Here is a 72,089-nt window from a genome sequence, read left to right as displayed (position 1 = left end):
CTTTTCAAACCTACATCATAGGCTTGGTAACTAGTTTTCGACGAACGTCAAGGTTGAAAAAGAAGCCATCTGCTATTGATCATGTGTGCTATTACAAATCAACATTAACAATTTTTTTTTGAGCCATCAATTTGGTAGCAGGGAAAACCCATTTATACCTTTAGGTATATATTCTGATTGTCAGTACAATTATTCTTTTCACATCTATATAATGGGCTTAGTAGCTAACTCCCCAGAAAAGAAGACACAAAGAAGACAGATTATTTCAGTTGACAAACCAAGCTAAAGCAGATAATTCTTTCCCTTTGTCACCTTGCTTTGACACAAAATAGCAACAACAGCAACAACAACAACAAAAAGGAGAAGAATGGTCACTCTCTGCCTCCCCCCTCACCTACCAAATACCAAGGAGAACTATCTTAGAGTTTTTTAATGGAAAGATCAAATAATCAATTTCTATGTCAGGGAATGTTTTTATGAATACTGCCCATTTGTTGAAAAAAATTCCTTATATCAGACTCATTATCTATGTTTGTGTCTTTTTGTTCTAATACACATTGTTTTTTCAAATAATTCCTGATTTCAGAGATAGTTGGCAGTGATCACATTTTCCATTTCTTGCAGATCAGGTATCTGGTAGCTAAGATGGACAAAATTACTAGTTTTTCATTATCCTGGGGGTCACCTTCCGCCTTTAAGCCCAGTATAATTTGAAACAATGATAGAGCCAATGGTACAATTTTCAGTGTATTTTTAAGCCAAAATTCTAGCTTATTCCAAAAATGTCTTATTTTTGGACATTGCCAAAACATGTGGATCAGATCCGCCGCAGGATAAGAGCACTTAGGACATTTGTTAAATCCCTGGTTGGAGACTCTAAGACCTCTTTCCGGGGTGAAATATGCCCTATGTAGAAGTTTAAGATGTGCCTCTCGCCAGGTAGCTGAGAGTGTAGCCATTGCTACCCTGTTTACTGATGACTGAAGAGTTTTTGGTTGTATGTAGTTCTGAGGAATTAAAAGATTCCAGATCGAAGCCATCTGTTCCAAGATAGCAACACCTTTACTGGTACCAAGTGTATGATAGCACGGGGCAATAGACATAGAGCCATTTTTAGTTAAAGTTAACCAATTTTCCAACTTTCCTAGCGTCCAACACCAGCCTGCTTCTTTGATTAATTCAAGAGCAAAGTGCCTTATTTGCAAATACGAGAAAAAATCTTTATTAAAGAGGTTAAATTCAGTTTTAAGTTCCTCAAAAGTTTTAACACATTTTCTGTCTTTATCTATTAAGTATATTATCCTATTTAAGACGCTATTGTGCCATCTACTAAAGACCGCCGAGTTTAAGCCTGCTTGAAATTTCGGGTTTCCTATCAAATGAAGATATTTTGAGGCTATGCTATTTATTGAGAGGGACTTAGTTAGTTTCCACCACGCCATAAGTGGGTTAAATATAGTTTCAAGTTCTTTATTATCTGCTGGAAGCTCTTTTGGTGAGGAATGAATCAGAGCTATTGGAAGATATGGTTCACATATATTTGATTCAAGCTCATTATTTAATACATAATTCTTAGAGAAAATCCAATCCATTACTATGCGAGCTAAGAAACTGAAGTTATAAAATCTCACATTTGGTAATGCTAAACCTCCGAATTCCCTAGGCACAGCAAGTTTGGTAAGAGAGATCTTAGATCTTTTCCCTTGCCAGATAAATTGTCTGGGAGAAGTATTAATAGAGCAAACATCTTTTTCTAGTAAAATTACTGGAATGTTCTGGAGGACATAAAGCAGCTTTGGAAGGAGAACCATTTTAAATAATGCTGACCGACCAGAAATAGATAGCGGTAAATTATGCCAACTTTTGAGTTTTTCTTTATTGTAGGATAGCATAGGAGATATATTTATTTTATATAAATCTCCCAAGTTAGGCCTCGCTTCCATTGAGTCGTTAAAAATGGAGCCGTAAGCTACCGAAGCGGCCGACAGCTAAAAGTAATTTACGGCTGCATTTTAGTACCAGGTTTCCATTGAAAAGATTAGCGTGTTGCGCGCAGTCGCTCTTTTCGTGTAGCTGTAAGTTAACGTTGTGTTAACGCTTCCATCTGACGTCGGATTTCTTGAAAATCAATTAGTTGCTAAGGTAACCCGACCTTACGCTATAGAATTTACGTTTAACGTCCGTGCTTATTACCTGTGATCGCCTCTCAAGAAAAATAAAAAAACACTTATCCATATTTTTAATATTCAAATACTATTTTTCTAATATAATTATATTTAACACTTCATAAATATAAGTAATATTTATTGCTGCCCTAGGCATAGGTCTAGTTTGCATTCTGTAGATATGTTCTATATTATTATATTTAAATATATACTGATATTTCTATTAGAATATAAGTTCAACTATTTCTATACATGAGACAACAATAAATATTACTTATAACAATTTATTTCTACATTAAAACACTTGCATTATTTGCAAGTTTTATAATTTCAATAGAAAATAGGTCTCAAAAAGCACAATTTTCCTCTTTTACACCTAGTTGAGCTGGGGGTAATATATCTCAATGTATCGACAGCCTCCGACAATGTATTAACGGTTAGCGCTTTCAATGGAAACCTGGTATAATTTATCGATTAACGGCTTCTATTACTTTCTATGGGACGCGAAAATCTTTTCGGCAGCCGAAGTCCGGCAGCCGATATTGAGGTATAACGCGCCATTGGAAACAGTCGTTAAACGCTATTGCTTTCGACAGCATATTTAACGGTTTGCGAGTGCACGCAAACTGAATTACGACTCAATGGAAGCGAGGCCTTAGTCGGAATATAGATCCCTAGATATTTAAAAGATTCTGTGACCACTCTGAAAGGGATATTTAAGGTAAGGCTGGTGTTCTTCCTGAGCCAAAGTATTTCAGATTTCATTGCATTCACCTTATAGCCTGAAAAGGAGCCAAAATTATCAGTTATTTGAATGAGTTTTGGTATGTTTAACTCAGTATTAGACAAATATATAAGTAAATCATCTGCATATAATCTGTTTTTTTTTTTTTTTTTATATTCATATTTATTGAGTTTTTACAAAAAGAATAACAACAATTAACAAAACGAACAAAAAAGAAAGAAAAATTATACAATAAGACAGGTAGAGCTCACAGGCGCTGCTATGAGCAACAGTTTTTTCTATGTGCAAATTGTTTCTTCGAACTGTCCATGACAAACTTGCAATGAGACTCAACTTGGCAGGGGGGATTCCAGAAAGGGGCTTACATAGAATGTCTTTTGTTGTCAACGTATTATTTCTACCATAAACAGACCTTTAATGAAAATATATACACAAATGCGGGAAAGGTGCAACAGAATAAACACCCACAAGAAAAGATATAATTCTTAACCTATGCATATAGTTACCTATATCATTTTTATTGTTATTAAATCAATTGGCATTTAGATACTGCTCCCAAAGAAAGATCATATCATGATAGAGGTGTATGTTCCCTATCCTAAAGTAGTGTAGCTTTTCTAGAGTAAGTGTGTTCTTTACCATTGCTTTCCACTCTGCTAAAGATGGGATGTGAGGGGTTTTCCAATTTTTGGGGATGAGTTTTTTCGCTGCATTGATCATGATTTGATATAAGTGTCTTCTAATTTTACATGGGATATCCAAGTTTGCATTAAACAAAATCCTTTCTGGGGTGAGACATAATTGTGTGCCAATTGCCAAACATGCTTGTATATGAACTTCTACCCAGAATGGGCTCAGGCTTTCACAACTCCACCAGACATGGATCATAGTGCCTTCCAGACCACAACCCCTCCAGAATCTACCATTTGCATTCTGGAACATGTGTTTTAGTTTAACAGGGGTTAAATACCACCTAGTGAGCAACTTAGTGTTAGTTTCTAGAACTGCTGCTGAATGACCCGATTTGGCTGTAGTCCGAAACCAGGACATCTAAGTCTTGTTGGAGAAGGCAGCATTCAGCTCCCTCTCCCATTTTTGAACATAGGTGGGCCTGGGTGGAAGGGTAGACCTAAGAACAAGCCCATACATCAGTGAGATCACTTTTTTTGGGTGATGTTGTGAAGTGCAAATGTTTTCAAATGGAGTCAACTGCCTCAACATGTCTGCTTTTCTTCTGTGTGAGAGAATATAGTGCCTGGCTTGGTGGTAAAGCAACCATGGTTTAAATTTGTTAAAGCCTTTCTCCACTAATGTCTGCCTAGGTGTTATTTTCCCTCCCTCCACCAACGCACAAACTGGTGGAAAGTCTGACATGCCTAGGGTGTGTGTAGCCTGCTTTGTTATCCCTTTTTGTTCAATGGGGAGTTCTTTATTGAATAAGAGAGTGGTCAAAGGTGAATATGTCGTGGAGATAATGTTCAGCTTGTCGCGCATTGTGATCCAACACAGCCATGTCTCCCTTATATTCGGATAAAGTTCTAGCAATGGCAAAGACAGATTCTGAGGGGCCCAACACATTCTACCTATTTGTGTGACATTTAACAGTTGCGATTCTAGTTGGATATTTATCTTATAAGAGCCTGGACCCTGCCTACACCACTCCGCCACTTTGTTTAAGGATATTGCCTGCTTATATGCCTGAAGGCAAGGTACCCCCAGGCCTCCTTCTTCTCTACGTGAGTATAAGGTATTTTTTGCTAATCTGGGTGGTTTTCTGTGCCATATATATGCATTCATGATATTTTGCAATTTACGGATATCTGTATCTACGCCTGGGATTTGGAGGGCTTGCATCACATATAAGGCTTTTGGTAGCAACATCATTTTAGCTGCCGCTATTCTTCCCAACCATGATATATGTTTTGGGAGCCATGCAGAGACTAAAACTTGAAACTCCTCCTGGAGTCGACCGTAATTCAATTTGCATAGGTTTTCTAAATTTGAGGTGATGTGTATACCTAAATAGCGCAAGGCCTTTACCTGAATTTTAAATGGGAAATTCTGTTTAATGGTGGTGAGGTCTTTTTCGTTTAAATTAATGGGATAAATCTCGGACTTCAAGTTATTAACTAAAAAATTCGAAACTGCCCCATATTTCTCCAGTTCAGTCTGTACTGCCCGAAGGGATATGAGCGGTGACGACAGGGTCATTAGGACGTCGTCCGCGAACATGGCCAGCTTGTACTCGTGGTCTAAGATATTGATACCCTTGATTTGCAAGTTGTTTCTTATTTTAACAGCCAATGGTTCTAGAGATAGTACAAACAGGAGGGGAGATAGGGGGCAACCCTGCCTCGTGCCATTACGAATTTCAAAGGGATCTGAAAGGGTGCCATTGACTAACACCTGAGCCGAAGGATTGAGGTACAGGGCCTGAATTTGCTGTATTAATTTCATGGGGAATCCAAATTTGTGAAGTGTGGCCAGGAGAAAGGTCCAATCTAAGTGATCAAACGCTTTCTCCGTGTCAGTTGAGAGGTATATTGAGGGTGTATTGGAGTGTTTAAGGAAGTCTAGAAGGTTAAGAGTCTTGTTAATATTATCTTTAGCTTCCCTCCCTGGAACAAAACTGACCTGGTCACCATGTACCAGGTCAGGCAGAAATTTATTTATTCTGTTAGCCAAAATCTTGGCAAACAACTTCATATCTACATTGAGCAATGAAATGGGCCTGAAATTGGCAGGTCTATCTGGAGGTTTACCGGGCTTTGGGAGTACTGAGATATGGGCTTGTAGCATTGTGTCTAGAAATTGGCTTGAAACTGTGATGTCATTAAATAGATTTAACAAGTGAGGAATAAGTTGTTTTGCAAATGTTTTGTAGTAGCGGTTAGATAGACCGTCAGGTCCAGGGGCTTTATCAGGTTTCATTTCCCGGATGACTTCAATTATTTCTGTGTCTGTGATATGAGCTTCTAGTATCTCAATGTCTGCTTGTTTCAGTTTGGGCAGAGGGATGTCTTCTAGGTATTCTTCACATTTTAGATTATGTATAAGCTGTGATCTTTTAGGGAAGAGATTGTATAATTTGTGGTAAAAAGAGTGGAATGCCTTACCTATCGATTTTGTATCTTCTAAGTTGTTTCCTTTCTCAGAGACAAGGGAATGTATAAAAGTTTTTGTTTTTTGCTTTTTAAGGGCTCTGGCTAGCATTTTGCCCGCTTTGTTACCTTCGGTATAGTATTATTGTTTTAGAAATAGCTGGAGTCTTTGGGATTCAATCTGGAGAAGATCATTTAGTTTGTTGCGCTTATCATGCAGATTGGCTAATAAGGATGCGTCTGAAGGATTAAGTTTCAATTGAAAATCTGCCTCTGAGACCTCTTGTGCTAACTTTTTATATATAGTAGACTGCTTCTTCAGTTTCTGGGCTTTCATTTTAATAAATTCCCCCCTAATATAAGCCTTATGTGTTTCCCAGACTATAGCCTTACTAGTTTCGGGGATGCTATTTATTGTAAAGTAGGAGTCTAATTGGTTTGTGCACTTTTCCACTAGAATTGGATCCAGTAACAAAGAGTCGTCCAATCTCCAGTGAAATGGCTTTAGGGGAATCGACGGCCAGTGTAATAGACAGTTCACCATAGAGTGATCTGACCAAGAGGTATGGCTGATGCTAGCATGTTTAACTAATGATAGAGCTAGATGATCCACCAGGATATAGTCTATTCTAGAATGACTTTTTTGTGGGTTGGAGAAAAATGTATAGTCTCTAGTATTAGGGTGTGAATACCTCCATACATCATGAAGGGTGAGTGTTTTAAGGCTATTCCAGATAGATCGGAGGTCTTTTGAATTTCTACGCAGTGAGGGGTTGGAGCAATCTATATCTGGATTTAGGGTTGCGTTCAGGTCTCCTGCCATTATAAGTGGCCCTTTAGTTAGGTCTATAATTTTGTTTGTTAGTGATAGTTGATATGTCTTTGATTGGGGGCATATACATTAACCAGGGTGATCGGCCTCCCAAATAGCAAGCCCGATATTCCTAGATATCTGCCCTCCCTATCTTTGTCCAGTTTGATAAGTTGAAAGGGTAAAGATCTGTGCAACAGAATACTAACTCCATTTATTTATTTTTTGTTTCATTAGTGCTGTGGAAGTGTTGCGTGTAGTGACTAGAGAAGTACTTTGGTATTTTGTGTGCTTTGAAATGCGTCTCTTGTAGCATTAAAATCTTCCCCCCTCTCTTTCTAAGGTCCTGAATACCCATAGCTCTTTTGTTGGGACAATTGAAACCCTTCACATTCTGAGTAATTACTTGTACATTCTGTGAGGTGTGTGTTGTCATCTTATTGCGGTGAATGTGAACCAGAGATATGTTACATGTTGCAAAGTATACACTAAAACAATCGAAGAAACATTCAGCATTACCCGATTCTTTACTTGGGGAGCCTGTAGAGCTAAAATAACATAAATAAAACTCATAAAATAACAGAACATGTGTAGTACACAACTGGTGCACATAGGAAAACCTAATAAGGTAATTCTGAGGGTAGGGGAAAAGGATCCCCTTCGGGCAACAATCACAACTTGGCAAACAATGTTATCTTTATGTTAACTAAAGCAGACATTAGTATTCTAAACAGTTTAAACATTAACAGAATGAGTTATCTTAACTTTAAAGTTAGTTATGCTGGTATACGGTCAGGACCGAATCAAACTTGAACTGCAAGAAAGAAAGAAAGAAAGGGCAAGGCATATCACCAAGAAAAGTTACATAACATATATACTTAGACCTCTGTTAGAGGGTCATCGTCCGTCAATCAAATGCTTGTGCATTTTAGGATCTCTTGTAGCTGAATTCTTCGCTTGGTGTTTCTGCCATTCCAGCCTCTGTGGGAGAGGCGGCGGAGCCGGACCAGCTTTAGTAGAAGAGGCTGGGGTGAGGTCTTGCAAGGAAGGGGGTGTTATTTCCAGGTCTGTGCATATTCTTCCAAAATCTTCTGGATTATTACAGACCCACCTTCTTCCTTTCCACATGATCTGCAGGTTAAAGGGATGGCCCCACCTGTAAGGAATATTGTGCTGTCTTAATTTACTAGTAAGAGGGCGAAAATCCCTTCTTTTTTGGACAGTTAGTGGTGTCAAGTCTTCAAAAATTTGCAGTTTATCCGATTTGTATGTTATAGGATGCTTCTCTCTAGCCTTTTATATTATATTTTCTTTTATCGGGTAGCTTGTCACTCTGACTATGATGTCCCTTGGTGGCTGGTCTCCCAGAGGTTTGGCACGCAAAGCTCTGTGGAATCTGTCTAAGGCAACAGTTACCTCAGCATCTTCATCTGTTAAATATGAGAACAAGCCTTGTATGTATTGCTCTAATGCAGAGGGGGCAACAGACTCAGGGATTCCCCTGATCCTGACATTGTTGCGGCGACTTCTATTTTCCAAGTCATCGACTTTGTTTTCTAACTGCGCAATGACCTCTGCCTGATGCGAAATCTGAGATTGAAAGGTAGTCACATTCGCAGTAAGTGAGTCTGTGTCACCCTCTAACTTTTCCACTCTTTGGCCTACATCTGAGAGTTCTTTTTTTATTTCTGAGATTTCCTCCCTGATGCACTGCTTGACTTGACTCACTAGATTAGAAAAGTCCTTTTTAGAAGGCAGTGATTTGAGGAGAGCTCTAGGGATGGATATTGCAGTGTCCAGGGCCTCATCCTCTGAATCTGAAGAGAGCGATGAATCTCTTGACTGCACCTCTGGAGGTTTTTTTTGTGTTCCTGATACATTATCAACATTTTTTAAAAAATTGTTAACAGAGGGTGTAGAGGGTGTTTGCTTTTTCGCTGCTTTATCAGACTTGTTCCCTTTTTTAGGAGACATGGTGCTGGGCCTGGTCCAGGGATAGCGTTTTTATATAAAGGGACAGGAGCTGCTGTTAGCAAACCGTGTATATCTGAACTATAGTACTGTCTTCACTGTACAGTTCGACATTAATAACTCTTTCTTGCTCCTTATCATAATGGTGAAAATGCCCTGCCAGCAAAGGGATTACAGTACCGCATCATAAGGCCTCAGTTGCAGCTGTGTACATTCAAGCTTGCTCTTTCCAGTTTACAAAAAGACCCTGATGCCCATAAATAACCCGGAGTAGGGTTCTTTATAGAGTTGCATTCCTAAATGTTGTTCCCCAATGCGTGAGCCGAGTTGGTCCTGTACCTTGTTTTTTCCCGCTGTGTTAACTCATCAGTATTAATAAAATGGCGTATTGCCTAACAGCATACTCCTTGCTGCTTTCCGCTATGTTAATGTCACTCTTTGTGTTATGTCCCCAGTCTGCATAAGTAAAGTAGCTGTGGCCCCATTACCTGAAGCCTCCGTGGAGCTGTGGTACTCGTACGTGTCAGCTATTCATGACCGTTAGCAACGGCCCTGAGGTCTCCTATCCACATGGCCTAGTCCGTGCTCGGTGTGTCCAACGGAAGCTTTATTTCTTGCCACGGATATACCGTAAAGTCCCTGCGAGGGTCAGTGGCTGTTGGCACCTAGAAATCCATGGGTTCGTTGCGGTTAGGGCACTAAATTGTATAGTTTGCCCTTCGGGGATCCGGGAGCTCACTCGCATGCAGCCGACTCCATTGAGCGCTGGCTCCGCCCTCATATAATCTGATTTTTATCTCATAATTTCAAATTTTTATGCCATCCAGACTCTTCCTTATCATAATTGCCAAGGGTTCAATAGCTACATCAAAGAGAAGCGGGGAGAGAGGACAACCCTGATGTGTGCCCCTATGCATTGCAATCAGGGAGGAAACAATATAATTTATTATCAATCTTGTGTAAGATTGGTTATGTAAATTTTCTATGAATTTAGAGAAGTTGCCTCTGATCCCAAATTTTGTTAAAGATGTTATTATGTGTTTAAAAGTTACCAAATCAAATGCATTTCTGCATCAATTGACAGGATAGCCAGGTCTGGGAGGCCCTCTCTTCCCGTCACAGGTGCAGGCGATCTCTGAATATATTCCATTGTAACAAGAAGTTCCCTAATTTTTGCCGCAGAATTACATTTTTGTTCAAGAATCCAAGTTTAATAAGGCAATTGGTCTATATGACTCTTTTTGTGTAGGATCTTTCCCTCCTTTTAAGATCAAAGTCGTAAAAGAGGAGGAGAAAGAAGATGAAACCGGTTTACCATTGATAAAGATATCGTTATAGAGGTTGCCCAGGTAGGGTGTGATGTCTGCTGATAAAATCCTATAAAACTCGTTCGGTAGCCCATCTGGGCCTGCTGCTTTATTGAGAGAGAGTTAAAGAATTGTTTTCTCTATCTCTTCCCTTGTGATAGGGGAGTTGAGGCTGACAATTGCTTCAGGTGTTACTATTGGGTATGTAATTTTACTCCAAAATTCAAGAGCTTTCTCTGTGTCATACCCTTTACATGTGTATAGTTCTTGAAAATATTTTGAAAGTAAGTCCAAGATTTCCTCGGGCTTCAATAGCTGCTTCCCATTATGGTGGAGTTTTTCTATAGTAGGTTTTCTACCCTCATTTTTAACCAGTTTGGCTAGCATTTTTCCTGATTTATTAACAAATCTATATATTTTGGCTTGAAATCTGAGCTCTTTGTGCGTTTCTTGAGTCATTATAAAAGTATCTCTAGCACTCTTGGCACAAACATATTTTGCCCAGTTAAGGGGAGTTTTTTCAAGTAAGAAATGATTGTAAGAATTAATCAGTGAGTTACGAATTTCCCTTTCTCTTGTCTTCATCTTTTTATTTAGGATAGCAGTATATGCAGTAATTTCCCCTCTGAGCATTGCTTTTGTGGTCAGCCAGAATATGTCAGGCGCTCTATATAGTCTCTGTTAAAATGAACAAAATCATTGAACTTATTCCTAAACCATTCTTTGAATTTTACATCAGAGGTTAAGTAGTAAGGAAAGAAGAATCGCAGTAATTTAAGTTTTGATTGACCAAAATAGATCTCAAGAAAGATAGGCCCGTGATCAGATAAAATAATTGGCATTATTCCTGCTTTTACCCTTGTTATGCATAGATGTTCGTCATTCAAGAATAAATCAATCCTAGAGAGTGTTTTAAGGGCTTTTGAGAAACAGGTGTAATCCTGAGTATCAGGATTCTGAATCCTCCATTTATCACATACTGCAAGATTTTGCTTAATTGTATTAAGCATTTTAGTATCAAGATTATCTTTTTTCTGTTTTTACTGTTTAATATTTCTCCTAAGTCTGTCTAGGGGACATTGCGGCACCATGTTGAAATCTCCTCCTAGGATCAGATAACCTTCACTAGCTAGTAAAAGTTTGCTTTGAATAAAGTTACAGAACTCCGGATCAGAAATATTCGGACCTTATATATTATATAATGTATAAGTCCCTTGGGCAACCCTTACCTTTACCAAGACATATCTCCTCCCGAGTCAGCCTCAGAGTGCAGAATCTCCATTTGGGTTCTTTTCCCTATCAATATAGCCACTCCTCTTTTTTTTACCAACACATGGCGCTGCGAAGACTTCCTTAACCCATGATGTTTTTAGTTTTAGGGATTCCTCTAAATTTAAAAGGGTTTCCTGTATGAAACCAATATCTACTTGGGTTTTCCTTAAATGGGCGAGAATTGCCTTCCGTTTAATGTGGGTTGAGATGCCCCCTACATTCCATGTTACTATCTTGAGTTTATCTACCTTTTGTGCCATTTATGTAAGGAGGGAGGAGGGAGGGAGGGAAAAAAGAAAGAAGGGGGGAAAAAAAGAGAAAAGAAAAAAGGAACACCCAGACCCCGTCCTCCCCAATCCAGGGGACTTCCCCTGTCGTAAGACCCATCTTCTGTCTGAAAAAATAATCTATTCCTGTGGTTGTGAGTCCAGGGACATAAAGAAATGTTCAGCCAATTGACCTTCCTCAAATAAATGTGTTGTCTCCTTCACTATCACTCTGAGTTTGGAAGGGTAAATTATAGTAGCTCTATATCCATGTTGTATAAACTTGGTACAGATCGGGGCCAGCTCTCTTCTTTTAGCGGCTGTTTCAGCAGAGAAGTCTTGAAATAGTAAAACCCTGACATTATCTATGAGAATTGGCTGGTTTTTACGGATATGTTGCAATAACATATTCTTATCCTGATAGTTAAGCAATCTTGCAATAACAGGTCTGGGCCTGCTGCTATTTTTATTGTCTAAGTGGGGGGCACCTATTCTGTGGACTCTTTCCACTAAAATCGGATGGTAGGTAGGTGGGATTTTTAGGGCTTTAGGAAGTATATCTAATATGAAAAAAGACACTTTTTCATATTGCTTGTCCTCTGGAAGGCCTATTATTCGAATATTATTTCTTCTAGAGCGATTTTCCAAATCCTCTAACCTTTCATAGATTTTTTGTATATTATTAGTTAAAGTCTCAAGTTTAGAGCTATATGATATTGTTAGGTCTTCCAGATCTGACACTTTTTGTTCTACTTCCTGCAGTCTATTAGAGAATTGTCTAATCTCCTGGGTTAGTGAGGTAATATCTTGCTGAATTTCTGTCTTAAGAGCATCAAATTTAGGTGCGAGAGCATCTGAAATACTAGTAACCAAGGTCTGTATGTTAATATTTTTGGGATTTGCTGATGTGTTAGATAGGGCTGGTTGGGTCTCAGTGACAGAATCATGCGTGTTCTTGAGTTTCGTATCCCTGTGCCTGGCTGCCATATTAGGGAAGGTGTCTTGATGGAGTTAGAAAGAAATTTGTCCATGTGCCACGTGATTAGTTGTGATAGTGGAAAGGGAAGCGTTTAATGAAACGATTCCAGATAATTATAGGGGGAGTGTAGTGAAGAGTGGGGAAAAAATATAGAGGGTCAAATATTTAAAGTGAGGGTGTGATAGTGTGAGGGAAGTGAACAAAATATATAGTGAGACACACACAGAAAGAAGAGACAGACACTATAATGGAGCAAAATGCTGTTTTGCAACCAGGGGGTATGAGATGCTAGTGTCTAGGTTATCCTAATATTTCCCTACCCTTCTCCTTTTGAGGAGTGCTATGAAGTGGTTATTTACATGTGTTCTATTTTCAGTAAGAGTGTTAGAGTGCTAATGTCTAGATAAATGGGCAAAAAAAAGAAACCTTTGCAAATCCAGCAGGGATTCAGCTATATGCAATGTACAATGATTCAAATACAAAGATTCTAGGAAATACCCAATCCTCAAAGATAAAATTGCGATATGAGTTAACCACTCTTAGTGGGTTGCCAATGTTATCAGTTGGATATCTTAACTAGTGAGATCCTTGTCTCAACATACAGACAAAAAAACAAAAACGTACAGTTTGGTTAAACAAATATTTCTCTGCAGCAAGAAACAAAAAAGATATTGCCACTAATAACAAACGCCTAGATTTAGAGTTTTGCAGCCAAAGGGATGCGTTAGCTATGCATGTTTTTTTCCCCCCGCACCTTTTAAATAACGCTGGTATTGAGAGTTCTCTGAAGGGCTGCGTTAGGCTCCAAAAAGGGACCGTACAGGCATATTTACCGCCACTTCAACTCTCAATACCAGCGTTGCTTATGGTAGCGGCTAGCTGGAAAAACGTGCTCGTGCTCGATTCCCCCATAGGAAACAATGGGGCAGTTTGGGCTGAAAGAAAACCTAACACCTGCAAAAAAGCAGCGTTCAGCTCCTAACGCAGCCCCATTGTTTCCTATGGTTAAATAAAAGTTATGTCTGCACCTAACACCCTAACATCGCTGACCCCTGCATTTTATTATTAACCCCTAATCTGCCGCTCCGGACACCACCGCAACCTACATTACACCTGTGTACCCCTAATCTGCTGCCCACAACATCGCCGACCCCTATATTATATTTATTAACCCCTAATCTGCCGCCCCAACGTCGCCGCTACCTTACCTATACTTATTAACCCCTAATCTGCCGACCGGACCTCGCTGCTACTCTAATAAATGTATTAACCCCTAAAGCTAAGTCTAACCCTAACACCCCCCTAAGTTAAATATAATTTTATTCTAACTAAATAAATTATTTCTTATTAAAAAAAATAATCCTATTTAAAGCTAAATACTTACCTATAAAATAAACCCTAATATAGCTACAATATAAATAATAATTACATTGTAGCTATTTTAGGATTTATATTTATTTTACAGGCAACTTTGTATTTATTTTAACTAGGTACAATAGCTATAAAATAGTTATTAACTATTTAATAGCTACCTAGTTAAAATAATTACAAAATTACCTGTAAAATAAATCCTAACCTAAGTTACAATTAAACCTAACACTACACTATCAATAAATTAATTAACTAAACTAACTACAATTACCTACAATTACCTGTAGTGTTAGGTTTAATTGTAATTTAGGTTAGGATTTATTTTACAGGTAATTTTGTAATTATTTTAACTAGGTAGCTATTAAATAGTAAATAACTATTTAATAGCTTTTGTACCTAGTTAAAATAAATACAAAGTTGCCAGTAAAATAAATATAAATCCTAAAATAGCTACAATGTAATTATTATTTATATTGTAGCTATATTAGGGTTTATTTTACAGGTAAGTATTTAGCTTTAAATAGGATTAATTGTTTTAATAAGAAATAATTTATTTTGTTAGAATAAAATTATATTTAATTTAGGGAGGTGTTAGGGTTAGGGTTAGACTTAGCTTTAGGGGTTAATACATTTGTTAGAGTAGCAGCAAGGTCTGGACGGCAGATTAGGGGTTAATACTTGAAGTTAGGTGTCGACAATGTTTGGGAGGGCAGATTAGGGGTTAATACTATTTATTATAGGGTTTTTGAGGCGGGAGTGAGGCGGTTTAGTTAATACATTTATTATAGTGGTGGCGAGGTCCGGTCGGCAGAATAGGGGTTAATAAGTGTAGGTAAGGTAGTGGCAACATTTGGGGGGAGATTAGGGGTTAATAAATATTATGTAGGTGTCGGCGATGTTAAGGGCAGCAGATTAGGGGCACATAGGGATAATGTAGGTGGCGGCGGTGTGCGGTCGGCAGATTAAGGGTTAAAAAAAATTATTAGAGTGGCGGTGGGGGGGGGCCTCGGTTTAAGGGTACATAGGTAGTTTATGGGTGTTAGTGTACTTTAGAGCACAGTAGTTAAGAGCTTTATAAACCGGCGTTAGCCCATAAAGCTCTTAACAACTGACTTTTTCTGAGGCTGGAGTCTTGTCGGTAGAGGGTGTACCGCTCACTTCAGCCAAGACTCTAAATACCGGCGTTAGGAAGATCCCATTGAAAAGATAGGATATGCAATTGGCGTATGGGGATCTGCGGTATGGAAAAGTCGCGGCTAGAAAGTGAGTGTTAGACCCTTTCCTGACTGACTCTAAATACCAGCGGGCGGTAAAAAGCAGTGTTAGGACCCCTTAACGCTGCTTTTGATCGCTAACGCAGAACTCTAAATCTAGGCGTAAGAGAGAAGAAAGTGTAAAAAAAGAAAAAGAGAAGAATATAATTTACTAAGTATGTTAGTTGCCCTAGCATGTACTTTTAAGGGGTGATATAAGGTAGTTATTTGCGTGGATTCTATTTTTGGATATAAAAAAGGAAACCAAAACAGAAACAAGACAAAAGTAAAGGGTAACATTTTTGCAGTTATGTCAAGGAGCCCAACTATATGCAATATGCAATATTTCTAGTAACAGTATTCTGAAAAGTATTCAATCCTCAACTATAAAAACAAGTGAAACAGTTATTTTTTTGCTACAAAAAAGGAGAAGAATCTATGACAACTTCTTTTCTCCCTAATTTTTTCTCATTTTCTTTTTTATGCAGTTACAGTGTAGGTTGCCAAGCCTTACTAAGTTGCCAATATTAACAATTGGTTATTTTAACTACCAAGATAGCTGTATCAATTTACATTTGTGGCTAGATAAGATCTGGTAAATTTATAGATTTTTCCCTTTTCAAGCCAGTATGAGTCAAACAAAAGAAAGCCCTATACTACTACTCCCAAGTAGGTTATTATTCACAATTTAACAAAAGCCAAGAGTATCACTTTGCTACCGTTTTTTCCCACTCTGTTTGGTGCTGCTGTTAGTAAAAAGGGAAGTTATGATAAGCGATCCCCGTAAGCTTAAGTTATTAAGCCAAGCTAGGCTATATATTTATTTATTTTTTCAATTAAGTTGCTTGCTGCCAATCACCAGTCAGAGTGAGAAAAAAAATATATTATAATATCTTATAAATAGATTGGCTTTTATAATAAAGGGAGAAGGATTTTTAAAGGCATGAAAATTGGTGCGTAACTGTTATGTTTGTGGGGGTCAATCCCCATTCATCCACAAGTGAATATTTTAAGCAATAATTTGGGACAAGTCCAAGTAGCAGTATTGGAGAAGTCCAGTATTTTAGGACTTTGCAGGAAAAAGTTATATTTTTTTACTTGGCCTTATCCTACTTTGCCCCGGGGGGGCACAATATATATTGATCCCTTGCTTTTTCCTTCCCCTTTCTCCCATATCCAGCTCTTGTGTCTGTCAATAAAAGTATGTCCTTATCAGGGGAGAGGGGGAGAAGGGGACATAAATGTTATATACTTAATTAGTTCTACTGTTACCCGCTGCTAGCTCCAAGCGTGTGTGTGAAGGGTAAAGGTCCTTCCGCCAGTACGCCCCCCCTCGCGCAGCACCAGTGGGAGGGGGGCGCTTGGTCGAGCTCACTGGAGGTAAATGATGTCACCCGACGGCCAGCACTGAGCGCCAAGGGTAGGAGGCAAACAACCCAGGACCTAAATAGATGATCTGAAGGCAGGTAGAGGTCCGTGCCCCTCACGCAACACCGGTGGGAGGGGGCAGCAGGACTGAGGAAGAAGACAGGTCTCAAGGCCTCTCTAGCTCTTTCTTCTCTGCAGAGGAATAAAAAAAATCAGCACGGATCAGCAGTAATCCAACCAGTCAGTACGGCCCCCCTCACTGGTGGGAGGGGGGGTGCTTGGTCGAAGTTGCTGGAGGTAAGGGATGTCACCCGACTGCCATGGAGCCAAGCCGGCACTGAAAGCGAAGGGTGAGCGGTAGACAACCCAGGATCTAGAGAGGTGATCTGAAGGCAAGTAGCGGTCCGTGCCCCTCACGCAGCACTGGTGGGAGGGGGCAGCAGGATTGAGGAAAGAAACTGATCTCAAAACCTCTCTATCTCTCTCTTCTCTGCAGGGGAACACAATAGTCGGCACGGATCAGCCGAGATCCAGTCAGTCAGGAGGCTTCAATTCTATACCAGGGTATCGAAGCGTGCAGGGAGAGCCAGGCAGCTACGGAATTCAAATGCCCGGTGTGTTTGCAAGGCGGGCGATTCTCTTCATCAGGCTTGGCAAATACAGCGGGTTTAGCCACAGAGAGATTCCAGCCCAGCAGACCTCCCGGCATCGGGAAAGATTCGTCCTCAGCTCCTGTTCAGGTATGGAGCCGGATTACCACGGGCAGAGTAAAGAATATTAAGGTAGAAGATAGGGTCCTCAAACTGCTGCAGCTTGCAGCCTAGTGCAATGTTGAGGCACTGTATCGGTTCCAGAAGCAGTGAATTAACTTGAGCAAGCCACCCCGGGTCTAAGGGTTTTAGGCGCAAGAGTGGAGGTAATACTGAACAGGTGTTTCATGCGACCACACACCTGAGCACCTCCTCTGGAACCTCCTCCGGAAATCTAGAGCACGTAATTTTTTTTTTTTTTTATTTATTTAGCAGAAGAAAAAAATAATTTCCAACAAAATACGCCATACATACATTTTCCCAATTATGGTCTTACAATTTCAACCACTACAATCTATTGCGTCACGCAGGACGCAGTTTAAATATTTTGAACAGTGGAAAAAAAGTAAATTTATATTCATACTTGAACATTTTGTTAGTTTTAAACTTATACAACCTATCTTAGGTAAAAATAAGGAAAGAAGGGGAAAGAGAAGGGAAAAGAGAGAAGAGAGAAAAAAAAAAAAAAAAAAAAAAAAAGGGGAAAGAGGGAATCCTCCTCCTTGTCAAGTCACTCCCCCCGCCCATCAGGAAACTATGCTTGGCAAGATCTATGACAGGTGTCTCTAAATAGAGTGGATCGACTTTCTCATCTGAGTTTCTACCAGGCCCCCAAGAGGACCAGTTCGGAGTTCCTGAATGGAAAAATTAGGTCATTTATCTCCATGTCCGGGAGTGATCTGATGAATACTGACCATTTGTTGAAAAATTGTGTAACATCATCTTTGTTATCTAAGTTGGTGTCTCTTTGTTCTAACAGGCATTGTTTTTTTAAGCAATTTTTAATCTCTGGGATGGATGGCGTTACTCTTAGCTTCCATTTTTTCAAAATAAGATATCTGGTAGCTAGTATGGAAAGGAGGACAATGTTATCATTTATTTGATGTTCAGAATGATTTGGGAGCCCAAATACAATTTGTACCTGTGTAAGGCCTGTTATAGGGATTTTAAGAGTTCTGGTAAGCCAGAATTCTAGCTTCCACCACAGGCACAGGTGTCTGATTTTAGGGCATTCCCATATCATATGGATTAAATTTGCTGCTGTCTGTGCGCATTTTGGGCACTTATTAAACCCACGATTACGGATCCTATTCCCTTTGTTGGGGGTAAAGTAAGAATTGTGTATTAGTCTGATGTGTGACTCACGCCAGGTGGCTGACAAAGTGACCTGAGCTATTTTCTGGATTGATAAGCGAATTAATTTAGTGTCAATAATGTGATGGAGGGTCATCTGGTTCCATAGTAGAGCAAGTTTCTGGGTCACCAAATCCGCTTTGATTGAATTAATTAGTTGGTAGCATGGGGAAATGGATCTATGACCACTTTTATACAATGCTAGCCAGCCTTCCAGTTTTCCCAAAGACCATGTCCAGGCTGAGTCTGTCATAAGCCCTGTGGCAAAATGTCTACTTTGTAGATATGCGAAAAAATCCTTGTTATTGATGTTGAATTCTCTTTTTAATTCTTCAAATGATTTAACACATTTTCTATCTGTATCTATTAGACTTATCACTGTATCCAAACCTTGATTATGCCAGATTTTGAATAAAGTTGACCTCAGTCCTGCTGGGAATTTCGGATTGCCACGAAGTGGTAAATATTGTGAGACTTTACAGTTTAGAGATAGGAGTTCCCCTGCTTTCCACCATGCTTTTATTGGATTGAAAAGGGATTTAAACATTTTAATTTCTTTAGGTAGTTCTTTAGGAGGACAATGAATTAATGCTGACAAGATGTACGGATGACTTATGGCGCCCTCTAATAGATTGTTAGTTACATAGTTACTGTTAGAGATCCAATCAGCTATTACTCGCATCAGGAAAGCATAATTGTAAAGACGAATGTTAGGCAGGGCAAGGCCTCCGTTTTCTTTTGAAAGTGATAGTTTCTTTAGGGATATCCTTGGTCTTCTCCCCTGCCAGATAAACTTGCTGAGTGCGCTGTTAAGTAGGCGCACATCCCTCTCCAGTAATAATATTGGGGTATTCTGTAATACATAAAGGAGTTTTGGTAGTAAAACCATTTTAAAAAGGGCTATCCGACCAGAGATAGATAATGGGAGGCCCTGCCAGTTTTTAAGTTTCTCCCTTAAGATGTTTAGAATTGGGGTAATATTAAGATCGTAGAGCTCCGTTGGATTCGAGGCAATAGAAATTCCCAGATAACGGAAGGAATCTGTTGCCAGGCTAAAAGGGATATTGGGAAGATAGTTTTTATTCTTCCTTAGCCATAATAACTCAGATTTTGCTTGGTTAATCTTATAGCCTGAGAAAGATCCAAATCTAATAGAGATATCTAAGAATTTTGGAATACTAAACTGGGTGTCTGAAAGATAGAGTAAAACATTGTCTGCATAGAGGGCTATTTTTATGACTTGATCACCAATTTTAATTCCGGGCAGTTGTTGTCTGACCATGATCGCCAAAGGCTCTATTGAGACATCGAAGAGCAGGGGGGAAAGGGGGCACCCCTGTCGGGTCCCTCTTCCGAGGGTTATCTGTGGAGAAATATTGTTGTTGACAATCAATCTTGTATATGGATCTTTGTATAGATTTTTAATAAATCTTATAAATTCGCCCTTGAATCCAAATTTATCCAAGGAAGTGAAAAGATGATCAAAATGAATGGAGTCAAAGGCTTTCTCTGCGTCGATTGAAACAATAGCTAAGTCAGGAACCTCCCTCTCCCCCCGGCCCTCCGACGCCCCGACTGATTTGAAGTATTCAGTTACGATCAGGGCTTCTCTAATTTTTGCCGATGAATTTCTTTTAAATAAGAATCCGGCCTGGTCTGGATGTATAATTTTAGTAAGTGGTTGCTGTAGGCGATTGGCAAGAATGGAAGCTAGGATTTTATAGTCTACATTTAAGAGGGCTATCTGTCTATATGACTCTTTGAGTGAAGGATCATTTCCCCCTTTCAAAATTAAGATTGTATTGGAAGCAGTGAAAGAAGTAGCGACTTGCTCTCCCTTAGCATAGATACTATTATAAAGATTGTTAAGATAGGGGGCTAGCTTGTCTTTCATGATTTTATAGAACTCGTTGGGCAGGCCGTCTGGACCTGGTGTTTTGTTAGGGGGAAGATCTGAAATAATTTTTACTATCTCAGACTCCCGTTTTGGAGCGTTGAGATTTTCAAGTAGATCAGATGTGATTTTAGGATAGGAGATTTTCTGCCAAAACTGCCTCTCGTTAAGCTGATCCGAGCTCTTGTGTGAGTAAAGGTCCTGATAATAAGTAGTAAACGCTTGGGCAATTTCTTCAGGTTTCTTTAAGAGACTACCTTCTTGTTGTATAGTTTCTATTCCAGGTGATTTTTTTTCTTTTTTTACTAGATTGGCAAGCAGTTTGCCCGATTTGTTCCCAAATCTGTATAACCTGGCTTGGAGTTTTAGGTCCCTCTGTGTCTCCCGAAAGACAGCGAAGGCGTCCCCAGTATTCTTGGCTCTAATATATTTTGCCCAATTCCTGGGCGAGTTATTCAGGAGATAAGAGTTGTAGGAGTTGATTATTGAGTTGGTGATTTCTTTTTCTCTCAATCTTATTTTCCTCACTCTCATTGCACTGTAAGCTATTATTTCACCTCTGAGGACAGCCTTCGCTGCCTCCCAGAAGAGCAGAGGGGAGTCCATACAATGGGAATTATGTTGGACATATTCGTCGAATTTAATTTTAAGCCAGTTTTTAAATTTTAAGTCCGTTGTGAGGAATGAGGGAAAAATAAAACGAGTAGGTTTGTTTGTAAACTGACTCAGTTGAAACTCCAAGTATGTTGGACCATGATCTGAGAGAAAGATGGGGAGGATGCCTGTTTTTACTTCAAATTTGCATAGAGAATCGCTGATAAGAAGTAGGTCAATTCTGGACATAGTCTTGTGGGCTCTGGAGAGGCAGGTAAAATTTCTGACATCTGGGTTTTGACATCTCTAAATGTCCTTTACTGCGAGATTCTGCTTAATTGATTTAAATATTTTTGCTTCTAGATTATCTCTTTTTTGTTTGAGCAATTTTGTTGGGTGTCTCATTCTATCCAACGGGCAGTTAGGAGCCATATTGAAGTCTCCACCCAGAACCAGATGACCCTCTTGCACGGAAAGAATCTTAGCCTGTATTTTAGACCAGAAAGCTGGGGCCAATTTGTTGGGGGCATAGATGTTGCAAAGAGTAAAAATCTCTTTACCAATTTTTATCTTTAACAGAACAAACCTGCCCTGAGAGTCAGCCTCATTGTAAATGACCTCTAAATCTATTTGTTTTCCGATTAATATAGCCACCCCTCTCCTCCTTCGAACACCTGGGGAAAAAAAGATTTCCCTCACCCACGTAGATTTGAGTTTTAAAGACTCTTCTGGAGTCAGGTGGGTCTCTTGAAGAAATGCTATGTTGGTTTTTAATTTTCTCAAATGCATAAGGATGGATTTTCTTTTAATGGGGGTGGAAATCCCACCCACATTCCATGATACTAAATTAAAATTTGCCATTAAAGTTTAGGAAGATGAAATGCTGCCTAAAAGAGGTGGGCGAGGAGAGTGAAGATGAGAAGGGGAGGAAGAAAGAAAAAAAAAAAAATTTCAATAGTCCAATTACTATTGATACAGAGAGAAAAAGAAAGAAGAGAAGGAAACCAAAAAGGAGAAAGAAATAAAACATCACAGCACATAAGTTAATTTAAGAAGGAGCTATTGAGCTGCTTTACTCAGATGATTGTTTATCTAACAAGTTTGATTCTTTCAGGAAATGTTCAGGCTCTGGTAAAGAGTTAAAGACATGAGTATTTGTGCCTAGTATCAATTTTAATTTTGCTGGGTAGGTAATAGTGGCCTGATTTCCTTGCTGAATAAGTTTGGAACATGTTGGGGCAAGGGCTCTCCTCCTGGAGGACGTCTCAGAAGAGAAGTCCTGGAAGAGGAGAATCCCCGATCCATTAGCAATGTGACTTTATCCTGAAAATTCAGGAGTTTCGCTATTACCGGCCTAGGCCTGTAATTCCCTTTGTTGTCTAGCCTGGGCTTACCTAGCCTATGGACTCTTTCAACAATGATCCTTGGGTAGTTAGGTGGAAGTTTAAGAAGTTGTGGCATTGTTTCTGAAACAAACATAGCTAGGTCCTCGTGGGGCCCGTTCTCTGGTATGCCAATTATACTTATATTATTCCTGAGGGCACGGTTCTCAAGGTCTTCTAGTTTAGTCTGTATTGTAGTGATAGATCGGTTAACTGCATCTAAATTAGTGGTATGTAGTGTGGTTAAGTCTTCCAAATCTGAGACCCTCTGTTCAACTTCGCCAATTCTAATGGCGAATTGCCTGACTTCTTGTGAAAGTGATGCAAGGTCTTGCTTAATCTCAGCCTTAAGTAGATCAAAGTTTGGTGCCAGCGCCTCTGAAATTTTGGTGACCAGAGTTTGCATGTTGTAGGTGTCAGGTGCAAGAGGTGATATGGCGGATGTTTGAGACTCAGGCAGAGTGTCTGCGGTATTTTTTACTTTTCTGTCTCTTTGTCTTGCTGCCATCGTTGGCAAGGAAGTCTTAGGGTGAAGGTGAAAAAATTTATCCATGTGCCAATATGTGCGCAAAAAAGAGGAAAATGGTGAAGGAGGGGGAAAGTGATATTGGGGGAGTTCCTGCCCGTGCCTACTGTGTGAATATTATCATGGGGAGGTGAAGGTGGGAAGTGAGGGAAGTGAGACAATAGTATCAGTGAAACAATCTCTTATTGGTGTGCAAGGAGAAAAAAAAAAAAAAGGGGTGAATTAGGGGGCTAGCCCAGTGAAGTGAGTAAGGCTCGGTCACGCAACCGATGGCGGCGGAAAAAAAGGGGGGCAGAATCAAGGAGTTGTTTTAAATCAATATAGAGCCTGAGAAAAAATAAGGCCTAGAAAACCTATAAGTGCAAACTATGCATCAATCACCGTCTATAGCAAGGAAGAGAGAAAAAAGAAAAATAATGCTTTTCTCTTTCCCTTCCCTCCCCCTCCTCGTTTACCCAGTCTCCCTGCTATTTTAGGTAGATAAACTAAGTTTAACTAATGGCCTCTACTGGGCGGGAGGCCAAGGGTAAGGCTTCCCTTAATCCTCAAACATAGAATTTATAGGTTTACCCTAAGATTAATAAGTGTAGTAATAACAAAAGTTACAATAAAGTAAGATTGAAGTGGGAGCCGTATGTAACAAATAGATTGTGTAGTAGATTATATACAAATGAAAGACGGGTTTGGTCAGTATAGTAAGTAGCCTGATTTATTCTAGAAGGGCCAAATACAATATATGATGAGGAAAATTATTAAAGATTGAAAATCGAAGGGTAGAGGGTTTCAAGAAGTGTGATTTGACTAAATTCTAAGTTTATGCTTGTTGGGGGGGTGAAAATATTTGAGGTTAATCTGAGAAGTCCAAAATTTAACAGAAACCTTTCAGTAACTTCATCAGAAAATAGGTATGTTGCAGGCAGTCAAAAGGTACTTTAAATATAAACCCTCTTTATTAACCTGCTCAGGCTCAAATTTACCCTTTCTCAATTTGCTTCCACTTCGCTCCCTCCTCTCACCCTCCACCTTCCCTTTAATAAGGGCTTTAAATTGCCCAATAAGTTAAACCTTAGTACAGATATATTAAATAGACCTTGGGGACATCAGTTGTTCCAACAGAACAGTAATAACAAGAACTGGGGGTGAGAAGGAGAGAAAAACAGGAAATAATTGTCAAATATACCAATAAAGACAATGATATTTTGGAAGCCGACAATATTCAGACAAAAAAAGAATTTACAACAAGAAAATTAGGACAAAACAGGAAAGGAGGCTTTTTCCAAGAGCCCCGGAACTTAATGGCTGAAAAAATAAACAACAGTTCATCCAGGCTTCTAATAATTAGCCTTTCACAGTCTTTACGTTTTAACTGATAATGTTCCTTGTATGAATGAAGGATAAGTTGTCCCTTAATTTACTAAGCAGGCCCTTATTGCTGTCAATACCTGCTTCCAATTCACTTATTCATCTTTCATTTAGCTCTTCGTCAGGCAGGCTGACTCAAACTCACCCCCTCCTGCAGTAGCTTTAGGTTGGTCTCGCTCCGTGGGTGCTTCCCACTTGCTGTGTTGCTGAACCAGGCCAGCGAAGACGTCATCCGACGAAAACGACCTCCAGGTCAAGAGCCGCGCTCAACTCCCCCCTCGCAGCACCGGTGGGGGGGGAGTGGGCGGCGCTGCGCCGAGCAGCCGTCACAACGTGAGGAAAAGATGCACAGCAGGGCCACACAGATATCCAAGCCCGTCTCCCCCCGCGCAGCACCGGTGGGGAGGGAGAGGGACGAGCCCGCCACAACAAGACCCGCCAGGGGGGCCGCGGCCAGAAGCAGACAGACCGATGTGAAGCTCGCCGGGAGAGGTAACAAAGAGGTGCAGAGAGGGGGGAGGGTCAAAAGTCCGTTAGAGTTCTTCGTACTGCAGACGGAAGCAGGCTGACAGAGTAGGGCTGTCCTTAAAAGAATGTAGAATTGGGTCTGTTAGTGAGTAAGCAGACACCAAGTTAGTACTTATGTGAGACAAAGGAAAAGTAAAAAAAAAAGTAGCTTAGAGTTAAAGCGGTGGGATGGTAGACCACTGCTTAGGGTTCCGGAGTAGGTGATGTAACTGTCAAAGGTAAGCCCCAAAGCAGCTGTGTAGCTCCTCCTCCACTGGAACCGGATCTAGAGCACGTAATTTTAAACAACTTTTCAATTTACTTCTATAATCACTTTTTTTTTGTTCTCTTGGTATACTTTGTTGAAGAGTAAACCTAGGTGGGCTCATAGGACATCAGGAGAGTGAACTTGTCTTTAGCAGTCTATGGCAACAGTATTTGTAACTTTTTGTAACATTTTGAAAAACAATGTTGCAAACACTACTGCCATTGACTGCTAAAGACGTGTGCACTTTCCTGAAGTCCTATAAGCCCACCTAGGCTTACTTTTAAACAAATAATACTCAATATAGCATGCTTCTATATGCTCAATGGGAGCCTCATTCTCATGCCGTGAGACACAACTCGTGAATCTAGTGCAGCAAAGGGATTAAGTCGAACAAGGATGGGCAGCAAAGTGTAAATATATAAGTATATGAATATATGCAGATATATTTATATGTTTATATGTGTATATACACATATTAACACATAAATATTTATGTATATAAGTGTATACATATATATTTAGAGGGAACAAACAAATACTCATAGACCACTATGTAAAGGCACTTTTTTCTAACACCCCACACCTGCCAAATTTAAACCCTAAAAACGTCTTTGTGTAGTTATTATTATTATCGGTTATTTGTAGAGCACCAACAGATTCCGCAGCGCTATAAACATAGGCGGTATACAAGGAAATATTTATAGGGATCAAATGGGTAGAGGGCCCTGCCAAGAGTCGCACTGTTGTAGTCAGCTCTTAAGTAGGTGATCAACAAACAGCTGGGCTCTTAGGCTTACATGCTAAGGGAGGTCAAGGGGATAGCAAGGGAGGAGAGGAACTGGTATAAAGAAAGGTTAGTATAGGTTGTATGCATCCCTGAACAGTAGAGTCTTTAGGGAGCTTGAAGCTTTCAAAACTAGAGGAGAGTCTTGTGGAGCGAGGCAGAGAGTTCCACAAGATGGGAGCCAGTCTGGAGAAGTACTGTAAACGGGAGTGTGATGAGGTGACAAGAGAGGAGGAGAGTAGGAGGTTATGAGCAGAGCAAAGGTGATGGGAGGCTCTGGGGCCAATTTATTCATGTCTGTGTGACATGATATGCTGTGTAGTGTATCATGTCCGACATACATCACTGAATGGCACCAGCATACGCTGTCAGAATTTATCATTGCACAAGCAGTTCACCAGAACTGCTTGTGCAATGCCGCCCCCTGCAGATTTGCTGTCAATGGTATAGGATTGGGCAGATTGCAGGAGTAGCAGGCTCCCATAAGTGAAAAATAAAGGTTATTCTATTTATATATATACAGTTTGGTCGGTAGCACACTTCTGCTCACCTTGAGTTATAGTACCAGGGTGCAGAAGCTATACACAAAAGAAATCCAATTGTCACACTCTTTGGATTTTAAACACAGCAACCTTTATTCTGTGGAAAGGGTGAATGCCCCAAAATGTCACAGAATAAAGGTTGCTGTGTTTAAAATCCAGAAACTGTGACAATTGTATTTCTTTTGTTTATAGCTTTTGCACCATAGAATAACCTTTATTTTTCACTTATGGGAGCCTGCTGAACCAAGTTAAGAATCAGTGGTCTTCAGAAACAGATCCATCCAGGATGATTGACAAAGCCTTTTCACCAGGAAGATGATCTGACTAAGCAGCTGCTTTTGCACTAGACTCTACAACTTTCCATGGCAAATTTTCACTCTCCAATACTTGCTTGTACCTATGAGACCCCTTTTTTGAATGAGTGTAATATAGGTGGCTTTAACATTGGTGGAAGCAGGTAGGGTGGGATATGGTTGGCTATGAAAGTAATTTTGGTTTAGATAATGTTTGGTAGGGATAGGTAAGATATTGACCTTTAATCCCTTTGCTATCTAGAATTTCAGAGTAAAACTTGTCCAAAGAACCAGAAATTTTTTTGCATTTTTGTTACCACTTATTTATAGTATACAACCCCAGGTATTGCTCTAGGCCCATTCACCCATTTTGGTATATGTGATGCCACTATTTGGCCTACAAATATGTCCATATAAAAAATGTTAACTTTTTCACAAATTTGAGGTTTCTCACTGAAATGATTTACACACAACTACATAAGTAAGAAAAATGGTTGTAAAAGCTTCTCTGTGGTCCCCTAAATTCAGAAACAGACATGCAGTGCTTTGCAATTAGTTTTGCCAATTAGAAGGCCACTAACTGCAGCTGCACACCTCAAATCTGAAATTCTTGGCAGTGATGGGGTTAATCAGTGTAGAGATTACCTTCCCCCCTACCACCTCCAACCCCCTGATCCCTACATGATCTCTCCCAAATGCCACTTTCCCTCCTCCCTCCCCACTGGTCACCATCATCTTAAGTACTGCCAGACAGTCTGCCAGTAGGCAGTTCAATGCTTTTCTTTCTTGTTCCAAAGTGCAGCAGAGCCTGCAGCATATACCTCTGTATTGGACATAAGTACGACATCAACAAAGTATGCTGGGCAAAGTACTGTGTGATGTAGCACCTACGTCCAAATGGCACAAGGAGTTAACAAGTGGCGTTTGTACTGTGGTGTTGTAGATACAATAGTTACAGCTGCAGAAATTAGTACAGTAATGATTGCAATAGGTGTGACATGGGATGAGTGCGAGAAGTACAATGATAAATATGTGAGTGTGACTGGAATCTGTACCTATAGTAGAGTTAGTGGTGGTAGTGTTTGTGACTCAGGTGGCTGTTTTTTGAAGTCAGTGTAATCTACAAAAGCAGTGGGACAGCAGTAATTTAAATGTCTTTAAGATCTCCTGCATGGTAAAGGCCAGAGGGCAGTTGGTATTGAATTTCAGGGACTCAAAAGAGGATGATTAAGGTTGTTACATAGTGTACAGGTATTTTATTATAAAGCAGTACAGAGAAACTGTATGACATATAAATAAAAGGGTAATAATATTTGTCTGTCTCCATTTAAACCCTACCGTTGAAATTGGTATCTTAGTAGTATCAATGTTTCAATTTCACATTCCAAAATCCAATTTATGCACCATCTCATCATTTAAAATTTATGTGCAAAAAACAGAAAGCAAAGTTTATGTGAGTCACCAGGATCTTTATTCACAAGATTTGATACTTCACAACTAAATCTTCTTAGACATTTCCGTTCCTTGGGCGAGGCAGAAATAGCTGTTTTAGAATCCTAGGATAACTTAAGGACACTGGTATTTTGTTATATGTGATGAGCAACAAGGAAACTTTGCTTACATATTTTTTTTTTTTTTTTTTGCTTCAGAGTAACAGAGCATTCAAAATGATAAGGGACATAAACAATTTCTAAGGCAAATGAAGAAAATAAGGACATGCCTGAGGAGGTTTTCTGACTGAGCGTCTTTCTCCTAATAGTAAAGTAGGAGAGAAAAAAGTAAGGTAAATATGTCACATGTCTTTCATTTATATCATACAAGGAAGCAGATATTTTCTATAAGCAAGAAAAAACAATACTAAACTCACAACATAAATACATATGGCAAATCCAATGTGATATACCTAACCAGTGAAATAGATAATAAAATTGTTCTGCAAAAATCATATTTTATGGAAAAATTTAAATTCATATTGAAATTGCAAAGGAAAGGAAAATGATTTAAGGTGCACAGTAGAGACCATAATAAAACTATACTACACATGCAAAAAAACCTGTGAAATTCAGATTTGTAATACGTAAGCCAAAGTGATTAATTTTCCTTATTGTAAAACAGGGCAATAAGCAGGGGAGTTCCACGGTCGTAGCTAACGTTTCTGACGTATTCTATAACGGCTAGATTTGGAGTTTTGTCGGTAACAACCCGAAAAGCTAACGCCGGCTTTTTTCTGGCCGCACCATAAAAATAACTCTGGTATTGAGAGTCCACATAAAGGCTGCGTTAGGCTCCAAAAAAGGAGCGTAGAGCATATTTAACGCAGCTTCAACTCTCGATACCAGAGTTGCTTACGCAAGCGGCCAGCCTCAAAAACGTGCTTGTGCACGATTCCCCCATAGGAAACAATGGGGCTGTTTGAGCTGAAAAAAAACACCTGCAAAAAAGCAGCGTTCAGCTCCTAACGCAGCCCCATTGTTTGCTATGCGGAAACACTTCCTACGTCTGCACCTAACACTCTAACATGTACCCCGAGTCTAAACACCACTAACCTTACACTTATTAACCCCTAATCTGCCGCCCCCGCTATCGCTGACCCCTGCATATTATTATTAACCCCTAATCTGCCTCTCCGTAAACCGCCGCTACTTACATTATCCCTATGTACCCCTAATCTGCTGCCCTAACATTGCCGACCCCTATATTATATTTATTAACCCCTAATCTGCCCCCCACAACGTCGCCTCCACCTGCCTACACTTATTAACCCCTAATCTGCCGAGCGGACCTGAGCGCTACTATAATAAAGTTATTAACCCCTAATCCGCCTCACTAACCCTATAATAAATAGTATTAACCCCTAATCTGCCCTCCCTAACATCGCCGACACCTAACTTCAATTATTAACCCCTAATCTGCCGACTGGAGCTCACCGCTATTCTAATAAATGTATTAACCCCTAAAGCTAAGTCTAACCCTAACACTAACACCCCCCTAAGTTAAATATAATTTACATCTAACGAAATTAATTATCTCTTATTAAATAAATTATTCCTATTTAAAGCTAAATACTTACCTGTAAAATAAATCCTAATATAGCTACAATATAAATTATAATTACATTGTAGCTATTTTAGGATTAATATTTATTTTACAGGCAACTTTGTAATTATTTTAACCATGTACAATAGCTATTAAATAGTTAAGAACTATTTAATAGTTACCTAGTTAAAATAATTACAAAATTACCTGTAAAATAAATCCTAACCTAAGTTAGAATTAAACCTAACACTATACTATCATTAAATTAATTAAATAAAATGCCTACAATTACCTACAATTAAACCTAACACTACACTATCAATAAATAAATTAAATACAATTCCTACAAATAACTACAATGAAATAAACTAACTAAGGTACAAAAAATAAAAAAGAACTAAGTTACAAAAAATAAAAAAATATTTACAAACATAAGAAAAATATTACAACAATTTTAAACTAATTACACCTACTCTAAGCCCCCTAATAAAATAACAAAGACCCCCAAAATAAAAAATGCCCTACCCTATTCTAAATTACTAAAGTTCAAAGCTCTTTTACCTTACCAGCCCTGAACAGGGCCCTTTGCGGGGCATGCCCCAAGAAGTTCAGCTCTTTTGCCTGTAAAAAAAAAACATACAATACCCCCCCAACATTACAACTCACCACCCACATACCCCTAATCTAACCCAAACCCCCCTTAAATAAACCTAACACTAAGCCCCTGAAGATCATCCTACCTTGTCTTCACCTCACCAGGTATCACCGATCCGTCCTGGCTCCAAAATCTTCATCCAACCCAAGCGGGGGCTGGCGATCCATCATCTGGTGGCTGAAGAGGTCCAGAAGAGGCTCCAAAGTCTTAATCCTATCCGGGAAGAAGAGGCGATCCGGACCGGCAACCATCTTGATCCAAGCGGCATCTGCTATCTTCATCCGATGACGACCGGCTCCATCCTGAAGACCTCCACCGCGGACCCATCTTCTTCCGGCGACGTCCAACTGAAGAATGACGGTTCCTTTAAGGGACGTCATCCAAGATGGCGTCTCTCGAATTCCGATTGGCTGATAGGATTCTATCAGCCAATCGGAATTAAAGTAGGAATATTCTGATTGGCTGATTCCATCAGCCAATCAGAATCAAGTTCAATCCGATTGGCTGATCCAATCAGCCAATCAGATTGAGCTCGCATTCTATTGGCTGTTCTGATCAGCCAATAGAATGCGAGCTCAATCTGATTGGCTGATTGGATCAGCCAATCGGATTGAACTTGATTCTGATTGGCTGATTCCATCAGCCAATCAGAATATTCCTACCTTAATTCCGATTGGCTGATAGAATCCTATCAGCCAATCGGAATTCGAGAGACGCCATCTTGGATGACGTCCCTTAAAGGAACCGTCATTCTTCAGTTGGACGTCGCCGGAAGAAAATGGGTCCGCGGTGGAGGTCTTCAGGATGGAGCCGGTCGTCATCGGATGAAGATAGAAGATGCCGCTTGGATCAAGATGGTTGCTGGTCCGGATCGCCTCTTCTTTCCGGATAGGATGAAGACTTTGGAGCCTCTTCTGGACCTCTTCAGCCACCGGATGATGGATCGCCAGCCCCCGCTTGGGTTGGATGAAGATTTTGGAGCCAGGACGGATCGGTGATACCTGGTGAGGTGAAGACAAGGTAGGATGATCTTCAGGGGCTTAGTGTTAGGTTTATTTAAGGGGGGTTTGGGTTAGATTAGGGGTATGTGGGTGGTGGGTTGTAATGTTGGGGGGGGTATTGTATGTTTTTTTTTTACAGGCAAAAGAGCTGAACTTCTTGGGGCATGCCCCGCAAAGGGCCCTGTTCAGGGCTGGTAAGGTAAAAGAGCTTTGAACTTTAGTAATTTAGAATAGGGTAGGGCATTTTTTATTTTGGGGGTCTTTGTTATTTTATTAGGGGGCTTAGAGTAGGTGTAATTAGTTTAAAATTGTTGTAATATTTTTCTTATGTTTGTAAATATTTTTTTATTTTTTGTAACTTAGTTCTTTTTTATTTTTTGTACTTTAGTTAGTTTATTTCATTGTAGTTATTTGTAGGAATTGTATTTAATTTATTTATTGATAGTGTAGTGTTAGGTTTAATTATAGGTAATTGTAGGTATTTTATTTAATTCATTTAATGATAGTATAGTGTTAGGTTTAATTCTAACTTAGGTTAGGATTTATTTTACAGGTAATTTTGTAATTATTTTAACTAGGTAACTATTAAATAGTTCTTAACTATTTAATAGCTATTGTACATGGTTAAAATAATTACAAAGTTGCCTGTAAAATAAATATTAATCCTAAAATAGCTACAATGTAATTATAATTTATATTGTAGCTATATTAGGATTTATTTTACAGGTAAGTATTTAATAATTTATTTAATAAGAGATAATTAATTTTGTTAGATGTAAATTATATTTAACTTAGGGGGTTGTTAGTGTTAGGGTTAGACTTAGCTTTAGGGGTTAATACATTTATTAGAATAGCGGTGAGCTCCATTCGGCAGATTAGGGGTTAATAATTGAAGTTAGGTGTCGGCGATGTTAGGGAGGGCAGATTATAGGGTTAGTGAGGCGGATTAGGGGGTTAATAACTTTATTATAGTAGCGCTCAGATCCGCTCGGCAGATTAGGGGTTAATAAGTGTAGGCAGGTGGAGGCGACATTGTGGGGGGCAGATTAGAGGTTAATAAATATAATATAGGGGTCGGCGATGTTAGGGCAGCAGATTAGGGGTACATAGGGATAATGTAGGTGGCGGCGCTTTGCGGTCGGCAGATAAGGGGTTAATTATTGTAGGTAGCTGGCGGCGACGTTGTGGGGGGCAGATTAGGGGTTAATAAATATAATACAGGGGTCGGCGGTGTTAGGGGCAGCAGATTAGGGGTACATAAGTATAACGTAGGTGGCGGTCGGCAGATTAGGGGTTAAAAAAAATTAATCGAGTGGCGGCGATGTGGGGGGGCCTTGGTTTAGGGGTACATAGGTAGTTTATGGGTATTAGTGTACTTTAGAGTACAGTAGTTAAGAGCTTTATGCACCGGCGTTAGCCCAAAAAGCTCTTAACTACTGACTTTTTTCTGCGGCTGGAGTTTGTCGTTAGATTTCTAACGACTCTAAATACCGGAGTTAGAAAGATCCCATTGAAAAGATAGGATACGCAATTGACGTAAGGGGATCTGCGGTATGGAAAAGTCGCTGCTGAAAAGTGAGCGTTAGACCCTTTTTTGAGTGACTCCAAATACCGGAGTTAGCCTAGAACCAGCGTTAGGAGCCTCTAACGCTGGTTTTCACGGCTAACGCCAAACTCCAAATCTAGCCGTAAACATTTTCCCTATGCTGATCTTGCTTATTCTTCTTGCAAACTAAAAGGTGGCAAGGTTGTGTCAAAATAAGTGAAAAACACCATCCTGAGAGAACATGCATTTGAAAATAGAAGTGAAAACAGGATAACATAATTTGTATTGGCTGCTGGACTTAATTTTTAAAGTGCCCCCCTCTCTATGCTAACTTGTTTCTCCCCAACAAAGTTTTCCTTTGCCTCTGAGCTCCATTAGTTTTTAGGGAGACTTCTCGCAATTTGCAGGGACAGCCACCCTTTTTTTTTTTAGAAAAGTGTCACTTTGTCTCTGCAAAATTTTGATAATTTGGCCCTAAATATGCATTTAAAACAACAAACAGTATTTATATAGTGTAGCATTCCTATTATATGCAACATAAGAGTACATTATTTTAAATGTGCTGCATTATTTAAAATGTCAATGTTTGGTGTTTTTTTCTAAAAATTACTGGGGCGCGATCACATATACGGCACAGGTTTCGGTGCAATCGTGGGAACCTGAGCTGCCCGTAATTTCACCTCGCACATCGGGGTATTACATATATCCCGCCGGCAGTTCCTAAAGTGCCGTAAGTCGGATAAACTAGCGATGTCCAGATATAAGCGTAACTACAAATTTCTGGAGTCACTAGTGACTTACGGCACTTTAGAAACTGCCGGCGCCTAAGAAAAGTAAAGAAAATAACAAATCACTCGTAAAAGTCTAACCTGCATTCCAAAAATAAGCCCGACACGTAAAAACCCCTATATCCGCAATCCCCCCTCTCACTACTAGTAATAAATGTATTAACCTCTAGACCGACAACCCCCCACAACGCAATAAGCCTAATTATTAACCCCTAAACCGCCATAGCCCACACCGCAAGTAATAACTAAATTATTAACCTCTAAACCACCATAGCCCACACCGCAAGTAATAACTAAATTATTAACCCCTAAACCGCCACAGCCCACAACGCAATTAACCTATTCAAGTATTAACCCCTAAACCGCCATAGCCCACATAGCCTATTAAATGTATTAACCCCTAATCTGCGCTGCCAACGTCGCCACCACTATAATAAAGTTATTAGCCCCTAAACCTAAGTCTAACACTAACCCTAACACCCCCCTAACTTAAATATTATTTAAATAAATCTAAATAATATTACTATTATTAACTAAATTATTCCTATTTAAAACTAAATACTTACCTATGAAATAAAACCTAAGATAGCTACAATATAATTAATAATTACATTGTAGCTATTTTAGGATTTATTTTTATTTCCTAACCTAAATCCTAACCTAAGTTACAATTACACCTAACACTACACTATCATTAAATTAATTAAATTAATTAACTACAATTACCTAAAATTAAATACAATAAAATAAAATAAACTATAGTACAAAAAACAAACAAACACTAAATTACAGAAAATAAAAAAAATAAAAAAAATTGTACTATAGTTTATTTAATTTAATTGTATTGAATTTTAGGTAATTTTAGTTAATTCATTTAATTAATTTAATGATAGTGTAGTGTTAGTTGTAATTGTAACTTAGGTTAGGATTTATTTTACAGGTAAATTTGTATTTTGTTTAACTAGGTAGCTATTAAAAAGTTATTAACTATTTAATAGCTATTGTACCTAGTTAAAATAAATACAAAGTTGCCTGTAAAATAAAAATAAATCCTAAAATAGCTACAATGTAATTATTAATTATATTGTAGCTATCTTAGGGTTTATTTTATAGGTAAGTATTTAGTTTTAAAAAGGAATAATTTAGTTAATAATAGTACATTTATTTAGATTTATTTAAATAATATTTAAGTTAGGGGGGTGTTAGGGTTAGACTTAGGTTTAGGGGTTAATAACTTTATTATAGTGGCGGCGACGGCAGATTAGGGGTTAATACATTTAATAGGCTATGTGGGCTATGTCGGTTTAGGGGTTAATACTAGAATAGGTTTATTGCGGTGTGGGCTATGGTGGTTTAGAGGTTAATACTAGAATAGGTTTATTGCGGTGTGGGCTATGGCGGTTTAGGGGTTAATACTAGAATAGGTTTATTGCAGTGTGGGCTATGGCGGATTAGGGGTTAATAATTTAGTTATTGCTTGCGGTGTGGGCTATGGTGGTTTAGGGGTTAATAGAGTTTATTAGTTTTTGCGGTGGGGGATTGCGGTTGACAGGTAGATAGACATTGCACATGCGTTAGGTGTTAGTTTATTTTTCCAGGCATTTTATAGAGTTACGGTGCTCCCATACTCAGCGCAAGGCCTGCTACGGCTGTCTTTTATGGCGAGGTAAAAATGGAGTAAGATTTCTCCCTTTTCACCACGTAAGGCCTTGTGCTGGATATTGGATACCATTTTACGACGCGGTCCCATTTTAGCCTATGGGAGTAAAAATTGCGAGCGACGGGTGAAATATACGTGCGTAGCTTGTATGCTACGCCGTATATGTGATACCAAAACAGTGCCAAAACCGGCGTTGCCGGCTTTTGCGGGTGACGCTCTATATGTAATGGAGGCCCTGGTTTTTATGATGCACATTTTCCCAGAGCTGACAGAATGCATTACGATGAATTACATTAATTTAACTCCCACTATATGAAGTAGCCACAATATATTCTCTTAGAGAATAATATTCTAATTAAAACTGGTACCACAGGGGGGCGTGTCTGGCTGTCAACCAAGATGGCAGCTTTTCAGTTGTCACTGAAGAATGGAACTGATTAATCTGCTGTCTATCTCTTTGGAAGCTTATACCATGTGTTACTTTTGGGAGCTAAATGGTGAATAACACTTGGAGAGCAGCTTTGTGCCTTTTATATGTGAAAATTTGGCTCGGCAAGTACGAGTGAGGAAGGTACGCAACAGAGGCCTAACAACAACTGGGACCTCATTTATCCCACTAATGTTTCCCGATCCTGATGCATCTGGTTAACCAGACATACTGTATGTACATCTGGTTAACCAGACATACTGTATGTACTTGGTAATAGTCCCTTCTACCACTTTACTAAAGCCTCGAAATGGAGCACTCCTGTTTATCGCTACTAGAGACTCTGGAATCTATGCTCTGTGGTCATTTCTCTAGACTAGAAGACAGATCACTAATAGCGCTGAAAGGAACTGATTGCATAGAGAGAACCACAGTCACTGTGGACAAAGATTTAACCGACCGCAGGGGATGCAGACATATGAAAGAGGTGATCGATGAAGCTAAGACACCACTAGGGATGAGAGGCACTTGCCTACCTACCCATGCAGCTACACTTCGATTGTCTCTGACACAGGTGTTTCTCTTCTCATCAACGCTGTGGTTAGCTGCCCTTGCAGTTGAAATGCCTGTGGCCTAGGCTGGCAGTGCAAGACCTGATATAATCCAGCTGCCCTTGACAGCGGTCTCTTACTTGCCGCTCGTGGGAAAGCCGGATGAATGGCTCCAGTCGAATAGCCATTGCATTGCAGCTTAAGGTATGGTGTGGAATACTATATCTGTATGATTCCTTGTAGGATGAGGTGTATTACTGTATTTATTGGTTAGAATGGGATCTCTCTAGACAAAACTTCAGGTTATAAATGTTAGGTTGCATGCATATGGATAATATCTAAGATGTCCCTAAAACCCTGTTTTATTTATGTCATGATTCCCAAATATTAGTTTGGCTGGCTCCACACTTTCCACTCCCCACCCAAAAGTACTCTGGTCACTTGTTTTATAACCAGAGGTTTCTTGGCGGTTTCCCTCGATATGTACCGCTACTAATCTACTTTTCTTTAGCTCCTACAGTTATACCTCTATATATTATTGCCTGCGATGTTATGGTTAGAGAATATGCAGATACAGCTAGATCAGGGGATACAGGTTTCTGAAAAGGTGAATTGTATGTATTTCCATCTAAGTTCTATTGAAATCTGGCATCAACTCAAGGGCCCTGGGTGGCATCAGATCCTGAAAATCTCATTGAGACTCATAATATTCAGTACTGCCCTTTTGTGCGCTTACTATATGCAAATCTACATGTGGTTAATTTTGTTTTTCAACTAATAAGATAAATATTCTTTTAGTCAGTCTATTCTGATTTTTCATCCCCTGAAATTGGTTGTGTTGCAATGGTTCTCTTCTTCTTGTCTATTCCATATTTGCAGGTACATAATAACTTTGATAACTAATATATTAGTAATATTACTATCTGCACTATTACTTACAATAACTGTAGGACATTTTAGGATTGATTATTCTATCTTGTTGTACTTATATTCCAGTATTGTTTTTTTTGCTGAAGGATGCTATTAACATTTTTTCTATATAATGTACAGTATAGATATAGGATAACGGTTTCCTATTACTTTCTAAATAAGGCTACTTAAACTTTAATTTTAGATAACTTTTACCGGTTTAATTATATTGAAATTTATGAAAATGTGAGGTTTATATTTTGTCTATAGGATTTTAGCAATGATGTCAAAGATATGCCTGTATTCCTTCATTAATGTGACTTATAGTATTTTTTTTTCTCTTTCTGTATTTCTGTTATGCCTTTTGGAGTATTGATTATTTGACATGTTATAGATTGAACCTCAATAAAAAATATATAAAAAAAACCAAACAAAAAAAAAAACTGGTACCACCAACCCCTCTCTGAACTCTATAAGGACCTTGTACTTTCATATGCACAATTTCTGAGGCAACAGCTCCCACTGAGCATTTACAAGAGTCTACAAAGTTTATACGTAGTTGAGTAAAGTATATGATTCTCTAACAGATGTCACATGATAGTCAGACAATAATCTACTCATTTGAAATCTATACATACATACATACATACATTTTCTTTTTGTTTTGCATTTCTTGATGCAATTTAATGTGTAAACCTACTGAATTTAATGGTCCTTTTAACTGTAGTTTGAGGAATATTTTTTTAAAAATGTGCTTATATTTTAGGATACACTGACAGGTCATTAATCATACATCTTCACATTCAAGGACAATACATTTTTTTTGTAAAATTTTAGATTAATTGTATTGATTGACATAAAATGAAGAACTTTACTTTACCACATGTACTGAATTTGATGTTTTTTTGTTTAAAGATTTCCCTCAATTTATAATGCAAGTGCTACTCAGTTCTAGTCCAGAAAGAAATTGTACCTACACACTGAGCCAGGACTGATAAAAAGAAGAAAATCATTCATAACTCAACTAAAAATGCAAGTAATTGCAAAAAGATTATTATTATATGTCATGAGATGCAGGACACAGCGAAGAGGATACAACACTATTTTATTGCAGAGCATGGAAATATACATCTGGTAGCATTGATCTCACTTAGTAACTGCGACACAGACAAACAGACCTAAACTTTGCCCCCATCTGGTGACGTCACTTCCCACTCTCATCACATCTTCCCCCTTTTCAAAGGACAAGGCATACATTTTTTTTTTCATTTGAATACAACAAATAACAAGGTATACAAGAAGCATACAACAACAGTTTTGAATAGTTTATAACAAATAACAAGTTAAAGAGAATATCTGTATACACAACATGAATTACATCCTGACTTGAACATCGGGGTAGACTACCCTAGTCCACAGTGACCATGGGATTATTCTGCCCATACTTCCGGTCACTGCTCTAACTAATGTTAATCCCAATATCGGGCCGGAAATTTCACCACTCTTCCACTTGATGTAACTCTACATGAACTGTCCTCTGATACAGAAGAAGATGAATGAGAGTCTGCTGGAGGCAAAGACATATCCCCGCTGTGATCTTGCTGAGGGGAAGTCACCCCTCTTAAAACAGGGGATCCCACTGGCGGTGGTACTGAGGCATCCAGTTCCAAACTCTCAGGTCCAGGCTGGAGATGTTTTCTATTTTGACGTGTAACTGTCCCTCCATCAGTAAGGACTACATAAAACCTTGGTTCTGGAGAGCGTCCAATTACCGTAGCAGGCGTCTTCCATTTCTTCTCATCAAAAAGTTTAATTCTGACACTTTGCCCCACATTCAGCTCCTGCAAAGGCCTCACAGAATGTCTCCTGTCATAGAAGAATCGATAGCCCCTTTTTGCCTCTTCATCCCTCCTAAGGACTTCGTCCAGAGGAATAGAGCTAGTTGGCTGGAAGACACCCACAGAGGGTAAGGTGGTGTGAATCTGGCATCCTAGCATCAGCTGTGCCGGGCTAAACCCCGTGGCTTGAATGGGGGTTGCCCTATAGGACAAGAGGGCCAGATTGCTTCAAAATGAACTTTGTTGTTTGGACTGCCCTTTCAGCCATTCCATTGGCCTGCGGGGAATGTGGACTAGACGTGGAATGTACAAAATCATATTCTCTGCTTAAAGAACTGAACTCTGTAGAAGCAAACTGCATTCTGTTATCACTCACCAACTCCATTGGTATGCCCCACCGGGCGAACAAGCTCTTGAGACGTGTGATAACTGTTTGACTTGTGATTTCATTCAAGGGTGCAATCTCCAAATATCTGGAATAATAGTCGATCACAACTAAGTATTTTTTCCAGTGCAGCTCGCACAAAGCCGCAGCTATTTTCTGCCACGGGCCTGCAGTCAGCGGAGTAGAAATCAAGGGCTCCCTTCTCTGAGTAGGCCGGCGTTCCCGGCAAAAGGCACATTTTGACACATGGCTTGCAATGTAGGAACTGATCCCAGGCCATCACACTGCCGTAGCTGCCCTTTCTCTGCACTTTGTAATGCCTAAGTGGCCATCATGAAAACTATTTAACATCTCACGCCGCATGCTAACAGGAATAACAATGCGGTCCTGGAACAGCACCAACCCATCCAGCTCCATGAGCTGCAACCTTTCTGACTGGTAAGAACTTAAAGGCATCCAGGCTGCCCGACTCTCGGGCCAACCTTCTTTTATGTACTTTATAACTTCTTGAAGGTCTGTATCTAAATATGTCTCTTTTCTTATTTGTTCTAGCTTCCCTGAAGAGATGAATTTGGAGGCCAGAACTGAATCTACATACACTTTCACATCTGATTCCATTGAAGACTCTTCAGCAGCAGCCAGGGGGAGCCTGGAAAGTGTATCTGCCACAACCAGTTGTTTCCCCGGCACATGCACTGCCTGAACGTTGAACCTGAGCAGCCTCATTAAAAGTCTCTGGCATCTTAGGGGTGTTTTGTCAATGTCATAGGAATTTATTAGAGGGACTAGCGGTTTATGGTCAGTTTCCAGACTAAATTTCTCTAAACCCACTAGGTAATGCTGAAAGCGCTCACAGGCCCAAACTGCAGCCAGTCACTCTTTCTCAATTTGGGCGTATTTTGACTCGGCAGCCATCAGTGTACGGGAACAGTAGGCGATAGGCTGTAGTTTGTTCTCATTCAACTGCAGGAGGGCGGCCCCCAACCCATAACTGCTTGCATCAGCAATAACCACAGTCCTTTTGGAAAGGGTCGTAGAACCCCAACACTGGGGCAGACCCCAGCAGGGACTTGACCTGCATAAAAGATTCTTCCTGTGAAGGTCCCCAGACCCAGGCAACATCTTTCTTTAGCAACTCTGTGATAGGGTGTAGTACAGTGGATAAATCTGAGAGGAACCTGCCCACATAATTTACAAGGCCCAATATTTGTCTCAGCTCATGTACATCAGAAGGACTTTTCATTTGTTCAATAGCACAAATTTTCTTGGGGTCTGGCTTGATACCATCCCCATAGATGATATGCCCAAATTAACATAACTCAGCTTTCCTAAAATGGCATTTCTCTTTATTTAACTTCAGCCCGGACTCTCTAACAGTCTGCAGCACACAGCTCAGTCTCTGATCCTGTTCCTCCAATGTAGACCCATACACCAAGATGTCATCCATGACGACTGCCGTGCCAACGTGGTCTCTTAAGAGAGAACTCATTTCTCTTTGAAAGATTTCAGGAGCAGAGGATATCCCAAAGGGTAATCTGCAGAAGCAAAACTGACCTACTGGTATAATGAAGGTAGTCAATTTGCGGCACTTTGGATCAATAGGTATCTGCCAGAAGCCACTAGAAGCATCCAATGTAGAGAAGAACTTCGCCCCAGCCAATTTCGGAGCTATGTCTTCAAGTGTCGGCAGCACATATCTCTCTCTTCATTCAGGCTTTTCAAGTCTACGCAGATGCGTACCTTCCTGTTTTTCTTCGCAACAGGCACAATGGGGGCACACCAGTCAGTTGCTTCAAAAACCTCTTCAATAACCCCCATATTCTTCATACTCAGAAGCTCCTTCTCCACTTGAGGCATGAGCAGGAACGGAATTCTACGGGGAGTGGTAATGCTGTATGGGATTGCGTCACCTTTAAGTGATATACGGACTGGGTTGCAATTCAGTAGGCCCAATTCGCCAAACATATCTTCTGAGATCTCATTCACTCTGGCTACTAGGCCCAAACCACAGGCTGCTTTTCTGCTCAATAAATTGTTAACACACTGACCTCTAATCACATGTACCCACATGGTGAATTTCCTTTGCTTGTACTCACAGCTAGCAAGAAATTTCCCTGCACAATCAATGCGGCCACCAGGACTATGGACTTTTTTTGTAACTTTCGCCAGCTGGGGCTGTCGAGGCAGTTTTATGAATGCTGCAAGGGACATTACAGTGATGTCTGCTCCTGTGTCAATCTTCAAGGCAACTTTGGCTCCCATTACAGTAATAGTAACCCTCCAATCTTCTTTTGAACCCGGCCGTTTAACAACAGACCCTACAAAGGACACTTCTTGACCCTCCTGGTTGCTATCCACCTGAACCTCCTTAATATATTCAGTTTTACACACCATTTCAAAATGGCCAATTCTGTTACATTTTCTACATCTTTTGTCTTTAGCAGGGCATATAACACTCTGATCATGGGCACGGTTGCACCGTGTGCATCGGGCATGCTGTGCCTATCCGCTTCTGGGCCTATCTGTTGCCCTAGGTCTACCGCTCACTCTGTGCCTTTCACAAGCAGCTCTCCTGAACTGCTGCACTTCATCCACAATACTCTCAGACCTCAGATCATTACTTTGCTTTTTCACCAGTTCACTCTGGCGGGCCATCCTAATAGCCCCATCTAATGTTAAATCAGACTCTAACTGTAGCTTCAGTGAGCATTGAGCATCTGCAATTCCTATGACTATTTTGTCTCTGATTTGCTCCTCTTTAGCAACACCAAACTCACAGAATTCAGCTAGTTCATACAGGCTGCGCACAAATGACTCCACAGATTCTCCCACATGCTGAGCACGTTTGTGAAAACAAGCCCTCTCATGAATCACATTTATTTTGGGCACAAAGTGGGCACTGAGTTTATTCATAACTATTTCAAAGTCAAATTCTTCCCCTTCTTGGAAAGTAAAGGCATTGAACACTGGCTGCACATCTTTCCCCATAGAGTATAAAAGAGAATTAACTTGTACTTCACCACTCTCCTTGTCCAGCTGGGAAGCAATCCTGAAGCGCTGAAACCGCTGACACCATGTGGTCCAAGCTTGAAGGTGATTTTCTTGTTGTTCGGTTATGTATTTAGGAATAAATGGAACATATTCTGCTATGTTAACAACACTGGAATGGGAAATATTCAAATTTCAGGTCAGGTTAGTGCACTTGAGAAAATGTGATCAGGTTTATGTGAGAGTAGGGGTTTTATTTATTTTTTCTCCTAACCCTCTGATATTGCCCAAGAGGAATATTGGTCTTCCATCTGGGTAGATGCACACTCTTGGCATTGAGGAAACCATTTTTGCACTCTTGGCATTGAGGAAACCATTTTTGTCCGTAGGTTTCCTGTAATTTCTTACAGCTATCTTACTATTTGGGTCTATAAAGAAATTAAGATCTAGAAACTCTATAGTTTTGTCTTGAATATTACTAGTGAATTTCAGATTTATGTTGTTTGTATTAATGTGTTCTAGAAATTCATCAATATTCGTCTTATCCCCTTTACAGATGATAATGATATCGTCTATGTATCTGAAATATTTTACAAGGTGTTCACTGTATGGATTATTATGCCAAATATATGAATTTTCAAAGTAATCCATGTACAAGTTCGCGTACGATGGGGCGAACGTCGTCACCATCGCTGTACCTTGTTTTTGCACATAGAACTTTGATTCAAACTGGAAATTTTTTTGGGTTAGGATGAATTCAATTCCGGTTAGAATGAATTTAGTTTGTGCTATTGGGAAAGTACTGCTAGTTAGCTTATGTTCTATTGCCTGAATACCTGAAGTATGCGGAATACAGGTATATAAGGCGCTAACATTGCATGTAATCCACAGAAATGATTCTTCTCAGTCCATACCCTCAAAAATTCTTATTGCATGTGTGGTATCTTTGATATACGATTTTGTTTCTTTAATTTGTAGGAAATGATCAATATATACTGATAAGTTGCTTGTCACAGAGCCAATCCAAGATATTATGGGCCTTCCCGGAGTGTCCACAAGTGCTTTGTGCACCTTGGGAAGGTGGTAAAAAATTGGGATACTAGGGTGCCTTTCTAGAATAAAATGATATTCATCAATGTTAATAATATTATCTGCTTTTGCCTTGATTAGAATATTTTGTAATTCCTTGATATAAGTAGTAGTGGGATCAAAGGTAATCAACTTATAAGTGTTATAGAAAGAAATCCAGCAAACCTCCCAGGCGTATGTTCAACTTGAAAGTTTTATTGGAAAACCGTGCAAATAAAAAAGGTAAAACACAAAAATTGACCCAGCAACCTGGAACAAATAGAAAGTACGTCAAAGGTAATCAACTTATAAGTGTCTTGGTCATTCAAAATTCTGAATGCTTCTTTTAAATAATATGATTTATTTTGTACTAGGATCCCGCTGCCTTTATCCGCAGCTCATATGATTATGTTTGGATCGTTTTTGAGAGATTTTAACACTTGTCTGTCCTGGAACGACAAATTGTCGTTATATTTATTCACCCAATTACCCTTATTGTATTCCCACATGTGGGTTAGACCTCTATCCACTAATTTATTAAAGATTTTAATGTGATCTCCCTGGGCACCAACGGGATAAAAAGTAGATGGCCTCTTCAGATTAGTATGTGTGATTCTTGGAGCTAGCTCCTGGCTACCATATATATTTTCATCATGTAAGCTTATATTCGAAAGGGTCAGAAATTCCAATATTGAAGTTTGACTATTAGACATAGTGTTATTGCTCATATTTAGCTGCTCCAAATTAGATAGAGCAGTCTGATCATTATCATCTAAAATTGTGTGTATATTCAAAGGTTTGGGATTGGCTATTTTTTGTTTAATAAAATATATTTTCAGGGTCATTTTTCTGATATATTTTTGAAGGTCAATATATACCTCAAATTTATTTGGTGCTGTTTTTGGGGCGAAGTTGAGTCCCTTTGCTAATAAGTTAATTTCCTGATCAGTTAATTTGTGTTCAGTGAGATCAATGATATTGTCTTTATTCATATTTAGAATTGCCTTCTTGGATCTCTTTCTCTGAATACCTCGTCCCCCCCTTGTTCCTCGCTTCGCTTTCTTTTTTGCGGGGTCATGTGTGTTACATTTTGGGGCCCATACGTGGTCCTAAAAAATGCTGTTGATATTCATTTTCATGTTGGTGAGAAACCCCTTGTTCTAAATTGCTCCAGCTTTTATGGCGTCTCAACTGATAAGAGTTGGATCTAGGTCTAGCGCCCTCTGCTGCCCATATATGTTTGGCAGATGAATCTGGTTCCTGATTATAGTGTGTTAAATTCTGAAAACGGTTATGGGTAGATACAGTGGGTCCCTGGGGCTGTCTAGATTTGTCGTCAGACCAATAGGAGGGGTGAGATTTGTTATAGTTGGTCTTAGAGTGATGGGGTTTATATGATCTAAAATTGTAATATACATGGTTCTTCTCATTATACGAATTATAATGATTCCCTTTACCTTGGGAAAAAGTAACTCTGTTTGGTTGATTGGATTTGTTGGAATATCTTCTAGGACCCATCCCCTTGTTACTGAGATTTTCCTGACTGTTTGTAACATTTTTATCCCCTAAAAAATATTCATGATTAGTATCATGTTTAGTGACACTAAGGAATGGCAAGATCTTTTGCTATTGGACAATTATGTCCTACATGATATAGCAACGAGAGGTTTAAGAATTTTTAAACATCCGGCATTTGACTTAGAGGAGGTTGAGTTTACTACAGATTGTGACAAAGCACTCCATGACTGTTCTATGACTCTCATTAAAATTCTTATACGTTATAGAGAGTATAAATTGAATAAAGTTAGCACAGCTTTGGAGGCAATACTTCCCAAAATACAATCATTCAAAGGAGAGGAAAAATTGAACAAATTTAATGAGAGTATCCAATCTCGCAATAACAAACTTAACAATGACCTTGCACATACTAAGCTTAAGAAATTACAAAGGGATTTGGAGGATTATAAAAATGATAGAATTTACACATACAAAAAAGAGAATAATCCTCCTAAGACACATAGGCCTAGATTTAGAGTTCGGCGGTAGCCGTCAAAACCAGCGTTAGAGGCTCCTAACGCTGGTTTTGGCCGCCCGCTGGTATTTGGAGTCAGTGATTAAAGGGTCTAACGCTCACTTTTCAGCCGCGACTTTTCCATACCGCAGATCCCCCTACGCCATTTGCGTAGCCTATCTTTTCAATGGGATCTTCCTAACGCCGGTATTTAGAGTCGTTTCTGCAGTGAGCGTTAGAGCTCTAACGACAAGATTCCAGCCGCCTGAAAATAGCAGGAGTTAAGAGCTTTCTGGCTAACGCCGGTTTATAAAGCTCTTAACTACTGTACCCTAAAGTACACTAACACCCATAAACTACCTATGTACCCCTAAACCGAGGTCCCCCCACATCGCCGCCACTCGATTAAAATTTTTAACCCCTAATCTGCCGACCGCCACCTACGTTATACTTATGTACCCCTAATCTGCTGCCCCTAACACCGCCGACCCCTGTATTATATCTATTAACCCCTAACTTGCCCCCCACAACGTCGCCGCAAGCTACTTAAAATAATTAACCCCTAATCTTCCGACCGCAAATCGCCGCCACCTACGTTATCCCTATGTACCCCTAATCTGCTACCCCTAACATCGCCGACCCCTATGTTATATTTATTAACCCCTAATCTGCCCCCCTCAACGTCGCCGACACCTACCTACACTTATTAACCCCTAATCTGCCGAGCGGACCTGAGCGCTACTATAATAAAGTTATTAACCCCTAATCCGCCTCACTAACCCTATCATAAATAGTATTAACCCCTAATCTGCCCTCCCTAACATCGCCGACACCTACCTTCAATTATTAACCCCTAATCTGCCGACCGGAGCTCACCGCTATTCTAATAAATGTATTAACCCCTAAAGCTAAGTCTAACCCTAACACTAACACCCCCCTAAGTTAAATATAATTTTTATCTAACGAAATAAATTAACTCTTATTAAATAAATAATTCCTATTTAAAGCTAAATACTTACCTGTAAAATACATCCTAATATAGCTACAATATAAATTATAATTATATTATAGCTATTTTAGGATTAATATTTATTTTACAGGCAACTTTGTAATTATTTTAACCAGGTACAATAGCTATTAAATAGTTAAGAACTATTTAATAGTTACCTAGTTAAAATAATAACAAAATTACCTGTAAAATAAATCCTAACCTAAGATATAATTAAACCTAACACTACCCTATCAATAAAATAATTAAATAAACTACCTACAATTACCTACAATTAACCTAACACTACACTATCAATAAATTAATTAAACACAATTGCTACAAATAAATACAATTAAATAAACTATCTAAAGTACAAAAAATAAAAAAGAACTAAGTTACAGAAAATAATAAAATATTTACAAACATAAGAAAAATATTACAACAATTTTAAACTAATTACACCTACTCTAAGCCCCCTAATAAAATAACAAAGCCCCCCAAAATAAAAAATTCCCTACCCTATTCTAAAATACAAATATTACAAGCTCTTTTACCTTACCAGCCCTGAACAGGGCCCTTTGCGGGGCATGCCCCAAGAATTTCAGCTCTTTTGCCTGTAAAAAAAAACATACAATACCCCCCCCCCAACATTACAACCCACCACCCACATACCCCTAATCTAACCCAAACCCCCCTTAAATAAACCTAACACTAATCCCCTGAAGATCTTCCTACCTTGTCTTCACCATACCAGGTTCACCGATCCGTCCTGGCTCCAAGATCTTCATCCAACCCAAGCGGGGGTTGGCGATCCATAATCCGGTGCTCCAAAGTCTTCCTCCTATCCGGCAAGAAGAGGACATCCGGACCGGCAAACATCTTCTCCAAGCGGCATCTTCTATCTTCTTCCATCCGATGACGACCGGCTCCATCTTGAAGACCTCCAGCGCGGATCCATCCTCTTCTTCCGACGACTAGACGACGAATGACGGTTCCTTTAAGGGACGTCATCCAAGATGGCGTCCCTCGAATTCCGATTGGCTGATAGGATTCTATCAGCCAATCGGAATTAAGGTAGGAATTTTCTGATTGGCTGATGGAATCAGCCAATCAGAATATAGTTCAATCCGATTGGCTGATCCAATCAGCCAATCAGATTGAGCTCGCATTCTATTGGCTGTTCCGATCAGCCAATAGAATGCGAGCTCAATCTGATTGGCTGATTGGATCAGCCAATCGGATTGAACTATATTCTGATTGGCTGATTCCATCAGCCAATCAGAAAATTCCTACCTTAATTCCGATTGGCTGATAGAATCCTATCAGCCAATCGGAATTCGAGGGACGCCATCTTGGATGACGTCCCTTAAAGGAACCGTCATTCGTCGTCTAGTCGTCGGAAGAAGAGGATGGATCCACGCTGGAGGTCTTCAAGATGGAGCCGGTCGTCATCGGATGGAAGAAGATAGAAGATGCCGCTTGGAGAAGATGTTTGCCGGTCCGGATGTCCTCTTCTTGCCGGATAGGAGGAAGACTTTGGAGCACCGGATTATGGATCGCCAACCCCCGCTTGGGTTGGATGAAGATCTTGGAGCCAGGACGGATCGGTGAACCTGGTATGGTGAAGACAAGGTAGGAAGATCTTCAGGGGATTAGTGTTAGGTTTATTTAAGGGGGGTTTGGGTTAGATTAGGGGTATGTGGGTGGTGGGTTGTAATGTTGGGGGGGGGGGGTATTGTATGTTTTTTTTTACAGGCAAAAGAGCTGAAATTCTTGGGGCATGCCCCGCAAAGGGCCCTGTTCAGGGCTGGTAAGGTAAAAGAGCTTGTAATATTTGTATTTTAGAATAGGGTAGGGAATTTTTTATTTTGGGGGGCTTTGTTATTTTATTAGGGGGCTTAGAGTAGGTGTAATTAGTTTAAAATTGTTGTAATATTTTTCTTATGTTTGTAAATATTTTATTATTTTCTGTAACTTAGTTCTTTTTTATTTTTTGTACTTTAGATAGTTTATTTAATTGTATTTATTTGTAGCAATTGTGTTTAATTAATTTATTGATAGTGTAGTGTTAGGTTAATTGTAGGTAATTGTAGGTAGTTTATTTAATTATTTTATTGATAGGGTAGTGTTAGGTTTAATTATATCTTAGGTTAGGATTTATTTTACAGGTAAATTTGTTATTATTTTAACTAGGTAACTATTAAATAGTTCTTAACTATTTAATAGCTATTGTACCTGGTTAAAATAATTACAAAGTTGCCTGTAAAATAAATATTAATCCTAAAATAGCTATAATATAATTATAATTTATATTGTAGCTATATTAGGATTTATTTTACAGGTAAGTATTTAGCTTTAAATAGGAATCATTTATTTAATAAGAGTTAATTTATTTCGTTAGATAAAAATTATATTTAACTTAGGGGGGTGTTAGTGTTAGGGTTAGACTTAGCTTTAGGGGTTAATACATTTATTAGAATAGCGGTGAGCTCCGGTCGGCAGATTAGGGGTTAATAATTGAAGGTAGGTGTCGGCGATGTTAGGGAGGGCAGATTAGGGGTTAATACTATTTATGATAGGGTTAGTGAGGCGGATTAGGGGTTAATAACTTTATTATAGTAGCGCTCAGGTCCGCTCGGCAGATTAGGGGTTAATAAGTGTAGGCAGGTGTCGGCGACGTTGTGGGGGGCAGATTAGGGGTTAATAAATATAACATAGGGGTCGGCGATGTTAGGGCAGCAGATTAGGGGTACATAGGGATAACGTAGGTGGCGGCGGTTTACGGAGCGGCAGATTAGGGGTTAAAAGTGTAATGCAGGGGTCAGCGATAGCGGGGGCGGCAGATTAGGGGTTAATAAGTGTAAGGTTAGGGGTGTTTAGACTCGGGGTACATGTTAGAGTGTTAGGTGCAGACGTAGGAAGTGTTTCCCCATAGGAAACAATGGGGCTGCGTTAAGAGCTGAACGCTGCTTTTTTGCAGGTGTTAGGTTTTTTTTCAGCTCAAACTGCCCCATTGTTTCCTATGGGAGAATCGTGCACGAGCACGTTTTTGATGCCGGCCGCGTCCGTAAGCAACTCTGGTATCGAGAGTTGCATTTGCGGTAAATATGCTCTACGCTCCTTTTTTGGAGCCTAACGCAGCATTTGTTTGAACTCTCGATACCAGAGTTAAATTTATGGTGCGGCCAGAAAAAAACCCGCGGAGCGTTAACAGCCCTTTTACCGCCGAACTCCAAATCTAGGCCATAGTGACTTAAATATAGGGGTAAATGCTTCCCCCAGATCCAACACCCAATTGGAACACCCTAACCACAATAATAAAAATAAAAACAAAAATAAAAACAAACATGATACTAATCATGAATATTTTTTAGGGGATAAAAATGTTACAAACGGTCAGGAAAACAAGGGGATGGGTCCTAAAAGATATTCCAACAAATCCAATCAACCAAACAGAGTTACTTTTTCCCAAGGTAAAGGGAATCATTATAATTCGTATAATGAGAAGAACCATGTATATTACAATTTTAGATCATATAAACCCCATCACTCTAAGACCAACTATAACAAATCTCACCTCTCCTATTGGTCTGACGACAAATCTAGACAGCCCCAGGGACCCACTGTATCTACCCATAACCGTTTTCAGAATTTAACACACTATAATCAGGAACCAGATTCATCTGCTAAACATATATGGGCAGCAGAGGGCGCTAGACCTAGATCCAACTCTTATCAGTCGAGACGCCATAAAAGCTGGAGCAATTTAGAACAAGAGGTTTCTCACCAACATGAAAATGAATATCAACAACATTTTTTAGGACCACGTATGGGTCCCAAAATATAACACACATGACCCCGCAAAAAAGAAAGCAAAGCGAGGAACAAGGGGGGGGGCGAGGTATTCAGAGAAAGAGATCCAAGAAGGCAATTCTAAATATGAATAAAGACAATATCTTTGATCTCACTGAATGGAAATTAACTGATCAGGAAATTAACTTATTAGCAAAGGGACTGAACTTCGCCCCAAAAACAGCACCAAATAAATTTGAGGTATATATTGATCTTCACAAATATATCAGAAAAATGACCCCGAAAAGATATTTTCTTAAACAAAAAAAAGCCAATCCCAAACCTTTGAATATACACACAATTTTAGATGATAATGATCAGACAGCTCTATCTAATTTGGAGCAGCTAAATATGAGCAATAACACTATGTCTAATAGTCAAACTTCAATATCGGAATTTCTGACCCTTTCGAATATAAGCTTACATGATGAAAATATAGATGGTAGCCAGGAGCTAGCTCCAAGAATCTCACATACTAATCTGAAGAGGCCATCTACTTTTTTTTTTTAATTATTTTTTATTGAGGTTATGCGTTGAAGAGAACAACATATAGTAGTATATTTGCAATAATAAATGTGTGTACATCATTTGTCAATAAACAATGTTGAACATAGCAAGGCAATAAAATCAATAACAACAGAAAGTATAACAATGCCTGAAAGTAGACAAGCTTCTCAAACCTCAGATTTTATGAATATAATGGCGTAACTGGCTGACTAGTTAAAAGATCTCTAATGAGCCCATTAATTACATGGGAATGGAATAGCTCATGGTAGTCAGTTCTATGGCCTCTACTGGGCCAAAGAGTAGCATATAACGAAAATATGATAAGGGGGGGGGGAGATTCAGCGGGTATGCACCGCTTATGAAATAGGGGGGGAAGGGGGGCGGAGCCATAGAGAAGATCTTCCTGTGAGGATTAGTTGCACTTAAGATTTCATTTTTGTAGGGGCAATTATAGGATAAAATAGCCGTAAGAGTCATATGGCATTGGAGTACTTGAGATATTGGGGATGCATAACAGAAGTTGGAGATGCATCTAACCGTTAAAACAATTGTAGCAGTCAACCTGTCATGAGTTTAAAATTCTGTTCAAGAAAAATTCATAGAGCACACTTTAAATAACTTACCACTATTCTAGCAACAGCATAAGAAGTAAACCATATGAAATATGCATATATCTAGTAGTGGATGGATGTGTTGTATAACAAGTGAATTATAAGCATGTCACTATATTATAAGTTAACAAGTTATTTAAGGCAGGCCTAAAGACTCCTGTGAGTAGGCTAGCATATTTAAGGAAGCCTATCAGTAGATAAATAATCTTATTTACATTGCAATCTCAGTGTGTAATGTAAGGCCATCTACTTTTTATCCCGTTGGTGCCCATGGAGATCACATTAAAATCTTTAATAAATTAGTGGATAGAGATCTAACCCACATGTGGGAATACAATAAGGGTAATTGGGTGAATAAATATAATGACAATTTGTCGTTCCAGGACAGACAAGTGTTAAAATCTCTCAAAAACCATCCAAACATAATCATAAGAGCTGTGGATAAAGGCAGCGGGATCGTAGTACAAAATAAATCAGATTATTTAAAAGAAGCATTCAGAATTTTGAATGACCAAGACACTTATAAGTTGATTACCTTTGATCCCACTACTACTTATATCAAGGAATTACAAAATATTCTAATCAAAACAAAATCAGATAATATTATTAACAATGATGAATATCATTTTATTCTAGAAAGACACCCTAGTATCCCAAATTTTTACCACCTTCCCAAGGTGCACAAAGCACTTCTGGACCCCCCGGGAAGGCCCATAATATCTGGGATTGGCTCTGTGACAAGCAACTTGTCAGTATATATTGATCATTTCCTACAACCCGTAGTTAAAGAAATGAAATATCAAAGATACCACACATGCAATAAGAATTTTTGAGGGTATGGACTGGGAAGAATCATTTCTGTGGATTACATGCAATGTTAGCGCCTTATTTACCTGTATTCCGCATACTGCAGGTATTCAGGCAATAGAACATAAGCTAACTAGCAGTACTCTCCCAATAGCACAAACTAAATTCATTCTAACCGGAATTGAATTCATCCTAACCCATAATTTTTTCCAGTTTGAATCGAAGTTCTATGTGCAAAAACAAGGTACATCGATGGGGACGACATTCGCCCCATCGTACGCAAACTTGTACATGGATTACTTCAAAAATTCATATATTTGGCATAATATTCCATACAGTGAACACCTTGTAAAATATTTCAGATACATAGACGATATCATTATCGTCTGTAAAGGGGATAAGACGAATATTGATTAATTTCTAGAACACATTAATACAAACAACATGAATCTGAAATTCACTAGTAATATTCAAGACAAAACTATAGAGTTTCTTGATCTTAATTTCTTTATAGACCCAAATAATAAGATAGCTGTAAGAAATTACAGGAAACCTACGGACAAAAATGGTTTCCTCAATGCCAAGAGTGGGCATCTACCCAGATGGAAGACCAATATACCTCTAGGGCAATATCAGAGGGTTAGGAGAAATTGTACTTTCATGAGCGATTACAATAGTGAAGCAACCTTACTTGATAAAAGATTCATAGACACATGATATGATCCCAACTTGATATATAGTGTAAAACATAGGGTATCCAATATGAGTAGGAATGAGATGCTAAACTCCAAAAAAAGGGAACACACAAAAGAACTGGAGGAAGTTAGATTTATTACCACCTTCAGCCAAGGAAGTAAGGACATTGAAAGGATATTAAATAAACATTGGTCAGTCCTGACCAGTGATCCCATTTTGGGTAAGACTCTCCCAAACAAACCTTTGGTCACGTACAAAAAGAATAAATACCTTAAACGCATCTTAGCCCCGTCTAAGCTAAGGTCACATTTTCTAAATAAAGCCACTCCTGAAGGTAATTGGTTAAGTAGGAGCAATGATACATGGCCTTGTAATACTAATAAATGTGGTATGTGTAAACATATTAATAAGGGTGACTCCTTCAAAGATGTCCACAACACCAAAATATATAAGGTCAAAAATAAGTTCTAGTGTAAATCAGTGTTTGTAGTTTATCTTCTCACTTGCGAGTGTAATTGTTTTTATATAGGGAGAACAAAACGTATGATCCAAACTAGGTTCAACGAACACTGGAACAACATTAAGAATAAGGTTGAAGGTCACAGTGTTCCTGAACATTTTAGAAGTGTCCATAATTCAGACCCTAAAAGTTTAAAAATCAGTGTTCTAGATTGGATTGCCCCACAAGCCTCCAACAACAGGCTAAAAGCACTACGCCAACGAGAAACGTACTGGATTCATGAGCTGGGTACTCTGAATACTACCAGTAATTGGGGACTTAATATTGACTTAGATTTACAGGCCTTTATGTAGGTCTATGTATGTAGGGTAATGGCCACTAGGTTGATATCTAGATTGATCTTTTAATTATCTTATTATATGTCAGACATAGGCATTGTCTCATAGAATTTAGTTATTTGTTTAGGGATTTGAATCCAGATGTTTCCCCTAATACATAGATCATTACAACCTATTTAATATACTATATATATATATATATATATATATATATATATATATATATATATATATGTGTGTGTACCATCATGACTTAGATTTACAGGCCTTTATGTAGGTCTATGTATGTAGGGTAATGGCCACTAGGTCGATATCTAGATTGATCATTTAATTATCTTATTATATGTCAGACATAGGCATTGTCACATAGAATTTAGTTATTTGTTTAGGGATTTTAATCCAGATGTTTCCCCTAATACATAGATCATTACATCTTAGTTTTAGGATAAACTCGTCAGGTGTCTAGCACTTTAATTTGTACTTTTCAGTTGCTTTCTTGTAACCTTAGTGGTTATATATCATAGCATTTACCATCTCCTATTTAGCTCACAACAATATTGTAGTATATGTATATAGTATTTGCCATCGCTAGGATACCTGCCCTGGTGACAGTATCGCTCTGATAACTCATTTTTTATATTTATATTTATATTTCTGTTGCCCAACATTCTGTTTTATATTACATGTGCCATTTTTGTCATTTCTAATGTAACTGAGGGGCTACCATTTAGTTTGAGACGTTCTTTGATATATGTTCCTATGCATTTGATGCACTTTAGACATAGGAATGTGTTTTAGGATATGCTTTTTAGCTTGTTCTCTGTACCAATATGATTATTTAATTCATTGTATTCATGACAACAATCTGTATTAACAGTGAATGTGGCCCTGACAGGGTTAAAATAATAAGGTGTCCAGTGGGTGTGCCTAAGAACTCTCCCCTTTCTACAATCACATTGATGGACAGTTATACAGACCATCCAGTCTAACCTTTTTACCGGCATCTTGTTGAAGCAGCTGTATTTAAGGCAGCCAATCAAGATGAGATGTAATACTACCTCTTGAAAAAGTCTGGTGGAGACCAGAGGAAATGCGTTGAGGCTCTACTGCTCTCTCCCTGCAAAAGTTTTTGGAACAGCGGACCGGCTGCAACATTTATGGATCGCAAGCTGCAAAGACTTCTGTGACAGCTGACAGGCTGATTGACTATCCGATATACTGCTACTTAAGAGCCCAGTGTTTCCGGAAAGCATTCTGTTCATCTAAGCCGGGGAGGAGCATTCACATGGTGATATTACTCACTAACTGCATTTATTGCTTTTAATCTTGCACGTCTACTTTGTTTGCGCTTTTAAGTTTCTAAGGCCTAGATTTGGAGTTCGGCGTTAGCCGTGAAAACCAGCGTTAGAGGCTCCTAACGCGGGTTTCTTACGCACTCCGGTATTTCGAGTTTATTTACCGCCACTCAAAATACACCTAACACTCACATTTCTACCGCCACCTCAGACCCAGTAGTAAACATATACCGACAAAAAAAACATCCACGAATCCCAAAAAAAATATTACACAAAGTACACTTACACTCATACAAACACTACACTATATTTATTTTTCATATTTAATATTTTTTCAGCAAAATACAAAGTATTAAAGTTGCGAGATCTCGGGTGTTTGAAAAAAATCCACACAAATCCATTTTCCCATTGACTTACATGGACATACGGGAAAAGACCCTCATATACCTACATCTAACTAATAACATTATCACAAACATACACTCATCGATGCATACAAACAATATACACCACATGATATACACAAAATATTTATTTATTACAAAAAGAACACGATTTAGTTACTTTTTCACACAAGCTCATGACGTCACTCACTTTACGAGGAAAACCAGTCTTAGAAAAAAAAATTAGAAATCTTTAGAGCCTCCATTGACTTCTATTGGGAAGACGTGCTCGTGCACGCGAAACCCTCATTTCCCTAACGCACGCAAATAGCGTAGACTGAAAAACTCCAAATACCAGCGCTAGAAAATACATGATTTCATGCGTTAGACCCAGCTATGATAAATAGATTAAGAAATGACTATTTCCCTTTGGTGGACTTATGGTTTTTAATTATTGAATATTCACAACACCATAAAATTGTTTCACACTTTTAGATTACATCAACTACAAATCCACATCACTAGTAACACATTATTATTTCAATAAAATTACATTTAAAATTAAAATAAAATTCACTAAACATTTCTGGATTCACAAACAGTACACAATGGGAAACACCTCTCATTTACCTTTATTATTGCATTTCAGTTATTCAACTCATATGCTTGCAGCAACTGCATATTTACATAGGCTTAACACATAATCACTCATGGATGCACATATATTACTTTTAACATTCACTCATACCTGTGCATTCAAATGATGGGGGACAAACACATTACATTCTCTACAGGAATCACAAAACACAACATATGGATTTGACTGTACTTTTAACATCATGATTCCATCACAATAAACCATTAGGAATTACCTACAACAAAAACATCATTACACCAGATTACAGATGTCACTTTATGGGAAGGAACAACAATGCCAGACCGCTATATAGAAGTCAGCATATGTGGGACACAATCACAATATATACGTACATGTACATAACACGTATCACCCATGACGCAACCACAAAGCACACATTTATATTTTATTCAGCACACAATAACAATGTAGCACAATACAACAACACAATGAGGATTTAAGAACTACATAGGCAGGTTAAGAATATCATGACGTCATTAGAAGATTCAACCATACACATCACAGATTCACCACTGTACCGCCCCTTTAGGAACTTTAACACTCAATACTACAATACAACATATACGTAAACCACACTTTTGAACAGCATTATTATGGAGATTTCAATGGGACAATTAAGAAATATTGTCAGATCGCAAATCAATTATATATATAATACTACAGATGGCAGCCGGAAGTTATTCAGTATTAGTGCAATTTTTATGGGACGCATACAATATTGTCAGATCTAAAATCACTTATATATACAATACTACAGATGGCAGACGGGAAGTTCGGAATTATTATTGCGATTTGAAAGGGACGCATACAATATTGACAGCTCGGCAATCACTTATATATACAATACTACAGATGACAGACGGGAAGTTCTGAATTATTATTGCGATTTTAAAGGGACGCATACAATATTCACATCTCGGCAATCACTTATATATACAATACTACAGATGACAGCCGGAAGTTATTCAGTATTAGTGCCATTTGAATGGGACGCATACAATATTCACATCTCGGCAATCACTTATATATACAATACTACAGATGGCAGACGGGAAGTTCGGAATTATTATTGCGATTTTAAAGGGACACGTACAATATTTACTGCTCGGCAATCACTTATATATACAATACTACAGATGGCAGATGTTACTTTATCGTTTACAAACAATATTGCAGCAACATTGATCGATCACATTCGATGCACATTATACACAACTATGCACTTTCATTCATGTTAGCCTGGACGTGTGCTTGTTACTATAAGATCGCGTTTAAGAAATATTGATTACGCATATGAACAAACATTACAAACATGCACTGTATGTGTGATATTTGACACTTTCACATTGAGATTCATTGTTGGAAAACAACATTTCAGCAAACAACAAAAAAACGCCCACTGTGAAAGCATTCGCGCCGCTCACATACAAACAGGTGAATACAATCAGCAATCATTACAAACTCACTACCATTGGACTAATCGTACTATAAATCCCCCAAACAACATGGCCAATGCATCACTTGTGATCCACATCAGATCAAGTGCTTACCTTGTTACGCTGTTTTGAAAGATGGATGACGATGACATGGTAGACACTGCTGGTGCTGCTATTGGCGAACTAGCTGTTGGTCGAATCAGGCAGCCTCGGCGGCTCAGACCGAGACGAAGGGGTCGTCTGGTTCGAGGTCCTCCTGTCTACAGGGTGAGACCCACCTTGGAAAACATGAGCGACTTTGAGGTTTTTGATAAGTATCGGCTCGATCGCGAACAGCTCATTGGCCTTTACGAGCTTCTTAAACCTCATTTGGAGCCACGTATACAAATAAGGACTGCTGTTCCCCCCATGAGTAAGATGCTAAGCTCTCTATACATCCTGGCCTCCGGGAGTTTTCAATCCGGAGAACTGTACATGCATGGCCTGGCTCAAGGTACATTCTCTGTGGTGTTTGATAACTTTCTGGACGCCATGGTACGTATCAGTAAGCAATACATAGGATTCCCACAGAATGATGGTGATTGGAGGCGCCTGAAGCGGGAATTCTTTGATATTGCTCAATTGCCCAATGTCTTGGGAGCCATAGATTGTACCCACATTGCGCTGCGTGCTCCAATTGATGACTTGCCCTACAGAAATCGCAAACATTTTCATAGCCTCAACGTGCAGTATGTTTGTGACGCACGGATGAGGATTATGCATGTGTATGCGAATTTTGGAGGGGCTTGTCATGATGCCCGCATCCTCTCTCTGTCGTCCCTGTGGAGACAGTTTGAGGAAAGACAAATGCCCCCTGGTTATCTCGTTGGTGAGTATTTGTGCACAACATGGTTAATTAGTTTGACAATTGCCCCTGTAGTTTGTAAATGTTAGCGTCATGTTCAGCTATAGGATGCAATTTAACCATTTGTTATTTACCGACGCTAATGTTTACTTTTATTTAAATGCAGATATGTAGCATGTCTTACCTTAAGTGCTCAGATAGAGAATGCAATGTAACCATGTAGTTAGCATTTTACACAAGGTTTGTTTTCTGAGAAATACGCATATGTAGCATGTCTTAGCTGAAATGGGAAGATATTATCTCATGCAATTTAACCCTGTCATTGTCTCTTTCCGCTAATGTCTAGTTTTATTTAAATGCAGATATGTAGCATGTCTTACCTTAAGTGCTCAGATAGAGAATGCAATGTAACCATGTAGTTAGCATTTTACACAAGGTTTGTTTTATGAGAAATACGCATATGTAGCATGTCTTAGCTGAAATGGGAAGATATTATCTCATGCAATTTAACCCTGTCATTGTCTCTTTCCGCTAATGTCTAGTTTTATTTAAATGCAGATATGTAGCATGTCTTACCTTAAGTGCTCAGATAGAGAATGCAATGTAACCATGTAGTTAGCATTTTACACAAGGTTTGTTTTATGAGAAATACGCATATGTAGCATGTCTTAGCTGAAATGGGAAGATATTATCTCATGCAATTTAACCCTGTCATTGTCTCTTTCCGCTAATGTCTAGTTTTATTTAAATGCAGATATGTAGCATGTCTTACCTTAAGTGCTCAGATAGAGAATGCAATGTAACCATGTAGTTAGCATTTTACACAAGGTTTATTTTATGAGAAATACGCATATGTAGCATGTCTTAGCTGAAATGGGAAGATATTATCTCATGCAATTTAACCCTGTCATTGTCTCTTTCCACTAATGTCTAGTTTTATTTAAATGCAGATATGTAGCATGTCTTACCTTAAGTGCTCAGATAGAGAATGCAATGTAACCATGTAGTTAGCATTTTACACAAGGTTTGTTTTATGAGAAATACGCATATGTAGCATGTCTTAGCTGAAATGGGAAGATACAGAATAATATAGAAAGTTATTTTTTGGATGTTTCTGACAACTTTTAATATGGATTATCGTGTAAAAAAAAATATTTATCAAATAATATACTAGTTTAAGGATTCTGTTTGAATTATGTTCTGTTCAAAATTTATAGGTGATTCTGGGTACATGAGCCGGCCTTGGCTCATTACCCCCTTGCGTAGCCCGACTGATGTGTCTGAGGAGCGCTACAATAGGGCTCATAAGAGAACCAGGGCGGTGGTTGAAAGGATGTTCGGGCTCCTGAAGATGAGATTCAGGTGCCTAGACCGTTCTGGAGGAGCACTCCAGTACAACCCAAAGAAGGTGGCTAAGATCGTTGTAGCCTGTAGCGTCCTGCATAATATTGCACAGCGGGCTGGGATGCTGCAGGCCGTCCCGGTGGACAGAGACCTCCTCAGAGATGAGGAGGATGATCCTGTTCTAGAGGGGGAATTCCAGGACGAGGGACTTGATGTCAGAGCAGACGTCATCAACCGCCACTTTAGACGGTAAAGAATAGAAGTTACACTGGAGTATTTTCAATAGATGTGAACTCTAGGGAAATGACAAGTAGAGAATTGTGCAAACATGTTAGGATTGATCAAATGTTAGAATAATTGTTTAATTTATTCATATAGGTGATGCTCTGGGCATTGGGTCCTATAGCGAGTCTTTGCCACCTGGTTTTTAAAGAGGACATCAGATGGTAAGTAGAAATGTATGGACTGTTGCTGGCATGAATTGTACACAAATACATCATATGGCATACATTTTAAAAAATATAATTTTGTTTACACATTACTTAAAATGTACATAATCAGAAAGGGATACTCTAGAATGACTATGGTTCAATGTCACACAGAGGTTTGTTCTGCTCAATATGACTCATCTTCACACTTGATAGAAAATAACACAGGTTCATACACAGGCTTAGTAAGCTAGTGACATAAATTTATTATGAAATGGGGGTGGGAGAGGGGTACAGAACTGATTCACACACTTGTATGAATTCTTTTGAAAATATTTCTTACATTAGGGAGATGACTTAATCTAAAGACTGAAAGGGAACAATTTGAAGCCTGACAGTGAAGATTGCCCAGACTGACAGTGGGGAAAAAGCCAAGATTGAAATTGAAGTATACCAATGGGATCATGTCTGGCATTATCTTTCAATTCTGCTGACCTTGAAAACCATACAAAGACATGTTCACATGGTAAGTGCAAACTATTTGATAGAATAAGGCTGTGGAGACATCCTATTGGAGACACTTAGATGATTTTCTATTTTGTAGATGGTATTTCCCAGTCCTCTATTTAATGAACTGATGAATAAGACACCTATTGAAGATCAACTGTTTACCCCTGAATTGACTTTCAAAGACCATGCATTGTCCAGGTTGGTGTACCAATGCATGCTAGTGAAGACTGTTGAATATTAGTAGCTTACATACATTAGTCATATTTAGTTCTTAATTAGATATTTAGGGATCACAATCAGACACTTAGATGATTGTACTTTTTTAGATGGTATTTCCCAGTCCTCTATTTAATGAACTGATGAATAAGACACCTATTGAAGATCAACTGTTTACCCCTGAATTGACTTTCAAAGACCATGCATTATCCAGGTTGGTGCATGCTAGTTAAGAATCACATGAAGAATGTTGATTATTGTTAGCTTACATGCATTAGTCATACTTATTTCATCATTAGATATTTAGGGATCACAATCCGAAAAAGGAATACATATTATAGTTGATATAGAGGTATTTGAATGGACATGAAATATTACATTTATGTTCAGCATACATATATTGTTGAAATGTGATATACATTATTATGTATAATTTGAATTTTGGATATTTAAATAGAATTTTGAATCAACAATATAATGGTGTATGTATTTCAATCAATTTAATAATTATCTTTAAAAAATGTTGATCAAAGTTAGAGCATAGACGCCATATGATTTTAAATGTATTTTATGAATATTTGACAACGTGTGTATTAACTTTGTTCCATTTTTATTATTTGTCATTTCAGATTGGCATCTGATGACTTCCAGGAATATTTAATTATTTTCTATTAAATTTATTTTTACATGTTAATACTAAACATTTTATTATTAAATACATTCTTTTGAACAGATTCTACTAAATATCAATATAATCTGTAAATAAATAAAACTTGGACTCCCATGACTGGTAGTTGGCTATTTGACAAGCACATGCATAAGATCAAATAATGCATTAATATTAGAAAATCAAATGCTTCCGAGAATATTAAATTAAAATATATTTTATAACATTAATTGGGGAGTGAGATTCTTCAATGCTTTTCTTTTGAAAATGTAGATATTAAAATTATTTTGGATATGTAGTCAAATGTTTTTTATTTTAACTTTTAAGAAGGTGAAGTGGTTCAATTACATGAAAGTGACAGTGTTGTTGAATGTAAAAATAATTGTATAAGATCTTGTATCTTCCTTAGGTATCTCAAAACATTATTTGAAAAATTCTTTAAATTATTACATTTATAAATGGTAGGTCATTTAACTTGATATTTTTCCAAAGCTAGTTATTGGATGCCAGGTTAATCTATGTAATTTTCTAGTGGAGTCATTTAACTATACTTAGTAATATTATGTATTTATTACAATCTTACCTCTTGGGTTAGACATCAAATATCTATATAGAATGTAAATTCCCCTTTTGTTTATTTTGTCAATGTTAAATCAAAATACAAAATGTTTGGGTCCTTAAAGGGACATTCACAAAGTATATTGTGTATAGATTTTTAAAAATATCATACAAGAATTTCAACATATTTAGAAAGTACTATAGAATTACATTCAGTCTTTAAATATACTTGTTAAAAAAAACAACAATGCACATATCTTAGTCAATTACATAAGGCATCTATATGCAAACAACAATCAGCATCAAAATAGCCTATGTAGAGATGTATTTAATCCAAGAATATATATATATAATTACAATATAATGATTGAATAACAAAACATATTAAGTTGGTCAAATATAAGAATATTATACAAAATGCATACATTACATATAGCTTAATGTCCCTCTAAGCTGAAGGCTCAAAAAGACCTCCTTTAATAAATATATTTCAGTCAGTGTGTAAAACAATCTAGAAGTTAATCTAAATTTGCTTTACTCATATGTTAGACTAATTTAGCAAAAGGAAGGTGCCTAGGTTTATGATATTTTAAGCATTATTGTGAAATGTTTCTTTAAAGGGGCATGAACTCAAAATATACTTAAAGGTAGACAGTTAAAAAAATAATGATTTATACATTCTGAATGAGTATACTATTTTAATCAACTTTAAAACTTGTCTCATATTATGAATGCTCATTGTGATGTTGCTATCATTACTTTAAAAATAAGGCAGTAAATAGCTAATTTATTTGCTTCAGTACTCTGGACAGAACTTGATTGTTTGGAATAATTGATACAACAATCGTCAAGGACAACCCAGGTTTTTATTAAACAATTGTCCATAATATAAAATATCATTATTGATTTGCAAAGAAACATAACAAGATAACTGTTAACATTTGATAATCGGATTAAATAATAAAGTTGATTAACATTTCATGCTCAATCACCAATGCTAAATTTGTTTGGACAGTGTCCCTTTAAGAGATTTAAAGAGTGTATTTACTTATCTTCCTATCTTGACATACTTTGCTTGAAAAGCATATCGAGATCGGCTCAGTAGATGAAGATTGGTGGATGCACAGAGATGCCTTATGTGATTGTCTCAACCATGTGCATTTAAATTTCTTCTGTTGAGGATATATAAATACTAAGAGAAAATGATTTACATTTTAAAGTCTAAACAATCTTCTATCTCTACAGATCATTTGATACAATTGTTTGTTTTTAATGTCTCTTTAAAACTAAAGACGCCATTGCACAATAACATATATGAGCACTTCAGACAAATACAAGCTCGAGGTTTATTTGCTAATAACAAAGCTGTAGTTTAATATTTATAAACAGATTATCCAAGTTACTGACATTCTAACCTGAATTTTAACATTAAGAAATATTGCGTGGGAAACGCATCTTGAAACACCAGATTAGCATCTTTAAACATTAGAGTCTAATGTCACGCAATAGCACACAATCAATGTGCATTATAAAGACATTTAATAGAGCAATGTCAATACTTCACAATAAATTTATTTAAAGAACAATAAAGACATACAATATTAAATGTGTATTTGTATTAAAGAAACAGACCGTTATTAAACCGAGAAATGTCGACAACATTTAATAATGTGACAGTATTAGATTTTAAAGAGTATTTAATCATTAATATTTAACGGATCACGGATATTAAATCTGCGTCACACATATCCGCATGACAGGCCCATGAGTTACAAATAAGTCTACATGAAAAATGAAGTAACAGCACCACCAAGCGGTATGTGTAAGGAAGTTACTAAGATATGAAACATTAAGGAACGGCCAATCAGAGTTCATCACACAAACACAACTTGAGTCAGGATGGTCTCACAGACATTATAACAATATTTCAAACTTTTATCCAATCAGATGTACAGATAAATTGTCCCATGGTGCATCTCATGTTTACTTCACCATATAAAAGTCCATTACACGTTGGCATCTTTGTCAGTTCTCTAATGCCTGCAGCCAGTATATATTATATACATACATATATTATACAACCCAGCAGGCATGTCAGTTCCCAGGTTCACCAAGGAGGAGAGCGCTGCACTGGTCCACGCCGTCAAGGACTTTTATCCCCAGCTGTTTGGGAACAAGAGGAGCTCGACAGATGCGCCTGTTAAGAAGGCCCTCTGGGAGTCTATCACCAATGCGGTTAGATTGGTGTGTGACGTCCAGAGGACCCAGGATCAGATCATGAGGAGATTCGGAGATATGAGGTTGCGTTTATCGAAAAAAGTCAACCTCATAAGGGACTGGGTACAAGCCCGTAAAAGAGGGGGCCAAAGAAAGGCCCCGCGGAAACTGTACCTACTCCCTTATGAGGTGACTTTATGCGAGCTCCTCAATCTCCGGGTCCCCAAAAGATTTAGATCCTCGCCATCCTCGGCCTCCTCTTCTTCCCTCCCAGCTGCGGGATCTGAAAGTCCTGACGCGGGGGCCAGGGCAGATGCTTCTCCGTCCGGTGGCCTGGGAGGAGATAGAGAATCTGAACCAGGTAATTATCCCACTTCATATAATATATATATATTTTTTTTTTAATCAAAAAATGTGTATATGGTCAGATACTAAACCTATACAGATCTCACAACATACACTACATATGATGTTTAGATATCTGATTTTAGATTATTGACACATGAAATAGGAATGATGTTTCTTGAGCTCTACAGAATATGCGTCACAGAGCGGAAATGTAATTTCTCATCCACGTTAACATGGGTTTGCGGAAAGTGGCATTGCTTTATACATGTTGGTCAAATGACGGATGCGTAATTCCGCTTGGAATCATTGCGCAATGATCGCGAAAATGGCATTTCTCATCCACGTTAACATGGGTTTGCGGAAAGTGGCATTGCTTTATACATGTTGGTCAAATGACGGATGCGTAATTCCGCTTGGAATCATTGCGCAATGATCGCGAAAATGGCATTTCTCATCCACGTTAACATGGGTTTGCGGAAAGTGGCATTGCTTTATACATGTTGGTCAAATGACGGATGCGTAATTCCGCTTGGAATCATTGCGCAATGATCGCTAAAATGGCATTTCTCATCCACGTTAACATGGCTTTGCTGTAAGTGGCATTGCTTTATACATGTTGTTCAAAATTAAATGGGAATTCTTAGATTAGTGAAGAATACAGTATTCTTATTTTCAATATTATAGCTAATAAAAAACGAAGAATACAAATAAATTATAACATATGGCCATCAATTGATGATTATGAAATAACAAGCAGATATTATTAAAGATACAGTAAACAACACAACTGATTGAAAATAAGAGTCCAGGATATATTTATAATTAATTTAATTGAGGAAACAATTAACTCATGGGACTACCAAAGGATTAATATTTTTCAATTGATTTTTTAATAATGTAAAGTTTTTAAACATGGCATGATTAGTATTAATGATATGCAATCCTCATTTAATATATTACAGATATGGATGTGGCTGCTGGATCCTCAAGCCAGGGCTTGTCACAGTATGGTATGTCTCTTTTTAATTGACATTTGTCTTAGAAACATGGACTGAACATTACATACTAAATACACATTGTTCAATATTTATATGTAATGTCTCTTTAATAGATGAAAATTAAATAATTCTTCGGATATCCTTAAATAACATATTAGATTTGAATTGCATGCTCAATACCATTCATTACATCAACATATGGAGTAAATAATTCATTAACAACAACATTGTGGAATCAATTTAATTTTAGATTAAAGGGATACTGAGCTACAATTATTAATATTGTCATTCAGATACAGTATGCAATATTAATAAACATAAAAATATAATACTATCATCATATGTGACATATTCTATTGCTAAATGTATTTTAAAATCAAGAAAGTACGTTTATGTGCATCTAAATTTTGGTTGACCAACCTGGGTTTTTATTGATGATTGGTGGATACCTTCAACAAACAATATTTATTGAATCCAATATTGCTTATCTGCCTTTAAGATTAAAATCGAGCAACATTCTAATTATAATAGGAGTCAATGTTAAATCATTTTGAACAGTTTGAACATAGAAATCAATTATTTAAATTAATCATGTCAGTGTCCCTTTAAGACAAAATAGATTCATTCATCTTTACATTCTTTTTATTAAAAACTATTGATATATAATTCACATTCTCTGTTGGAGTTACTTTATAGATATCTGCATACTCTAACAGCACCATGATTACATATTTGTAATAATCAATTTTGTTTTGTATTGTGATAAATATGTGTTGTGTCCTAAACAAGATTACTGTACATTGCACAAATGGCTCGATGTGACACATGTGTTTGTTTAGATTTGTCAACAGATGCTCTTCAATATGTGGTTTGTGTGTATTCTTTTAACTTCTTAAGGACATATGACGGAATTATTCCATCATAAAACAATTGAGCAAAGTGAAAGCTGTGTCCTTAAAGGGTTAAGAACATTGATCAATGGGTATATTTAGATATGCAATAGCAGCATCTGAGATGAATTTGATGTCTAATATAGTCTGACATTAAACATATGTTCAATACAGAAATTTTAACAGAATCCCCTTGATTCAATCAAGCATTTTCTGGTGTAATGACTGCTCTATTCTTCACATTTTAAAGTTGATTAATGTTAAAATTCGAGACAGATGTGATTTAGTGATATCCCAAATGTGTTTAATAATATATATCTATATCATTCATAGAGAGAGTTGGTGTGGTGAGCCCACAGGAATCCAGCAGTGACATAGAGCCGCCTTTGCGGTCTCCTGGTAAGTCCATTGACTCATTTATATGTAATTGAAGGTGTATTGCTAATCAATATTATGATCATGATTCTGATGAAGCATAACATTATAAAAATTAAAATTATTTCTCTTCTGATTATATATTAATTTTCTTTTAATATTGAACGATTAATAATTTCAACTTTATTAGTCTACACATTTGTTATTCATAAGATGTATAACATATGTTTGTTTCCATGCTATTTTTTGACAACAGTCATCAAGTGATACACACATGAGAAATCTTAAATGTTCTATGTACTATGCTTTTATGATTTTAACATTAATACAAACAATACATTTAAAATCAGAATCATTGACAATAACAAATCTATTGTCATTTGTATGCTCCATCAAAATGATGTAAATCATAACTTTGTGTGTGTATATCTTTAATGCAACATTGATGTGCGTATTTGAGCAACAGTAACATATGTTATAATATCTGATCTTAACGTGTACACAACATGTTATGTTTTACAGAGATTGATGTAACATGTGGGACGGAGGAGGAAGAGGCTGCCTTGGAGTCTGATGGTATGTGAAATATATCTATCATGTTTCCAACATGTTTCTTTTTTGGAAATCATTTTATTGAAGACATTCAAAGTCTACAGCTTTTGCCCTTTAAAAATGAATATTATTTGTCTGTTCAAATACACTACTGCCCCCTTTCTATATCAGGCAGCATGAAAATCTGCTTGGATTTTTGTTTTAAAATATTTATAATTCATGCCATCATTATGTCACATGCATATTCCATGCCAAAACACAATAATAAGGTTAAAATTGTACAGACAGTCATTGATATTCATCTGAGTGCCTATATACATACCATATCCTCATTTCAGAATTGTTTACAAATTCAAACACACTTCGAAGTATATTGAAAACATAATCAATTTGAAATGCGTTGATTTGATGTCAGGATGTATGAGATGTTAATATATTTTCTTTACATTTTCAGATGGATCCACCATCTGGTTTCCGCCCCTGCCCAGTCACAGACCCCTCCCCATGCACACACCCCTGACCATGGCCAGACCCCTGCACAGACCCAGACCCCTTCCCATGACCAAACTCCTGACCATGCCCAGACCACTGCCAGCCCTTCCCATAGTTCATATCCTGTCCCTCCCAAAAAACGCCCATACACCCCCCTTCGCCGCTCTCCCCGTATTCTGGCCCGTACAGCTGCCCAGACCCAAACTCCCCACTCCCCAGCTGTATGGCCTACCCCGGAGCGGCAGCTCACCACTCCCCAAGCCATTAACATCCCTCCCCAAGCCACTCCCATCCCTCCCCAAGCCAATCCCATCCCTCCCCCCTGTCTCAACCTTCATTGTCCTGGGTGTCGGATTGTCCTTCCCAGGCACAGCTGTAAGTATCATTCAAAATACACGTTATAAGATACTTAAAGGTACAGTGAAGTTAAATTTTTTAAATTATGATTCCAATCCAGCATGCAATGTTAATCAAATTTATAATTTAATACTCTTATGAATTATTCGTCATTCTCTTGATATATTTTTGGAAACAAAGTAATTCCTATAATTAGTTTAAACAATAAAATAAATCTGGCCATCATTTCTTTATTGTTGGATGAATGTATCCATCAACCAGCAGGCACAAACAAAGTTGATAAACAAATATTGGCTTCCATAAAAAGCAACATTCTTGCATTCAAAATATAGCTTGAGAATTAAAAAATATAATGAATATGTGTAATTTATAAAGATTTGTCATGTCATGCTCTATCTGAATCAGTCCATTAAATATTTAGGTTCAGTGTCCCTTTAATTGGATATCACTACATATACCAATCACCACTACTTGGATCCAACAATTTATGTACAAATGTTGATACATTATCTCTTGTCTAACCCAGTGGGAATGTAATTTCTTCAGGTTGCTATGTTTACACAGCTTGTCCTCAATGCCAAAATGTTTAAGGATAGGTGTGCCTACCACAGTCTAAATTACATTTTTAAATTGCTGATGTAAGTACAATGTAAATCCTTTAACAAGATTTGATACACTCAAGCTGTATAAGTGGATCATCTAAAACCAATTAAAGGGGACAACATGTTTGAGTAACATGTCCCTTTAATGATTTCTGTCTGTCTGAATAACCTAATTCATGTGTAAAGAATAAATGTAAACTAATTGATGTAAAGAATTATTTGTCTTTATGATGACAATGTATGTAGTAAAAATTTTTTTTCTGTTGTGTAATTATCCTTAATATTTAATTTTTTTTTATTTTAGGCTGTGACTCAGCATGGCTCATGCTAGAAGGTATAGCAAGAGTAGAGCAGGCCGTGTTGAGGAACGCAGCTGTCCTGAGAGGGATGAACGACACCATGCAGGCCCAGCTCCGGGTTCAGGACTTGACTCTGCGTGCAATTATGCGATTAAGTTCAAGGCCTGAATCTGGAGCTGGACATGCACAGGACAATGAAGAGGATGACCAGTAAGTGGAGGATCTGGATATGCTCCATGGTGGCAGATAAGAATCCTCCGTCCACATGTTGAATTTGTATTTTTATTGTTGCCATTTGGCCTTTTTAGTTGAAATAATTTTTATTTTCTCCACTTCATTTCCACATTTCTTGGAACAATCATAATCATTTCACCATTAAAACATATCAGGTAAGATAACATAACATTCACTTAACAAGATTATTCCCGACTTTAGGGTTTTTCCCTTTATTGAAAGTTCGTATACTTCATTCTTTATTTACTCTCATGAAGAATTTGGGAAATGGGCCTATCTTTCTTCTTTTTTCCAAGATGAGATTTTCAAATCAGAGGTCATCGTATTGAACTGTGGAGTTATTTTCGGTGGTAAGTCCTCCCCCCTTTATTTCACCTTTGAAGACTCATATAGAATAGCTTTCCTAATGAGGGATCAGGTAATATGGGGGGTCTTTTCCTTTACATTTTCAACATAAACTATCAACAACTTTTAATACAAACATTTTAAACCAGCAAATAAAAATATAAAAGTATTTTTTCATAGAGTTATGTTCAGGCACTACACACTTCATCCTTACAATATCTAAAGACTATTTGCTCATCTGGGGAAGCCTCCACCCGATTCCCCCTCATCGTCCACCATAGGTGTCATTTTTTATTATTTTCCATTATCCAATAGAACCAGACTTTTTGAAACCAAGGCTCCATATCTAACACCCTTGCTGCTGACTCGTATAATGAGAATGTCATCTGGATTCTGGATAGCACCTCCGCCCATGATGGAATTTCCGTCTTCCAGTATTTTGCTATGGTTATTCTCGTTGTTGTACATAAGATCCTGATAAATATGTTTATGTGTGTATTAAATCTAGCTATGTTCTCGTGTAGTAATGCTTGGGCTGGGGTGAGAGATATCTGTTCATTTAATACCTTACTCAGTAACTTGGACAGCCTCAGCCATATGTCGTTTACCTTAGTGCATTCCCACCACATGTGGATATAGGAGCCTACCAAATGACATCCTCTGTAGCAATGATTACCGCTCCCCCTAACCATATGAGCGGTTTTCATTGGCGTCAAGTACCATCTGAAGGATGTCTTCAGGATATTCTCCCTAAGGTCCGCACCAATAAGTCCCTTACTAGCTTGAGAGAACAGTTCGACCCAATCTTCTTTTCCAATTTCTTTGCCTAAATCTCTTTCCCATTGTATCATTACTGAAGATTTGGTCTGGCTCTTAGCCTGTTGTATAGAGATGTATAATTTAGAAATTGCTTTTTTGGGTCTGTTAGGAGAAGTACATAAAAGCTCCAGGGTGGACTGTCGTCTTTGTGTCGTGTCTGTCTCTAAATACTTCCGTATGGCTGACATCGTCTGGAGGTACAGAAACCACTGCAAGTGGATGGGTTCCACTTTTTCTTTAAGTTGGGTATATGTCAATAACTTGCCCTGGGACTGCATGTCTGCCACCCTGTATAGGCCCTTGTTTTCCCATTTCTTAATTCTATATTTGGAGTCTTCATTTACTATATATTTCAATGGCATCGCCTGTGTGTGTGTAGGAACTATCCCTCCCACCCTGTTAGCAGCTATCCACTGTTTTCTAGTAAGTAGCGTGATTTTATTTTGGTAGAGGGCATCTAAGTCTTTCAGATTCTTGTTCCAGAGAATACCATCCGGCGTCTCTTGCCTCAGCATTTCTGCCTCCAAGGCAGGCCAAAGTATATCAGTCTGTCGTCTTCCCAGTATTGAGGTCTGAGCTAACCGGGCCGCTGTATAATAGTCATGTAAGTCAGGGACGCCCACTCCTCCCAGCTGTCTATGTCTTTGTAAGATATGTCGGGATATCCTCGATTTCTTATTATCTCTCAAAAACCTATTTATATCTCTCTGAAGGTCGTCTATGTCTGAAGTATTAATTTTGATAGGGAGCACTCGAAACAAGTATAGAATTCTGGGTAAGATTGTCATCTTCACCGCAGACATTCTACCATACCAGGAAAAGCCCATCTTTCTCCATTTCCCTAACTCAGATCGGATTGTCTTAAACAAGGGAGTGTAGTTTGCCGTATATAGCTTTGAGGAGTGTGTAGTTAACTTGATCCCCAGGTACTTCAACCCCTCTGGCACCCATTGAAAATCAAAATTAGCTTCAATCAGTTTAATCGTGTGTTTTGGAATAGATAGAGATAATGCTTCACATTTATCAGCATTGATTTTATAGCCCGATATTTGTGAAAACAGATCTAAAGCTTGGTATAGGGAGGGTAGGGATACTAACAGTTTTGTAATCGTAAGCAGCACATCGTCCGCAAACAAAGCTATTTTATGATTTATCTTCCCTATCTCCACTCCTGATATGTCAGGACAATTCCGTATATATGCTGCCAGCGGCTCGATGCATAATGCAAATATTAAAGGTGAAAGCGGGCATCCCTGCCGTGTACCGTTAAGTATACGTATTTCCCTAGACTGGTGTCCTATTGCCCTGACTTGTGCTGTAGGTGTTGAGTATAATCCCTTAATAGCTTGCAAAAATCTCCCCTTAAATCCCATTTCTGTGAGAATCGCTAACA

The sequence above is a fragment of the Bombina bombina genome, chromosome 3 (assembly GCF_027579735.1).
Source record: "Bombina bombina isolate aBomBom1 chromosome 3, aBomBom1.pri, whole genome shotgun sequence".
In the NCBI taxonomy this organism is placed as follows: Eukaryota; Metazoa; Chordata; class Amphibia; order Anura; family Bombinatoridae; genus Bombina; species Bombina bombina.
Note: the sequence above shows the minus strand (reverse complement) of the source record.